This window comes from Salmo salar, chromosome 13 (assembly GCF_965601325.2).
Source record: "Salmo salar chromosome 13, fSalSal1, whole genome shotgun sequence".
Taxonomy (NCBI): Eukaryota; Metazoa; Chordata; class Actinopteri; order Salmoniformes; family Salmonidae; genus Salmo; species Salmo salar.
In genome coordinates, this window is record NC_138303.1 from 9,856,724 (window position 1) to 9,927,772 (window position 71,049).

At 45.1% G+C, this 71,049-nt stretch overlaps 2 protein-coding genes and 1 pseudogene across 3 annotated transcripts; all 3 read left to right on the forward strand.

The window, feature by feature from the left end:
• Positions 1–2,615: 2,615 nt before the first annotated feature.
• On the forward strand, positions 2,616–24,645 carry LOC106566299 (ER membrane protein complex subunit 1). Its single transcript, XM_082959796.1, has 22 exons — positions 2,616–2,910; positions 3,855–3,982; positions 4,107–4,172; positions 4,347–4,440; positions 4,571–4,699; positions 4,990–5,116; positions 5,413–5,568; positions 7,015–7,188; positions 7,649–7,720; positions 7,932–8,030; positions 8,550–8,646; positions 9,632–9,748; positions 11,106–11,305; positions 13,614–13,763; positions 14,074–14,235; positions 14,421–14,540; positions 14,633–14,770; positions 19,201–19,374; positions 20,988–21,198; positions 21,835–21,919; positions 23,357–23,486; positions 24,076–24,645. Exons 1-22 carry the CDS (start codon positions 2,819–2,821, stop codon positions 24,253–24,255), a joined length of 2,901 nt encoding a protein of 966 aa, XP_082815922.1. The 5' UTR covers positions 2,616–2,818; the 3' UTR covers positions 24,256–24,645.
• A 1,862-nt stretch (positions 24,646–26,507) lies between these two features.
• On the forward strand, positions 26,508–35,512 carry LOC106566298 (E3 ubiquitin-protein ligase UBR4). Its single transcript, XM_014134202.3, has 6 exons — positions 26,508–26,705; positions 28,526–28,623; positions 29,646–29,749; positions 33,129–33,258; positions 34,939–35,078; positions 35,328–35,512. Exons 3-6 carry the CDS (start codon positions 29,714–29,716, stop codon positions 35,445–35,447), a joined length of 426 nt encoding a protein of 141 aa, XP_013989677.1. The 5' UTR covers positions 26,508–26,705; positions 28,526–28,623; positions 29,646–29,713; the 3' UTR covers positions 35,448–35,512.
• Positions 35,513–44,704: 9,192 nt separating this feature from the next.
• On the forward strand, positions 44,705–48,348 carry LOC106566300 (E3 ubiquitin-protein ligase UBR4-like; annotated as a pseudogene). Its single transcript, XR_014379923.1, has 6 exons — positions 44,705–44,871; positions 45,559–45,677; positions 46,164–46,361; positions 46,595–46,812; positions 47,032–47,122; positions 47,419–48,348. The product of XR_014379923.1 is annotated as an E3 ubiquitin-protein ligase UBR4-like (transcript).
• The last annotated feature ends 22,701 nt before the right edge of the window (positions 48,349–71,049 follow it).

Sequence of the window (71,049 nt, forward strand, 5' to 3'; positions counted from 1 at the left end):
AATGCTTCTTGGAGGAAGAACCCTTCACAGGGGGTTCTAGGAAGAACCCTTCACAGATAAGTGTTCTTAGTAGAACCCCGGGGTTCGGGACGGAGGGTTCTATGAAGAACCTTGAGGATAAAAGTAGAACCCTTCATAGAGGGTTCTAAGCATAACTATTCACAGATTGTGCTAGGAATAACCCTCTATGTAGGGTTTTTCATAGAACCTGGGGGCGCCGCTTAGAACCCTCTATGAAGGGCTCTTACCAAGAACCCTTTTTTCCTCTAAAGGTTCTACCTAGCACCAAAAATGGCTCCCTTATGGGGACAAACCAAAGCACATTTTTTTCTAAGAGCGTATATCTGTCATATCTCTGACGTAAGGATTTGTGATCATCATTAGACATTCTTATCAGTATTTACTAAATTAATCTGACACTAGGCTACAGAAAGAGGTGTTCTAGGCCAGTAAGGTGTGGGTAGCTGACATTGAAGTGTGGAAAGCCCTTGCCCATGTCACAATCTTCACCTTCATCTGAAGATATTTCAAAATCATTATCTGACCAATACACAGCGGCTTGTGTGCTCCACATCATTTTATTTAAATTATGATGGCCACGGACAAAACAATAAACATGACAGACTAGACAGTTTCACAGACTATGTACTTACATACAGCAGTGCAAACTAAAACAACCCACAAAAACCAGGTGACAAACACACTCCTAATATATGACTCCCAATCAGGAACAACGATGCCCCCGGCCGAACCAGCTGTCCTTGATCGGGAGCCACACAGACCAACATAGAAACAGAAATACCAGAAAAAAACATACAACACAGTACTTCTGCCACACCCTAACCAAAAATACTAAACAACTACTCCCTCTGCTGGTCAGGACGTGACAGCCCATCGGGCAGCCATTTTTAGTAGCCATTTTCACCTACACACAATTCAGGGACCAGAAGGACCAGACTACTGGAATTCTTTGCATTTTGTAAAAAATATATATAAAAAATTCACCTGCCCAATGGGTCAACCACAGAGCAGGCTCAACTTGCACGACTGCTCAGGCCACTTACCCCGGGCAATAGGGCAACTTGGGTTAAATGCGGAAGACGCATTTCAGTTGAATGCATTCAGTTGTACAACTAATTGGTGTCCCCCTTTCCCTTAATGTAAATCCCCTTTATTGACCTCCAGCACAGTTACAGTACTACTATCACTTATAGTAGTAATACTATACCACTTGACCTGGTTCAAATACTATACATATATTTGTTCACCCGCAATACTTTGAGCATTTGCTTGAGTATGCCTGGAGTGCCAGATGGGCGGGTTTTACAGTTTTGGGACTTTTCTATTGGTTTATTAAGCCAGGCAAGTTCAACCCAGGCACATATTTAAATTAAGTATTTTAAACCCAGGTCTGAATACCATGAAAGATAGGCTACAATATTACTTATATTAAATTTTGAAAAATACCATTGACTTACTCTCCTGACAGACAGACAGAGGCTGCTGTGTGTTGTGTGGTTCTACGGTTGTGGTCCTAAAGTCTATGGTTGTGGTCCTAAAGTCTATGGTTGTGGTCCTAAAGTCTATGTTTGTGGTCATACAGTCTATGGTTGGGTCCTACAGGCTCACAGAAGGCAGCCAGGGCTTGTGGAAGTGAGAGCTTGAATGGAGATTCACAAGTCATTTCACAGTATTTGTGTGTGTGTGTGTGTGTGTGTGTGTGTGTGTGTGTGTGTGTGTGTGTGTGTTGGTTGGTTTCAGCGCCAATAGTCCTCTCACCATCACAGTGCGCGCCGCCCCCCCCGCCAGCTCGGTAGATGGCGGTAATGCACCTTATGTATTAGTTTACACATCGCCAAATAAAACGAAGAAGAAAATCGACCCGGAAGAGATTATTACATGGGTTATCAGAAAAGGAAGCGAGACACCCCACTCCCTATTTTATTCTGGTTACATTTACAGTCAATGAAATAAGTAGACCAGACCCAGCTGCTATTGCATTGGTGTCCATGGGAGAACCACCCCTTTAATGCTATTGCATTGGTGTCCATGGGAGAACCACCCCTTTAATGCTATTGCATTGGTGTCCATGGGAGAACCACCCCTTTAATGCTATTGCATTGGTGTCCATGGGAGAACCACCCCTTTAATGCTATTGTATTGGTGTCCATGGGAGAACCACCCCTTTAATGCTATTGCATTGGTGTCCATGGGAGAACCACTGCTTTAGTGCTATTGCGTTGGTGTCCATGGGAGAACCACCCCTTTAATGCTATTGCGTTGGGGTCCATGGGAGAACCACCCCTTTAATGCTATTGCATTGGTGTCCATAGGAGAACCACCCCTTTATTGCTATTGCATTGGTGTCCATGGGAGAACCACCCCTTTAGTGCTATTGCATTGGTGTCCATGGGAGAACCACCCCTTTAATGCTATTGCGTTGATGTCCATGGGAGAACCACCCCTTTAATGCTATTGCATTGGTGTCCATAGGAGAACCACCCCTTTAGTGCTATTGCATTGGTGTCCATGGGAGAACCACCCCTTTAATGCTATTGCGTTGGTGTCCATGAGAGAACCACCCCTTTAATGCTATTGCATTGGTGTCCATAGGAGAACCACCCCTTTAATGTTATTGCATTGGTGTCCATGGGAAAACCATCCCTTTAATGCTATTGCATTGGTGTCCATGGGAGTACCACCCCTTATAACCAGATCGGAAATGACAATTTTTATTCAATGGTTAACGGCTTGAATGAACCGTCTTCATGTATCCACCATCTTTGGTCGTTCCCTTTCTTAGAAGCCATCTGTTAAAATGGCTAAACTAACGTCTTTATTTGTCATCTTATTGTCTTTTCTTTGCATTAGTGAAGCTGTTTTCGAAGATCAAGTTGGAAAGTTTGATTGGTATGTAACTATGAGCATGTCCATTGATTCTGCTATGCAGCTAGCTAACGGTAGCTAATGCTATGTGCTAAGCATTGACAGCGTCAGATGTGTTTGGTCGTAGGCGAAAAGCCAATCGTTCCTCCGGGGTTGGATTCACTCAGTAGTTATTCCTGTCATGTCTGCACCCGTCTCCGACAGTCTCTTGTTGGAATATATAGCTAATCATTCACTAATGTAAATGTATTTTCAGATCGCTTCCTCTTCTTTTAATGGGGGTAAGGATCAGTGAGGGAAGGAGACCCGTTTCCACACATTTGTCCCACATGCTCCTTGCGATTAGTGTATTTTTAAAATATTTTTTTACATATTTTTTTTATTTTATTTAACCAGGTAGGCCAGTTGAGAACAAGTTCTCATTTACAATTGCGACCTGGTCAAGATAAAGCAAAGCAGTTTGACACATACAACAACACAGAGTTACACATGGAGTAAAACAAACATACAATCAATAATACAGTAGAAAAGTCTATATACAGCATGTGTAAATGAGGTAGGATAAGAGAGGTAAGGCAATAAATAGGCCATGCTGGTGAAATAATTACAATTTAGCAATTAAACACTGGAGTGATAGATGTGCAGAAGCTGAATGTGCAAGGAGAAATACTGGGGTGCAAAGGAGCAAAAACAACAACAAAATGACAATATGGGGATGAGGTAGTTGGATGGGCTATTTACAGATGGGCTATGTACAGGTGCAATGATCCGTAAGCTGCTCTGACAGCTGATGCTTAAAGTTAGTGAGTAGTGATCAGTGTATTTGCAGATATGATACTGTCTCCAAATGCCACAGTAATGAATAGGATTATGTACATTAGTGATTTGATTAACTAAAGTAAAAATAGCTAGCTATATTTCAACAGAAGTCTGACTGTTAAAAAATATTCCCCTTTTTGTATTTCCAGGAGACAGCAGTATGTGGGGAAGACACTCTTTGCCCACTTTGAGTCGAATACACAGTCATCTAAAAAGCTGTTTGTCGCCACCGACAAGAATATCTTTGCCTCTTTCAACTCCAGGACTGGAGATCTCTGTGAGTATTTGTAATTCATATTACAATGCGAATATGTTTCTAGCTTTTCTCTTTGACTCTGAAATCTGTGACAAGAATGTTTTGAGTTGCATAGAGTTAAATATTTTTCATTCTGACTTTACAGTTTGGAGACATGTGGACAAGACCGGACCAGAGGGAACCATAGACACACTTCTGCTACATGGACAAGGTGACTACAGCCTTTTAAAAGTTTGTTGTAGACTTGCCTAGTTTCTTGGCCTAGCCAACATAACCGTGTTGTACACAGTCAATTATATAGGCTTTATCTAGGCCTATGTTCATTTTAAGATTCTGCGTTCATCTTTGACGGTGGATATTTGACTGTTCTTTACGTCTTCTCTAGATGCTCTGATGGTGGTTGGAGATGGTCGTTTGCTCCGTTCCTGGGACACAAACATTGGCGGGCTGAACTGGGAGGCCGTGCTGGATACTGGCAGGTGTGTGTCTCTTTGTGTGCAGATGACCTGTTTTAATTTTATAGCTGAGAGACACTCAATAGAAATGGACAATGATTTTTAGATATTTTGCCAGATGACTAAGTACTCATAATGTCTATCTCTATTTCAGCTTCCAGGCTGCGTGTTTTGTGGCCATACAGGACACCGTAAAGCATGTGGCAGTGCTAAAGAAAGCTGCCATCTCTCTCCACTACTTGTCCAATGGACACCAGAAATGGGTCGAGAACCTGCCTGACAGGTAGGTGCTGGTGCTGGCTGGGACCAGGCATGGGTTCAAATGGTATTTGTTTTATTTCAAATGATTTAGCTGCACTTGGTGATGCTAACCTGACGCAATGGAGCCAATCAAATGTAGCCAAAAGTGCAAGCCCTGCCCATCTGGCAATCCGTAAAGGCTCAATCAAACGCTCAAAGTATCTAAAATATTTCAAATAGTATTTGAACCCAGTCTACAGCACGTAGGTAATATGCATTTCATTTTCAGGACTGTGTAAAACTGCTTGACTAATTATTTTCTGTACCCCACAGTGATGCAGTCCAATACCAGGCAGTGTACTCTGGGGGAGAAGAGGAGGTTTATGTGTTGGGGTTGGTTCCTAACTCTCACCTCACTATCATAGCCTACAGTCTAGAGGATGGAGAGATCATCAAGCAGGTAACTGCTTTAGAACTGTCATCAAACCTTCATTGGCAACCATTTTAAAATTCATTAAGGTATCATTAAAGGGCCTGTTTTCCAGAGCCAGATTAAGCCTAGAACCTGGATAACCTTTTCAGCATGCTTTTTCAGTCCAGGAGGAAATGGAATCTGTGTCTGAGGAAACCAGCTCAAACTGTTAGTCCTCCATCAGTATCTACACTGTGTCTGTTGGTCCTCTGTAGCCTGTACACACACACACACACACACGTCCTGTCTCTAACCCACTGATTCCTGTCTGTCGTTGTCCTCAGAGATCAGTCGAAGCCCCGTGGCTGTCCAGTGTTGAGTCTAGCTGTGTGGTGGTTGGTCACGGGTTACTGATGTGTGTGGACCCTGCCACATTCGCCCTCTACACCCTCCCTATACAGGCTGAGGATACTCCAGAGTTTAGCCAGATCCTACTACAGGTACCCGTCTCCCACCGTCACAACCGTATCGTTCAGTGAGCCAGTGCTTGATGGTAACAGATATGTTTGAAACTGAGAGACATAACATGCGATTGTAGAGGTTAAAGTTCTCTGTCACTGCGACAGATTTCTGTCATATGAAGTAAATCATTTTTCTGGGTTAAAACAAAAACACTCCAGGTAACACTTAAACCTCAAACTAGATTTGAAAGTGTGTATATATCTATCTCAAATGCTTTAAGTCCGTTATCATGTATATATATCTATCTCAAATGCTTTAAGTCCGTTATCATGTATATGATAATGGACCTGTAGATTTTCAAATAACTGACCCTTTTCTGGCCTGTAAATCGATTTTTGACAAACAAATCCGTCATTAAAAACAATCTGAGCGGCCCTCTGTTAAATTTCAAAATCCCAATGTGTCTCTTGAGCCAAAAAGTTTGCCTGCCGATCTTAATAAGGTTCAGTCATGGGATTTGTTTTTGCTTTAACTTCTGTGATTTTTAAAAAATTTTTTTAAAGGAACTCCCCTCAAAAAAGGTTATTTTTCGTTATTATACTTTTCTTTTTTTCATTAGTCCACTGTTAAAACATTCCCAAAAAGTTTTTGCATGTCAACAGTCAAGTTTTCAAGATGTTGGCCTTTCAAGATAACAGAGTGTCAGTTGCCTCATATGACGCAAAACACATCCTGATGATGAGGCAAGTGACACTTTGCATCTTGAAAGTCCAACGTCTTGAACTTGACTGCTGCCGAATGTATCAACAGTGGACTACACCGTCTCACGTCAAATGGCGACATTCAACCCTCTACCGATTTGTAAAAAAAAAAAAAAAAGAATAGTTCCTAGTTCCTAATTCTGAAACATACGCTAGCTAGTTTGAATGGTCATACGCTAGCTAGTTTGAATGGTCATACGCTAGCTAGTTTGAATGGTCAGACGCTAGCTAGTTTGAATGGTCATATGCTAGCTAGTTTGCCAGCTTGTTGATGAAGTTGTACGGCACCAAAGTTATTGGACTTGTTCTCAAAAATCACCATCCGACTGACAACTGGCTCTGCGTCTCTCGCTACATCGGAACATTTGGCCAACGTGATGACATCACAGCAGAACAGAATGAAAACTCATTTGGGAATTAGCGAGAACTTCACTACACTAGCTAGCGTGTATTCAGCACGGAGTGTGTGAACTGGTGTTGTTGGCATCCCTACCTTTTTGTTTCATATGGGTTGATTTGTGACTGGTTCAGGCAGCAAACAGACGCTAGCAAATGTTAACGTGTTTAGCAGATTTCAATTGTTTTTGACTGGATTTTTTTCCTTTTAAATCCCGTGAATACCTTGTGCATTAATAATCCCATTGATGCTATTGCTTGTTGAGTGGAAAGGAATGGTCCGATGTCTTTCTGTTGCTTAATTTCCTAAACCCCCCCCCCCCCCAGTCTCTGGATCTAGAGGTGTCCCCAGGCTTCCAGCCCGTCCTGGTGTCCAGCCAGCCCCACCCGGCTCGCTCCCCCCTCTCAGAGTTCTTTCTCCAGCTTGGACCAGACCACCACGTCCTGCTGCAGCTCAATGCTGATGGATACACCATCGCCCCACTCAGAGACTTCCAGCCCGTACAGATTCGTTAATTCATTCATTTTTTTGTTTATTCAATATAGTTGAATTCAATAAACTTAATTCATCCCAGACAGGCAATTATTAATGTCACTGACCATAAACTGTGTCTACCTGTATACAGTAAACCCTGTCTACCCGTATACAGTAAACCCTGTCTACCCGTATACAGTAAACCCTGTCTACCCGTATACAGTAAACCCTGTCTACCCGTATACAGTAAACCCTGTCTACCCGTATACAGTAAACCCCGTCTGTGAGTTTGATTACTGCTATATTTTTCCAGTACTATAAGTCTCTCTGGATAGTGCATCTGCTATGTAGCATACAGTATATTATTATACTATTTAACCATTCAACCTGGATAATATTGGACCTCGAATGTTGTTAGTCGGAAGGTCAGTGACGCTGAATGAGTTCTAAGTGGGCATATAAATGCGTTTCTATGTGTTTTTACAGGCGTTCTTAGTCTCATTTGCCACCACAGGAGAGAAGACTGTTGCTGCCGTCATGACTCCCAAAAACGAAACTGTGAGTCGTCATCGTGTCTCACAGTTGCTTAAAATCGAAGTGTTGAGTCATGCATTTAAAAATTCTTATTTTACAATAACAGCCTACCAGAGAACAGTGGGCTTAACTGCCTTGTTCAGGGGGCAGAAAGAAACATTTGTGGTCCATATAGTAGTTTATTATACTGTTGTAAGTAACCCGTTGGTTGTCTTCCTTGTTGTTCCCACTCCAGGCTTGTGCTGTCAACCTGTTCAGCGTTGACTCTGGTCGCAGGTTGTTGGATACCACTGTCATCTTTCCCCTGGATCTGAACGGTGGGAAACCACACAAGGTGAGTCTGTCTGGCTTTTGGAAAATCAGGTACAGGGTAGTAAATATGAGTTTGACACGTCCAACCATTCGCAGAAAAGTCCAAAGGAAATGCTGTTGGAATCTACCTATAGGAGGTTACAGCACTGCAATCAATCACATTTATTTATAAAGCCATTTTTACATGATCTGTTGTCACAAAGTGCATATACAGTAGTCTCACCCTGTAGTGCCCGGTGCCTCACCCTGTAGTGCCCGGTGCCTCACCCTGTAGTGCCCGGTGCCTCACCCTGTGAGTGCCCGGTGCCTCACCCTGTGGTGCCCGGTGGCCTCACCCTGTGGTGCCCGGTGCCTCACCCTGTGGTGCCCGGTGCCTCACCCTGTGGTGCCCGGTGCCTCACCCTGTGGTGCCCGGTGCCTCACCCTGTGGTGCCCGGTGCCTCACCCTGTGGTGCCCGGTGCCTCCCCCTGTGGTGCCCGGTGCCTCCCCCTGTGGTGCCCGGTGCCTCACCCTGTAGTGTCTGATGTTTTTCCTCCCCAGCTGTACGTCCATGCCTTCCTGAAGAAGGACGACTCTGTGGGCTACAGGGTCCTAGTGCAGACAGAGGACCACGCTCTCACCTTTATACAGCAGCCAGGTCAGTGTATACATATACACACACACACACGCACACACGTTGGTTTTGCTATCCTTGGATTCCTATTCAAAATCCTATTTTCCCTAACCTTAACTCTGAACCTAACTCCTAACCCTGATTTGTAAACCAACCCCCTCAGCTTAAAATAGCTTTTTCCCCATGTGGGGACTGCGAAATGTCCCCACTTGTCTGAATTGTCCTTGTTTTAGTATCCTTGTGAGGACTTCTGGTCCCCGCAAGGATAGTAAAACCAGAAACGCGCGCACACACACTATGGATTTGTCTGCCATTGTAATCTTTGGGATGGAGAAACGCTCTCAGTGTGGAAACCTAAACGACAAATCAGATATAAAACATGTAGAAAAGATAATGATCTATATATATTTTTTCTTTTTATCTTTTGAGAACTAACAAAAGTTAAACAGTTGGAGAGAGAATTGAAAATAATAAAAAAAACAAAGCATTAGTATTAATTTTGTTATTATATTTCTGCAAAAGAACACAGCATTATTCGTGGAAAAAATGCATAGAATTGCAGGAAATTGGCTTTAAAACTCAGTTTTCTTTCAGCTATCATGGAAACATATGTAGAATTGCAGGAAATTAGCTTTAAACTGCAAAAAGGATTCTCAGCTTCATCGAGAAATATGTAGAATTGCAGGAAATTTTGCTTAAAAAAATCTCAACAGCGCCAAGATGTAAAATATTCTCTACGATGTAGCCGTGACGACGGGCGACCGTTCTCATTGCCACGCCCACCACCTAAACGTATTTTTGATTCACAAAAAAAAACCTACACACTGGAACACACACTGTTTTATATGAATGTAAATTGTTAAGTCTTTTTGTATGTAATGTCTCTTTTTGTTATGTGGCAGACACCAGGAAGACTAGCTTTCGCCTTTGGCTTACGGGGATCCTAATAAAAATCACATATCACACACACACACTAGACGAGGCTTCTAACCAACACCTGTGATTTCAGGACGTGTGGTATGGACCAGAGAGGAGGCCCTGGCTGATGTTGTTACCATGGAGATGGTGGACCTGCCGCTCACTGGGACACAGGCGGAGCTGGAGGGGGAGTTTGGCAAGAAAGCTGGTAAAGAACATCGGAGATCAGAGACTAGCTAACCTTATTCATATTGTCATTTTAAAAAACACAACGTAGCGAAGACGACGTGCATCAAATAAAATAATTGAGGATGATACACAAAAAGGTATTTCTCTAAAACGATACGATTAACGTTATTATGCTTTTAGTCATTCCCTTTAAAATCTATGTTTTCAACATGTCTTTTTTTGTAAAAAAAAAAAGAATGATTCCATGTATTTAATTTTTTTAGGTGTTTTTGTCTCTTTTTGGCTTTGTATAAGTATTTGTGATGGCCTGTGTTTGTTGCCGCCAGGACCGTATAATGTTATTTGACCCTGTCTAAGTTAATTGTCTTCTATGTATTGCTATCCCCAATTGGCTTAAGTCTTGCTCTGTCTCTTTGGTTTTCTAATTGCTGCGCGTGGATCCAGCCATTCAAGGTAAAGCTATGAGCTTTCTGTCTTTTCTGTTTGCTTATGTTGAAGATCAGTAGCAAAGGGCTCTGATTTTAAGTTTCTGCTTTGTTGTTTGGTTGTGTTCTTGTAGTCTTTGTTGTGTTCTTGTAGTCTTTGTTGTGTTCTTGTAGTCTTTGTTGTGTTCTTGTAGTCTTTGTTGTGTTCTTGTAGTCTTTGTTGTGTTCTTGTAGTCTTTGTTGTGTTCTTGTAGTCTTTGTTGTGTTCTTGTAGTCTTTGTTGTGTTCTTGTAGTCTTTGTTGTGTTCTTGTAGTCTTTGTTGTGTTCTTGTAGTCTTTGTTGTGTTCTTGTAGTCTTTGTTGTGTTCTTGTAGTCTTTGTTGTGTTCTTGTAGTCTTTGTTGTGTTCTTGTAGTCTTTGTTGTGTTCTTGTAGTCTTTGTTGTGTTCTTGTAGTCTTTGTTGTGTGGTTGTAGTCTTTGTTGTGTTCTTGTAGTCTTTGTTGTTTGGTTGTGTTCTTGTAGTCTTTGTTGTGTTCTTGTAGTCTTTGTTGTGTTCTTGTAGTCTTTGTTGTGTTCTTGTAGTCTTTGTTGTGTTCTTGTAGTCTTTGTTGTGTCCTTGTAGTCTTTGTTGTGTCCTTGTAGTCTTTGTTGTGTCCTTGTAGTCTTTGTTGTGTCCTTGTAGTCTTTGTTGTGTTCTTGTAGTCTTTGTTGTTTGGTTGTGTTCTAAGTCTGTCATTTTGTTTGTAGATCAGTTTGTGAGCTTCAGTGTTGACCTGGTTTATTTAGTGTCCCTGTAGAAAGAATCCACCGGGTTCCAGATTAACCTGAGGAAACATCTTGCGGTCCAGCCTTCTATCCTGACGACTGCAACCATGGCTGTTTTAGAATCTAACGACTGAAAGTGTAGATGATAACGTGTGTCCGTCTGTCCGTGGTTATCCCTCTCCTCAGACGGCTTATTCCCCATGGTGCTGAAGCGTCTGTCATCCCAGGTGACTCTGCTCCAGGTGTGGCTGGCACACCTGTGGAAGTTGTTCTACGAAGCCCGTAAACCCCGCAGCCAGGTTAAGAACGAGGTCACCATAGAAACGTTGTCCAGGGATGAGTTCAACCTGCAGAAGATGATGGTGATGGTCACGGCCTCGGGGAAGGTGAGCCGAGGGGGGGGGGGGGGGGGGTGTGTGTGTGTGTGTATAGATGGCAGAAGGTGATCCTCATGGTCACGGCCTTGGGGAAGGTGAGACGAGGGGGGGTGGGTGTGTGTGTATAGATGGCAGAAGGTGATCCTCATGGTCACGGCCTTGGGGAAGGTGAGACGAGGGGGGGTGGGTGTGTGTGTATAGATGGCAGAAGGTGATCCTCATGGTCACGGCCTTGGGGAAGGTGAGAAACTACCTGATAAAAAACATGCAGCCCCTCCCCCCTTCAACACCCACGTTGGTAGAGAGAGGTTCTGTTGACCTCAGCACCCACATTGGTAGAGAGAGGTTCTGTTGACCTCAGCACCCACGTTGATAGAGAGAGGTTCTGTTGACCTCAGCACCCACATTGGTAGAGAGAGGTTCTGTTGACCTCAGCACCCACATTGGTAGAGAGAGGTTCTGTTGACCTCAGCACCCACATTGGTAGAGAGAGGTTCTGTTGACCTCAGCACCCACATTGGTAGAGAGAGGTTCTGTTGACCTCAGCACCCACATTGGTAGAGAGAGGTTCTGTTGACCTCAACACCCACATTGGTAGAGAGAGGTTCTGTTGACCTCAGCACCCACATTGGTAGAGAGAGGTTCTGTTGACCTCAGCACCCACATTGGTAGAGAGAGTTTCTGTTGACCTCAGCACCCACGTTGATAGAGAGAGGTTCTGTTGACCTCAGCACCCACATTGGTAGAGAGAGGTTCTGTTGACCTCAGCACCCACATTGGTAGAGAGAGGTTCTGTTGACCTCAGCACCCACATTGGTAGAGAGAGGTTCTGTTGACCTCAGCACCCACATTGGTAGAGAGAGGTTCTGTTGACCTCAGCACCCACATTGGTAGAGAGAGGTTCTGTTGACCTCAGCACCCACGTTGATAGAGAGAGGTTCTGTTGACCTCAGCACCCACGTTGGTAGAGAGAGGTTCTGTTGACCTCAGCACCCACATTGGTAGAGAGAGGTTCTGTTGACCTCAGCACCCACATTGGTAGAGAGAGGTTCTGTTGACCTCAGCACCCACATTGGTAGAGAGAGGTTCTGTTGACCTCAGCACCCACATTGGTAGAGAGAGGTTCTGTTGACCTCAACACCCACATTGGTAGAGAGAGGTTCTGTTGACCTCAGCACCCACATTGGTAGAGAGAGGTTCTGTTGACCTCAGCACCCACATTGGTAGAGAGAGTTTCTGTTGACCTCAGCACCCACGTTGATAGAGAGAGGTTCTGTTGACCTCAGCACCCACGTTGGTAGAGAGAGGTTCTGTTGACCTCAGCACCCACGTTGGTAGAGAGAGGTTCTGTTGACCTCAGCACCCACGTTGGTAGAGAGAGGTTCTGTTGACCTCAGCACCCACGTTGGTAGAGAGAGGTTCTGTTGACCTCAGCACCCACGTTGGTAGAGAGAGGTTCTGTTGACCTCAGCACCCACGTTGGTAGAGAGAGGTTCTGTTGACCTCAGCACCCACGTTGGTAGAGAGAGGTTCTGTTGACCTCAGCACCCACGTTGGTAGAGAGAGGTTCTGTTGACCTCAGCACCCACGTTGGTAGAGAGAGGTTCTGTTGACCTCAGCACCCACGTTGGTAGAGAGAGGTTCTGTTGACCTCAGCACCCACGTTGGTAGAGAGAGGTTCTGTTGACCTCAACACCCACGTTGGTAGAGAGAGGTTCTGTTGACCTCAACACCCACGTTGATAGAGAGAGGTTCTGTTGACCTCAGCACCCACGTTGATAGAGGTTCTGTTGACCTCAGCACCCACGTTGATAGAGGTTCTGTTGACCTCAGCACCCACGTTGATAGAGAGAGGTTCTGTTGACCTCAGCACCCACGTTGGTAGAGAGAGGTTCTGTTGACCTCAGCACCCACGTTGGTAGAGAGAGGTTCTGTTGACCTCAGCACCCACGTTGGTAGAGAGAGGTTCTGTTGACCTCAACACCCACATTGGTAGAGAGAGGTTCTGTTGACCTCAACACCCACATTGGTAGAGAGAGGTTCTGTTGACCTCAGCACCCACATTGGTAGCACTTTGCAGTAGTCCTAGTCAGTCTCATATATGCAGAGTGTTGTGTTACTTCAGTCCTAACACAAGCTCTGTAAAATGCTCTGGATGTGATGTGGTTTTTGTGCAATTGATTTTAATAAATGATTGGAATGTTGTTTGAAATGATGTTCGGCTTTCACAGTGCATTTGTCCTTGGCCATAAAATAAGTGTTATGCTTTTATAGCACACGTTATGAAATAATCTTTTTATCTCTGTTTTGGTTCCAGCTCTTTGGCATCGACAGCAAGTCAGGCTCTATTCTGTGGAAGCACTACCTGGAGAATGTCCAGCCCAACGCAGCCTTCAAACTGGTAGTCCAGAGGACCACCGCTCACTTCCCCCATCCCCCACAATGCACTCTGCTCATCAAGGATAAGGTAGGAAACAACACCGTGGACTGTGTTGCAAAATAGTCCTTACTACACTATTTATTTATTTATTTATTTATTTATTTAAGAGTTCTGGTGATTTGTAAGATTCCCCAACGATTTTAAATGTGATCTTGAAGCTGGAAAAAGCCATCGGAGCTGTCGTTTACCAAGCGTCTCAGTAGGAATTACAACCTACATTTTTACGTACTGTAACTAGGTAGGGCAGCTCTTACTCCGACTGGATGTAACGTTGGAGGAAATGTCTCCTATTTTTCTAAACATTTCTGCTCTCGCTGTGTCTGGTTTTTCCCCCCAGGACACTGGCCTGGCCACCCTGCATGTGTTCAACCCCATATTTGGCAGGAAGAGCCACATCGCCCTGCCGGCCCTGCCCCGCCCCATCCTCCAGTCACTACTACTACCTGTTATAGACCAGGACTACGCCAAAGTCCTGCTGCTGGTCGATGACCAATACAAGGTAGGACTACATCTGTCTGATTGCAAGGCCTTGAGGGATGAAACGTCAACGGGTTTTAACTGATGTGTAATAAAACATTCTGCTGCATTTGTGGGAAAGATTTGCGCCTTTTCTTTTGTAAAGTACCTGTTAGTGTTGACTCCCTTTTTAATTTTTCTGCCTTTATATGTGTTCCCTCCCTCCAGGTGACAGCCTTCCCCTCCACGAAAAACGTCCTGCAGCAGCTCCAGGAGATGGCCTCCTCGATCTTCTTCTACCTGGTCCATTCAGAGCACGGAAACCTGTCTGGATTCAGACTGCGCAAGGTGACTTAACACTGTGTGTGTACGTGACATTCATTTGTGTGTGTGTGTATATGCATGGATGTGACATTGAGAGTGTGTGTGTGTTCATCCAGGACTTGTCCACAGAGCGAATCTGGGAGGTGGTCCTACCTACAGAGGTCCAGAAGATAGTAGCTGTCAAAGGGAAGAGGCCCAACGAACATGTCCACTCTCAGGGCAGAGTGATGGGAGACCGCAGTGTTCTCTACAAGGTAAACGCTGCTCTAGGTGGCAGGACAGTGTTCTCTACAAGGTAAACGCTGCTCTAGGTGGTAGGACAGTGTTCTCTACAAGGTAAACGCTGCTCTAGGTGGCAGGACAGTGTTCTCTACAAGGTAAACGCTGCTCTAGGTGGTAGGACAGTGTTCTCTACAAGGTAAACGCTGCTCTAGGTGGCAGGACAGTGTTCTCTACAAGGTAAACGCGCTCACGTGCCTCGGTAGCGCCTGGTGGCAGGACAGTGTTCTCTACAAGGTAAACGCTGCTCTAGGTGGCAGGACAGTGTTCTCTACAAGGTAAACGCTGCTCTAGGTGGCAGGACAGTGTTCTCTACAAGGTAAACGCTGCTCTAGGTGGCAGGACAGTGTTCTCTACAAGGTAAACGCTGCTCTAGGTGGCAGGACAGTGTTCTCTACAAGGTAAATCACTGCTCTAGGTGGTAGGACAGTACTGTCATGGCCAAAAGTTTTGAGAATGACACATTCATTTTCACAAAGTCTGCTGCCTCAGTGTCTTTAGATATTTTTGTCAGATGTTACTATGGAATACTGAAGTATAATTTAATTACAAGCATTTCATAAGTGTCAGGCTTTTATTGACAATTACATAAAGTTGATGCAAAGAGTCAATTGCAGTGTTGACCCTTCTTTTTCAAGACCTCTGCAATCCTCCCTGGCATGCTGTCAATTAACTTCTGGGCCACATCCTGACTGATGGCAGCCCATTCTTGCATAATCAATGCTTGGAGTTTGTCAGAATTTGTGGGGTTTTGTTTGTCCACCCGCCTCTTGAGGATTGACCACAAGTTCTCAACGGGATTAAGATCTGGGGAGTTTCATGGCCATGGACCCAAAATATCGATGTTTTGTTCCCCGAGCCACTTAGTTATCACTTTTGCCTTATGGCAAGGTGCTCCGTCATGCTGGAAAAGGCATTGTTCATCACCAAACTGTTCCTGGATGGTTGGGAGAAGTTGCTCTCTGAGGATGTGTTGGTACCATTATTCATGGCTGTGTTCTTAGGCAGAATTGTGACTCCACTCCCTTGACTGAGAAGCAACCCCACACATGAATGGTCTCAGGATGCTTTACTGTTGGCATTACACAGGACTGATGGTAGCGCTCACCTCATCTTCTCCGGACAAGCTTTTTTTCCGGATGCCCCAAACAATCGCAAACGGGATTCATCAGAGAAAATGACTTTACCCCAGTCCTCAGCAGTCCAATCCCTGTACCTTTTGCAGAATATCAGTCTGTCCCTGATGTTTTTCCTGGAGAGAAGTGGCTTCTTTGCTGCCCTTCTTGACACCAGGCCATCCTCCAAAAGTCTTCGCCTCACTGTGCGTGCAGATGCACTCACACCTGCCTGCTGCCATTCCTGAGCAAGCTCTGTACTGGTGGTGCTCCGATCCCACAGCTGAATCAACTTTAGGAGATGGTCCTGGCGCTTGCTGGACTTTCTTGGATGCCCTGAAGCCTTCTTCACAACAATTGAACCGCTCTCCTTGAAGTTCTTGATTTACATTTACGTCATTTAGCAGACGCTCTTATCCAGAGCGACTTACAAATTGGTGCATTCACCTTATGATATCTAGTGGAACAACCACTTTACAATAGTACATCTATAACTTTTTTTTTGGGGGGGGGGGGTTAGAAGGATTACTTTATCCTATCCCAGGTATTCCTTAAAGAGGTGGGGTTTCAGGTGTCTCCGGAAAGTGGGGATTGACTCCGCTGTCCTGGCGTCGTGAGGGAGCTTGTTCCACCATTGATGATCCGATAAATGGTAGCTTTAGGTGCAGTCTTACTGGCAGCAATATCCTTGCCTGTGAAGCCCTTTTTGTGCAAAGCAATGATGACGGCACGTGTTTCCTTGCAGGTAACCATGGTTGACAGAGGAAGAACAATGATTCCAAGCATCACCCTCCTTTTGAAGCTTCCAGTCTGTTGTTCAAACTCAATCAGCATTACAGAGTGATCTCCAGCCTTGTCCTGGTCAACACTCACACCTGTGTTAACGAGAGAATCACTGACATGATGTCAGCTGGTCCTTTTGTGGCAGGGCTGAAATGCAGTGGAAATGTTTTTTGGAGGATTCAGTTCATTTGCATGGCAAAGAGGGACTTTGCAATTAATTGCAATTCATCTGATCACTCTTCATAACATTCTGGAGTATATACAAATTGCCATCATACAAACTGAGGCAGCAGAAAATGAATATTTGTGTCATTCTCAAAACGTTTGGCCACGACTGTAGACTACAGCAGGGGTTCTTCAACCTTTACAGCCTGGGACCCAAATGAGAAATGCTGTGTTTTTCCTGGGACCCAAGCTTATGAAAACATGCATCTATATGTAAAAATTGGTGCATTTCATTGTCCTTATGCCTAAAACAAATGCAGTATAGACAACAAATAATGAGACCCATATAAATGATTAAAAACACTCTTACATATCTGCCTAGGTTGGAACTGTTGCTGTTAAAATTAATTCACATTAATTCATTCTGAACTGGAATAAACTGACTGATCAAATCACACATATGTCGGTCTGTCTGTCATGGTCTGTCTGTCTTGGTCTACATTTGACATTTTAGTCATTTAGCAGACGCTCTTATCCGGAGCGACTTACAGTAGTGAATGCATACATTTTTTCCATACTGGTCCCCCGTGGGAATCGAACCCACAACCCTTGCGTTGCAAACACCATGCTCTACCAACTGAGCCACACGGGACTAGTCTACATCTGTGTGACGTGTTAAATAATTGTATTCAGATTTTTATTTTTTTATTACTTGTATTTTAACAGCAACAGTTCCAACCTAGACTCCAACAGTAATTTATACAGTAAGATGTGTACCGTAGGTGTGATCATATTGATTCTCCATCTGTATTGCACTATCAGTATCTCGCTAGCTTGCTTTGGCTAACATTAGCTAGCTAGCTATTAGCTGTGTACGAGGGGATTGTTTGTAAGAACTAATCTACTACTATGAGAGAGAGTACTCGCTTATTTCTGCTAATCATTACCTGTTATAAAATGACGACAATGCCTTGCTAGCTGACTTACTCGTCCACTGTCGAAGCATTGTTTCCTGAAGCATTCTGCCCCGTTCTGTCAGAACTCCCTGGGTTTAATGTCATGCTGTGGACGTTTGGTCAGGACGGGTCATTTTTAATTTGTTCGTTTTGAGAGCCTAATTCCTAGCATGCTGACCAAACCGGACGTGTGGTTTACCCACACCAGAAGCGATCAGGACACGCAGGTTGAAATATCAAAACAAACTCTGAACCAATTATATTAATTTAGGGATAGGTCGAAAAGCATTAAACATTCATGGCAATTTAGCTAGCTAGCTTGTTGTTGCTAGCCAATTTGTCCTATTTAGGTAGCTTAATTTGTCCTGGTATATAAACATTGAGTTGTTATTTTACCTGAAATGCACAAGGTCCTCTACGCCGACAATTAATCCACACATAAAACGGTCAACCGACTTTGTTTTTCATCTCTCCTCCTTCCTTAAGGCTTATTTTTCTTCTGTGGACTTTAAATGGCGGTTGGCAACCAACTCTACAGCATTACTACACACCGACAGGAGTGTGGACCTCAGTTCATCTTTCAATCCCCCACGTGGGTATATGCTACTAAAAACCAATGAGGAGATGGGAGAGGCCGGACTTGCAGCGCGTTGAGTGTCACAAATAGAACTAATTTCTATTTTAGCGACCTGGCCACGCAGATGCCCGTGAGCAGTGTGGGTGCAATGATTGAATAACATGTATGTGAATGTTTATTTGTGCGACGAGAGCGGTGTGGTCAGCAGGTAAGCACTTCACCGCGCAAAACACATTGCGGCCGATCCTTGTTATTTCTCAAAGTTTGTACAAAACCAAGAGAAACTCATCGCTGTATTTGCGTTTCATGACGATTTGAGCTCACTCAGAACTTGTGGCTAGCTTGAGTCCATTTGATGGCGAGTGGGAATGACAAGTCAGTGGCTGACAGCACTGCAGCGTGTGGGTCGCGGAGTGCAGTTGCGCACGTGGTCAAATCAATTCCAGTAATTAATTAAATAATTATACATTTACTCTGACACGTCAACAACCCACTATTAACATGTCAAGTGGGTTGCGACCCATACTTTAAGAAAGGCTGGACTAGAGAGTCTACACTCAGACTATTAAGGGCCAGTTTCCCAGATCCAGATTTAGACTAGACTGGACTAAAAAGCATGTTCAGCGGGTAATATCTGCAAACTCTGACCCAAAAGTTTAACTTTTAATAATTTTTTTGAGGAGCAACAAGTGCACATACAAACTTGTTGGAAATAAGAGAAATTGTGATTTAAAAAAAATAAAAAATATATTTTTTGTTGTTGTTGTGAAGACCTGAATAACAGTCTCTTTCCTTTTTACCTACCGCAGTACCTAAACCCTAACCTGCTGGCAGTGGTGACGGAGAGTACAGACGCCCACCCTGAGCGGGCCTTCGTGGGCGTGTTCCTGGTCGACGGTGTGACTGGACGCATCATCCATGAAGCCGTCCAGAGAAAGGCCAGGGGACCCGTCCACTTTGTCCACTCTGAGAACTGGGTGGTGGTGAGTAGTAGTAGCAGCAGTATTCGCAGTAGTAGTACTACTATCAATAGTAGTATTAGCAGTAGTGGGAGCAGTAGTATTAGCAGTAGTGGGAGCAGTAGTATTAGCAGTAGTGGGAGCAGTAGTATTAGCAGTAGTGGGAGCAGTAGTATTATCAGTGGTGGGAGCAGTAGTATTATCAGTGGTAGTAGTATTATCAGCGGTAGTATTAGCAGTAGTGGGAGCAGTAGTATTAGCAGTAGTGGGAGCAGTAGTATTATCAGTAGTGGGAGCAGTAGTATTAGCAGCAGTAGTATTAGCAGCAGTAGTATTAGCAGCAGTAGTATTAGCAGCAGTAGTATTAGCAGTAGTGGGAGCAGTAGTATTATCAGTAGTGGGAGCAGTAGTGGGAGCAGTAGTATTATCAGTAGTGGGAGCAGTAGTATTATCAGTAGTGGGAGCAGTAGTATTAGCAGTAGTATTAGCAGTAGTAGGAGCAGTAGTATTATCAGTAGTGGGAGCAGTGGTATTATCAGTAGTGGGCGCAATAGTATTAGCAGTAGTATTAGCAGTAGTGGGAGCAGTAGTATTAGCAGTAGTGGGCGCAGTAGTATTAGCAGTAGTGGGCGCAGTAGTATTAGCAGTAGTGGGCGCAGTAGTATTAGCAGTAGTGGGCGCAGTAGTGGGCGCAGTAGTATTATCACTAGTGGGCGCAGTAGTATTAGCAGTAGTGGGCGCAGTAGTATTAGCAGTAGTGGGCGCAGTAGTATTAGCAGTAGTATTATCAGTAGTATTATCAGTAGTGATTATCAGTAGTATTAGCAGTAGTGGGAGCAGTAGTATTAGCAGTAGTATTATCAGTGGTAGTAGTATTATCAGTGGTATTATCAGTGGTAGTAGTATTATCAGTAGTGGTAGCAGTAGTATTATCAGTGGGAGTAGTAGTATTATCAGTAGTAGTATTATCAGTGGGAGCAGTAGTATTATCAGTAGTATTATCAGTAGTAGTATTATCAGTGGGAGCAGTAGTATTATCAGTAGTGGGAGCAGTAGTATTAGCAGTAGTGGGAGCAGTAGTATTATTAGTAGTATTATCAGTAGTAGTAGTAGTATTATCAGTGGGAGCAGGAGTATTATCAGTAGTAGTATTATCAGTGGGAGCAGTAGTATTATCAGTAGTATTATCAGTAGTAGTATTATCAGTGGGAGCAGTAGTATTATCAGTAGCAGTAGTATTATCAGTAGTGGGAGCAGTAGTATTATCAGTAGTGGGAGCAGTAGTATTATCAGTAGTGGGAGCAGTAGTATTATCAGTGGTGGTAGTATTATCAGTGGTGGTAGTAGTAGTATTATCAGTAGTGGTGATTGCAGTAGTATTATCAGTGGTGGTGGTGGTAGTAGTATTATCAGTGGTGGTAATAGCAGAAGTAGAAGTAGAATTTACAGTAGGAGTAGGAGTGGTAGGAGTAGCAACAGTAGTAGTAGTAGTAGTAGTAGTAGTATCAGCAGCAGCTGCTGCTGTTACGGTCACAAGTGTTAAAGATTTCTATGGTGAGGAAAAAGGTTAATGAACTACTGTCTTCCAGCTATTGAGAAACCCTGAAAATGTTCTCTCTCTCCGTCCCTCTCCACAGTATGAGTACTGGAACACCAAGTCCAGGCGTAATGAGTTCAGTGTGCTGGAGCTGTTTGAAGGGACAGAGCTGTATAACAGCACAGTGTTCAGTAGTCTGGACAGACCCCACCTGCCCCAGGTCCTACAGCAGACCTACATCTTCCCCTCTCCCATCACCACCATGGAGGCTACGCTCACTGAGAAGGGCATCACCTCCAGACATCTCCTCGGTCAGTATGGGTAGTTCTGTGGATGGGTGGGTAGTTCTGTGGATGGGTGGGTAGTTCTGTGGATGGGTGGGTAGTTCTGTGGATGGGTGGGTAGTTCTGTGGATGGGTGGGTAGTTCTGTGGATGGGTGGGTAGTTTTGTGGATGGGTGGGTAGTTTTGTGGATGGGTGGGTAGTTTTGTGGATGGGTGGGTAGTTTTGTGGATGGGTGGGTAGTTTTGTGGATGGGTAGTTCTGCGGGTGGGTAGTTCTGCGGGTGGGTAGTTCTGCGGGTGGGTGGGTGGGTAGTTCTGCAGGTGGGTGGGTGGGTAGTTCTGTGGGTGGGTGGGAGGGATGGTTGGGTAGTTCTGTGGGTGGGTGGGTAGTTCTGTGGGTGGGTGGGTAGTTCTGTGGGTGGGTGGGTAGTATTTAAAATAATAAAGACATTACAAAATGTTGCCTAGACAATAACCAAGAATACCAAGAAGTATTTGTTATTGACAGTCATTAATGATTTTCATGGTTACATTTATTTTTTATTTTTTTTGCTAAACCTTTAGTTATGCAGATTTTGCAATGGTGTTTAGTGGATTTAATACCCTCTTTCAGCACTATCTGTATCGTAATTAATTTTGCTCTGGCTATTTGTTTTATCTCAGTGGGTTTACCATCAGGAGCCATCTTGTCTCTCCCCAAGATGTTCCTTGATCCACGGAGACCAGAGGTCGTCACTGAGCACAGCCGGTTAGTACCAACACATGTTCATTAGGCACCAAAAGGAAGAAAATGTACTGAAACTGCGAGGGAATACCTATTTTTGTCCAATTACGAATGCATATTTTTGTTTTCTGTTGCAAAACATTTTGCTACATTGTACACTAATGAACAGGACCCTGTTGTTTCAAAGTTATTTGACCGTTAGAGAGGAATATTGGTTCAAATCAAATGTTATTAGTCACATGCGCTGAATACAACAGGTGTAGTAGACCTCACAGTGAAATGCTGAATACAACAGGTGTAGTAGACCTTACAGTGAAATGCTGAATACAACAGGTGTAGTAGACCTTACAGTGAAATGCTGAATACAACAGGTGTAGTAGACCTCACAGTGAAATGCTGAATACAACCGGTTTAGTAGACCTTACAGTGAAATGCTGAATACAACAGGTGTAGTAGACCTTACAGTGAAATGCTGAATACAACAGGTGTAGTAGACCTTACAGTGAAATGCTGAATACAACAGGTGTAGTAGACCTTACAGTGAAATGCTGAATACAACAGGTGTAGTAGACCTTACAGTGAAATGCTGAATACAACAGGTGTAGTAGACCTTACAGTGAAATGCTGAATACAACAGGTGTAGTAGACCTTACAGTGAAATGCTGAATACAACAGGTGTAGTAGACCTCACAGTGAAATGCTGAATACAACAGGTGTAGTAGACCTCACAGTGAAATGCTGAATACAACAGGTGTAGTAGACCTCACAGTGAAATGCTGAATACAACAGGTGTAGTAGACCTTACAGTGAAATGCTGAATACAACAGGTGTAGTAGACCTTACAGTGAAATGCTGAATACAACAGGTGTAGTAGACCTTACAGTGAAATGCTGAATACAACAGGTGTAGTAGACCTTACAGTGAAATGCTGAATACAACAGGTGTAGTAGACCTTACAGTGAAATGCTTACGTACTTACAAGCCCTTAACCAACAATGCAGTTTAAAGAAAAATATGTTTTAAGAAAGTTTTTACAAAAATAAACTGAAGTAAAAAAATAAATAAATATAAAATAAGAAAAATAACAGTAGTGAGGCTATATACAGGGGGGTACCAGTACAGAGTCAATGTGTGGGGGTACAGGTTAGTTGAGGTGATATGTAGGTAGAGGTAAAGTGACTGCATGGATAACAAACAGAGAGGCGCAGCAGTGTAAAATGGTGGAGGGGGGTGACAATGCAAATAGTCCGGGTAGCCATTTGATTAGCTGTTCAGGAGTCTTATGGCTTGGGGGTTGAAGGTGTTAAGAAGCCTTTAGGACCTAGACTTGGGGCTCCGGTACCGCTTGCCGGGCGGTAGCAGAGAGAAGAGTCTATGACTGGGGTGGCTGGAGTCTTTTTGGGCCCTTGTCACTATATGAAACTCTATGAAAGTAAGAATTGATTTGTCATTTATTTTCAGTGAGGAGAACCTTATACCCTACGCCCCAGAGATGCCCATCCGCACAGAGTGGTTCATCAACTACAATCAGACCGTATTGAGAGTGAAAGGAATCTACACTGCCCCCTCTGGCCTGGAGTCCACATGTCTGGTGAGTCTATGGTCTATTACTTTGGTTTCCAACCTGTTTCAGCTACTGTACCACAAAGTACATTTTGCTATGACCACAGGACCCTTGGAGTACCCCTCATGTGCATTTTACCAGTAGGCCTATGGTCTCATGAGTCTTCTCTAGTACCCCCTGTGGATAGGCCAAGTACCCCCCAGGGGTCTTAGTACCCCCAGTGGATAGGCCAAGTACCCCCCAGGGGTCTTAGTACCCCCAGTGGATAGGTCAAGTACCCCCCAGGGGTCTTAGTACCCCCAGTGGATAGGCCAGGTACCCCCAGGGGTCTTAGTACCCCCAGTGGATAGGCCAGGTACCCCCAGGGGTCTTAGTACCCCCTGTGGATAGGCCAGGTACCCCCAGGGGTCTTAGTACCCCCAAGTCTTAGTACCCCTGGTTGGGAAACTGGTCTATTACACTACCTTCAATGTATCAAGTCTGGACTTCCTTCTGCATTTCTGAGGCCATGGTACACTGACAATGCAGAGCGACTGTAGATGAAATGAAGATTTAAATATGATGTAGGTCAAAGACTAAATACTTAACACGGAATTGTATATGTTTTGTTACACAGGTGGTTGCGTACGGTCTTGACATCTACCAAACCAGAGTGTACCCCTCCAAGCAGTTCGACGTGCTGAAAGATGACTACGACTACGTCCTGATCAGCAGTGTTCTGTTCGCTCTGTTCTTCGCCACCATGATTAGTAAACGCCTGGCACAGGTCAAACTGCTCAACCGGGCCTGGCGGTGAAGAGTCAACTTCTCACCTTTCAACTCTGATCTCTCCGTTGCTGCATGGATGACACCGGGACAATGGTGGTGGACGAGCTGAAGCCGTTTTGGTGGGGGGGGGGGGTCGTCATCTTTCTTTTTCAAGAAAGAGATTAATTTCGGGTTGCAAGATTTTCCATAACATTTTTTGATTGTTTAATTTATTTGGTAAGACTTTACATTGAGGTAGAATTTAAGGGGAGTTGCATTCAGAAAGTATTCCTACCCCTTGACTTATTCCACATTGTTGTTACAGCATGAATTAAAAATGGATTTGATTCCCCCCCTTCACCCAGCTACACACAATACCCCATAATGAAAGTGAAAACATGTTTTTAGAAATGTTCATACATTTATTGAAAATTAAATACAGATTCGTAAGTTTCCACCCCGGCAACCCCGGTATTCCACCCCGGCCCGGGGCCGGGGAACAGGGGCAACGCCAGGGGGGGTTCGTCCCGGGGGACCAGTCGGGCGGTCGCTCGGATAAGAGCGTCTGCTAAATGACAAATGTAAATGCAATACTTTTGTAGAAGCACCTTTGGTGGAGATTACAGATTTGAGTTGTCTTGGGTATGTCGGTATCAGCTTTGCACATCTGGATTTAAGGATTTTCTCCCATTCTTCCTTGCAGATTTTTTTTCAAGCTCTGTTAAGTTAGATGGGGAGCAGCGGTGAACAGCAATCTTCAAGTCTTTTTCCAGATGAGCTGTGCCTGGTTTTCTCCAGACGTAGCACGTTGCATTCAGGCCAAAGAGTTAGATTTTCATCTCATCAGACCACAATATTTTTAGATATGCTCTTTCACATGCATTTTTTAGCCATTTTTCGGGCGTGCTGTCATGTGGCTTTTTCCTCAGGAGTGGCTTCCATCTGATCACTCTCCCATAAAGCCCAGATTAGTGAAGTGCTATAGAGACTGTTGTCCTTCCGGCAGGTTCTCCGATCTCAGCCAAGGAACTTTATAGTTCTGTCAGAGTGGTCATTGGGCTCTTTGTCACCTCCCTGATCAAGGTCATTTTTGCCCAGTTGTTCAGTTTGGTCGGATGGCCATCTCTAGGCAGAGTGGGTAGTTCCATATTTTTTCAATTTCCCAATGATGGAGACCTCTGTACTCTTGGAAACTTTCAACAATCTAGAAATTGTGTACCCTTCCCCCAGATATGACTCATCCCAATTCTATCTCAGTGATCTACAGACAGTTCCTTGGAATTCATGGTATAGTTTCTGTTCTGACGTGTGCTGTCAACTGTGGGACCATATATAGACAGGTGTGTTTTCTTTCTAAATCCTGTCAAAACAATTGAATTGGCCACTGGTGGACTCCAATCATGTTGTAGTGACATCTCAAGGATGATCAAAGGAAATTGGATGAACCTGAGCTCAATTAGGAGTGTCATAGCAAAGGGGTGTGAATACTTATGTAAATGAGATTACTGTATTTAATTGTCAATAAATTTGCATTAAATTCTTAACATGTTTTTACTGTCATGTGTTTAATCCATTTTGAATTCAGGCTGTAACACAACAAATTGTAGAATAAGTCAAGTGGTATGAATACTTTCTGAAGGCACTGTATGTCATTGCTATTAACAAATAATGAACTGTCTACACCCTTTATAACCTCCCTTTTAAGATAGCAATGTAAAGTGCTTTTCATGATCTCACTTCATGCAATGAAATGTTATTTTTACCACAACGAAAGAGCAGTTAAGTGGTTACTTGGTGCATTTCAAAGCAGGTGTTCTTATACTGAAACATGATTTAGCTCTGAAAGATGACTAAAACGTCTTTTAAGATTACTAAATGCGGTACAGATTTCGATGAGATTTTGATAATTTTGGTTTATTTTGTTTGAAATGTTTTTCATTTTTATGTGCTATATTTATGTCTTAAACATGGATTAGCATGGCGCTCTAGAATATAAATTTTTCCTTTTTGGGGTGAATGGACAACTCTGCTCATGCAACACTTTAACAAAAACGCCAATGCCCTCAATAAAATGATTCCTATTTCTGAAAGTCTTATTTTTTAAAATTTTTTTGCACAAAGTAAGCGTACTACAGATGTTTGGTTGTGCTATAAAGAAATAATAGCAATTATTTCACTGTCTTTTTTTTATTTTCTTCTCTAAAATTCTCTATCCTTTCTACATCTACGAAATTTTCTTGCTAGTTTGTCGTAGTTTATTATTAAAGCGCTTTATTACAGCGCGTCTTTGATTTAATATCTATGTCGACACTTCCTGTTATTTGGGGGATGTTGTTGAGGAAGTGTTTCTGCTTGTCCGGTAAGGAATCTAAAGATGGCGGTGAGTGGACGAGATGGGGAATCGAAATGGACTGCTGCTGTCCCGCCGCTGTTATCAGCTTCCTACACAACTTTTGAAACGAAAGAGCTACCTCCGCTTATAGAATCCATAATAAACAGGTAAACAACGTGTCCGTCTGTGAAATGCAGCGCTCTGTTGACGAGAAAGAGCTCGATATAACAGCTAGCAACCATGCTAACTTAACTCAGCTCAGTTGTATTGCGCTAGCATTAGCATAGCATGCTACCTACAGTAATATACCTAGTGTGAATTTGCTTCAAGGCATTCCTAGTCGATCCCCAAACATTTCTATAAAAAAAAGATGAAGCCTTGCATTCCTAACAGAGTTTACGGTGAAGTAAACATTGCTGTTAAACCATAATAACTGAATTCGGAAGAGTTTTGTCGTATTTGCATGACAATAAACAAAGCCAAACATTGTAGTTTTTTTTTGGCGAACTACTGTAATGTTAGGCTTTAACGAGCCACAGTTGACGAACTAACTAACATTTCTTGTATTGTAAGAAACGAAAGTTTACCCCGTGGTTCTCTGTTTACTTGATGGTCAAGTTGTTTGCGGTCATGATGTTGCTGATGTGATGGCATGAATGGATTAGATAGTTAGTATTTAGATATGTCAACATCACGAGTTGACACAGCTGTTGATATAATCGTTTCATATGTCGTTCGATGTGGGCTAACTATAACGTTTCTTGACTTTGCACTCCTTGATCCGTTCTGAGTTAGGTAGTTAACGTTAGCCCAAAGGACTGTCAACAGCTAGCTACAATCTGGGATATTTCTTGCAGTTCAATGGTCACTTCAGTCGTTGACACACCCATTCATACTTGAAGCTTATCGGTTATACTGTTAAATGCCTTATGTGTCAAGTCTAATGAGCCTAGTGCAACTATCAAACCTCCATTTATAACAAAGTATAGCTAGCTATACAATGGAGTAGCAGCACAACCTTTTTGTGTTGTCATTTGAGTACACTGAACTGTAAGTTATAGCTTCACAATTTGTAGAACATTTATCATGTCATTGTGTTGAACTGTCTGTCAATCCTGGCATCCAACCACTAGGCTACCTGCCGCCCCATTTATCATGTCATTGTGTTGAACTGTCTGTCAGTCCTGGCATCCAGAGCTGCATCTATGAATGTGATAGGTTTGATTTCTTCATCAACTGAAATGGCAGAACACACACATTTGGATCTATCCCAACAATAGCACACCTGATTTGACTACTAGTTGTTAACAAACAATCAAGCCCTTGATTTGTCAGGTGTTGTGACTATGGGATAGATCAAATATGGGCAACAGTAGCTCAGGGATGGGGGCTGGAGAAATATAACCACTCAAATGTATAGACTCATTTCTGGATGCATTAACTGACAGTCTAAATTTGAAGCTATAAAAACATTTTGTTGTCAAATGACGACAAAACATACAACCAAATATGTGAAACCATTGGAGCTGGTGTTCCCGGGGACTCTAAACCACAGCATTCACTTGTAATTTTTTATCTTCCCTGTGGCTCAGTTGGTTTGCAACGCCAGCATGGTGTGTGCAAAGCCAGGGTTGTGGGTTCGATTCCCACGGGGGGCCAGTACAAAAAGAAAATGCATGAAATGAAATGTATGCACTCACTACTGTAAGTCGCTCTGGATAAGAGCGTCTGCTAAATGACTAAAATGTAAATGTAAACAAAACCTTCTCAACAGCAACATTTCAGGAGTGAATAAAGTCCTGTGGATATTATGGATCTATGCTTGACTATTTATTTCGGCTGCTGGACCAACCTATTCTTTTGCACAGTGTTATTCTTCATGCCGACATAGCCTTTTCTTGACTGTGAGTTGAACTGTACTTTTGTAATGCCATTTATTGTGTATTTTGCAATGACCTTCCCTCTTCAATTTCCCATGTCATTGCAGTGAATCTGAGATCCTACACCATGATAAACAGTATTAGCCGTTCTACTCGTCGTTCGTGGCGCTCTCTGCTCATTACATCACCACAGTCTGTGGACAAAGTATGTTCAACTATCCATTAACTAATTTAACTAGTTCCTTTATGTCTACCATTTCAACTACTTTAGCAACCACTCCTTTGTAAATTTGTTTTGTGAGAAGAGACTAGTCTCTCCAGACCAGTGGTCACCAAACGGGCAATCGACTGGTCGATCTCCAAGGCATTCCTAGTCGATCCCCAAACATTTCTATAAAAAAAAGATGAAGCCTTGCATTCCTATTTTTTTTGTTCATTTGTTTGGTAGGTGCACTTGGTAGGTGCACTTGATTCAGCAGCCCTAGTGTTGCCATTTTTAATCATTTAATGTGTCTGAAGGTAGAACTCTGCCTCTGCGGCAGGCCCAAGCTGACATCATCCTCAGACCTTGTTGTCGTTGCCTGTCTTATGTTGCTCCAAGGTCTGAGATATCTAAGGCTCAAGGCGTTTTCACACATTGATTGGAACTATAACTTAAAACTGAGTTAAGTGTATTACGTTGTAGGTTTTACATTTGGTCCGGTTGCTTTCACATCGCCAAATGTCTAACAAACAAAAATTCCTAAACATAACCACGTATCCACTGTCCATGCAAGTCATTTTGTTTATTGTACAAAAAATGCTCACGTTAAATCCATCTATGATTTTTATAATGAAGCATCACTTGTGTGTCCCAATCTTTTACAATACTTTCTCTTTGGTCATCCAACGGGAGGAAACGGCACAATTTGGTGTGAAACCCCCCCCAGGAAGAAACTACACATATTTGTCACATTCTTATTCCAGTCTTAACTTACAGGCATAAAGTCATTTGATAGAAACATGTTTACAGTATTTCTGCCTTCCAATTGATACGCTACGTTCATGTTCTCTCTGCGGCTAACCCAGTTACAGTAGATTGTGCTGTTCATGTTCGCATGGCCTTCAGGTACATCACTATACAACTTTTTAATAAAAAATGTCAAGATTGCAGTGTTGTGTACATGTTATTAACAAGACTATTCATATGAAATCTGATCAGTCATCCTCTGTTCTCTCCACCTCTAGTCCCCAGAAACCAGTTGCTGTCAGTAGCAGCAGCTTGTAAAGTATTGATTGAGTTCTCACTGCTGCGTATGGAGAACCCTGACGAAGCATGCGCCGTCTCACAGGTGAGAGAAGTAGAAATGCTTAAACCAGCCAGAGCTCTCCAACCCTGTTCCTGGTGAGATGCAGTCCAGTAGGTGTTCACTCCAACCCTCTTCCTGGAGAGATACCGTCCTGTAGGTTTTCACTCCAACCCTCTTCCTGGAGAGATACCGTCCTGTAGGTTTTTACTCCAACCCTCTTCCTGGAGAGATACCGTCCTGTAGGTTTTCACTCCAACCCTCTTCCTGGAGAGATACCGTCCTGTAGGTGTTCACTCCAACCCTCTTCCTGGAGAGATACCGTCCTGTAGGTTTTTACTCCAACCCTCTTCCTGGAGAGATACCGTCCTGTAGGTGTTCACTCCAACCCTCTTCCTGGAGAGATACCGTCCTGTAGGTTTTTACTCCAACCCTCTTCCTGGAGAGATACCGTCCTGTAGGTTTTCACTCCAACCCTCTTCCTGGAGAGATACCGTCCTGTAGGTGTTCACTCCAACCCTGTCCCTGGAGAGATACCGTCCAGGTTTTCACTCCAACCTTAATCTAGCACACCTGATTCTAATAATTAGCTGTTTGATAAACTGAATCAGGTTAGTTACAGCTGGGGTTGTAGTGAAAACCTACAGGAGGGTACCTCCTTCAGGAAAACAGGGTTGTAGTGAATACCTGCAGGAGGGTACCTCTTCAGGAAAACAGGGTTGTAGTGAATACCTACAGGAGGGTACCTCTTCAGGAAAACAGGGTTGTAGTGAATACCTACAGGAGGGTACCTCCTTCAGGAAAACAGGGATGTAGTGAATACCTGCAGGAGGGTACCTCTTCAGGAAAACAGGGTTGTAGTGAATACCTACAGGAGGGTACCTCCTTCAGGAAAACAGGGTTGTAGTGAATACCTACAGGAGGGTACCTCTTCAGGAAAACAGGGTTGTAGTGAATACCTACAGGAGGGTACCTCCTTCAGGAAAACAGGGTTGTAGTGAATACCTACAGGAGGGTACCTCCTTCAGGAAAACAGGGTTGTAGTGAATACCTGCAGGAGGGTTCCTCTTCAGGAAAACAGGGTTGTAGTGAATACCTGCAGGAGGGTACCTCCTTCAGGAAAACAGGGTTGTAGTGAATACCTGCAGGAGGGTACCTCTTCAGGAAAACAGGGTTGTAGTGAATACCTACAGGAGGGTACCTCTTCAGGAAAACAGGGTTGTAGTGAATACCTACAGGAGGGTACCTCCTTCAGGAAAACAGGGTTGTAGTGAATACCTGCAGGAGGGTTCCTCTTCAGGAAAACAGGGTTGTAGTGAATACCTGCAGGAGGGTACCTCCTTCAGGAAAACAGGGTTGTAGTGAATACCTGCAGGAGGGTACCTCTTCAGGAAAACAGGGTTGTAGTGAATACCTACAGGAGGGTACCTCCTTCAGGAAAACAGGGTTGTAGTGAATACCTGCAGGAGGGTACCTCCTTCAGGAAAACAGGGTTGTAGTGAATACCTACAGGAGGGTTCCTCTTCAGGAAAACAGGGTTGTAGTGAATACCTACAGGAGGGTACCTCCTTCAGGAAAACAGGGTTGTAGTGAATACCTGCAGGAGGGTACCTCCTTCAGGAAAACAGGGTTGTAGTGAATACCTGCAGGAGGGTACCTCCTTCAGGAAAACAGGGTTGTAGTGAATACCTGCAGGAGGGTTCCTCTTCAGGAAAACAGGGTTGTAGTGAATACCTGCAGGAGGGTACCTCCTTCAGGAAAACAGGGTTGTAGTGAATACCTGCAGGAGGGTTCCTCTTCAGGAAAACAGGGTTGTAGTGAATACCTGCAGGAGGGTACCTCCTTCAGGAAAACAGGGTTGTAGTGAATACCTACAGGAGGGTACCTCTTCAGGAAAACAGGGTTGTAGTGAATACCTGCAGGAGGGTACCTCCTTCAGGAAAACAGGGTTGTAGTGAATACCTGCAGGAGGGTACCTCCTTCAGGAAAACAGGGTTGTAGTGAATACCTGCAGGAGGGTACCTCCTTCAGGAAAACAGGGTTGTAGTGAATACCTGCAGGAGGGTACCTCCTTCAGGAAAACAGGGTTGTAGTGAATACCTGCAGGAGGGTACCTCCTTCAGGAAAACAGGGTTGTAGTGAATACCTGCAGGAGGGTACCTCCTTCAGGAAAACAGGGTTGTAGTGAATACCTGCAGGAGGGTACCTCCTTCAGGAAAACAGGGTTGTAGTGAATACCTGCAGGAGGGTACCTCCTTCAGGAAAACATGTTTGGAGAGTCCTGGCTTATACCCATCCTCTCTGTCCTCTAGCCTGATCCCAGATCTGTTTTTGCTGTCTTGCCAACTCCTCTAATCATTCTCATGCCAGCGTTGGCATAGCCAGCTCAAACAGATCTGGGGTCAGGCAGGCTAGACATCCTCCACTGTGTTTATCTAAACCTACTTTGAAGTGTATTATGTCCAGTCTGTTATCCCACAGACAGACAGCAGGGATGGGATTTTTCTTGATTATTCATAGATATAGAGAGGAATCTTAATTGAAACTGAACTATTCCCTTGCCCAAATCCTGATCTTCTATGTTGTCTTGGTCACGTCCCCGAGGAAGACCGTCCTCTCAACATCAAATTGTATTTGTCACATACACAGTTTACAGCAGGTATGCAAGGTGCAGTGAAATGCTGATGTTTTAGCTTCCTCAACATTACAGTACAGTTTACAGCAGGTATACAAGGTGCAGTGAAATGCTGATGTACTGCATTGTTGAGGAAGCGAACGCATCAGTCCATAACAATGAAAAGAGACAATTTCAAAATAACAATTAGTAGAAGTTATAAGAGGTAGTATGTATTATAGTACTTGTACTACGTAGCAGCAGTATCAGTAGTAGTTAGTAGCAGTATTATCAGTAGTAAGTAGCAGTAGTAGTTTCAGTAGTAAGTAGCAGTAGTAGTAAGTAGCAGTAGTAGTAGTAGTATCAGTAGTAGTAGTAGTAGTAAGTATCATCAGTAGTAGTAGTGTAAGTATCAGTAGTAGTAAGTATCAGTAGTAAGTATCAGTAGTAGCAACAGTAAGTAGCAGTAGTAAGTATCTGTAGTAGTAGGGGTAGTAGTAAGTATCTGTAGTAGGGGTAGTAGTAAGTATCTGTAGTAGTAAGTATCTGTAGTAGTAGTAAGTATCTGTAGTAGTAGTAGTAAGTATCTGTAGTAGTAGTAGTAAGTATCTGTAGTAGTAGTAGTAAGTAAGTATCTGTAGTAGTAAGTATCTGTAGCAGTTAGTAGTAGTAGTAGTAAGTATCAGCAGTAGTAGTACTGGACTGTGTCTATAAATATAGAGTAGTCAGTGACTCAGTGGAATAAATGGCGTAACAGAACTCTACTCACCCCCCCCCCTCCCCCTCTCCTCCTCTCTTTTCTGTCTCCAGAAACACCTGATCCTGTTAATAAAGGGGCTGTGTACCGGCTGCAGCCGCCTAGACAGAACCAAGATCATCACCTTCACAGCCATGATGAAGTCCGCCAAGCTGCCACAGACAGTCAAGACACTTTCTGACTGTGAATTCTCTTCTTACATCTCACCAGGCTTGGGGTCAACTCCATTTCAATTCCAGTCAATTCAGGAAGTACACTGAAATTCAGCGGAGGCTCCTCACAGGAGGACCATCCTCGGTGAATTTTAATAAAAATGTAAATAGTGAAACATTTAAAAAGTTATCGTGTTTAGATAAAACTATTCAAAATATATTTGTCACCAAATAATTTGTTAAAAACACACTGTTTTCCAAAAAAGGTCTACAGTAGCCTCAGCAGCACTCTGTAGGGTAGCACCATGGTGTAGCCGGAGGACAGCTAGCTTCCGTCCTCCTCTGGCTACATTGACTTCAATACAAAACCTAGGAGGCTCATGGTTCTCACCCCCTTCCATAGACTTACACAGTAATTATGACAACTTCTGGAGGACGTCCTCCAGTCTATCAGAGCTGTTGCAGCATGAACTGATATGTTGTCCGCCCAATCAAAGGATCAGAGAATTAATCTAGTACTGAAAGCATACGCTACAGCTAGCTAGAACTGCAGTGTTTAAAATATGGTGAGTAGTTGACTCAAAGAGAGAGAAAGACAATAGTTGAACAGTTATGAACAAATTCATTTCTTCAAAAACGGAGGAGCAAGAGCGAGAGTTAGCTAGAGTTTGCCAATTGTTTTCAATTACTTAGCTACCAATTGCAGCTAGCCTGTTTAGCGTACTCAAACACCCGGCTCAGAGGGGTGCTATGTTAGCTAGCTGGCTATGACTATCCAACACCAGAACTCTTAACGAAGTCAAGGTAAGCTTTTGGTTTTACTAATTTGGTGCCACCGGGGCCCCGTCAGTGTAACTGCTAAACTGCTTACTGACTGTACTGCATGATTGCGGTTTTGATATTAAGGTTTGGCATGTAAAGTTTTTTTATTTTTCTCGCCTGGTCACAGACAGCTAATGTGTTGTGCATTTGAAGTCCACAAGCGAAGGGAAAAGGTGAGAGGAGGAGATGCGAGAAGGAATACAACGAGCTGTTTCTATGTGGCTGTTAAAGTGAGCTGTTTGTGTGTGATCAGGTGTTTATTCATTCCGTTGAAAAACATTTGTAAAACAGAACGAAACAGGGATAAAACATACCTGTATTTGTCCAATAGAAACTCTCGTTTGCAACTGTTGGACTAATTTATTACACCCTAAATCAGCTAGATGCAGGCAAGAATGTGCAAGGCGTTATTGAATGTGTCACTGTCACAAGTCTTTCTCTCGACCTGTGTGCACCTACGTTGTAAACTGTCATTCATAGGCTAAGTTGTAGAAACCGCTTGATGGGTACAGGGAACATTTGAGTATTCCACATTTTCTTTAATACTTTTCAATTTGGTTTACTTCCTGAATTGACTGGAATTTAAATGGAATTGACTCACTGTATCACATTGTTAGATAGACTCAGTAGAAGTGTCATTTAATTCTGGCTATGTTGTTGGATTATGTCAAATAAATACATTTAAAATGTTGGGGTGACAATGTTTGGTTAGACAGCTATGGTGCTTGTCTACTCAACAGGGTTAGGGCAAGACAGCTGTTTCTCCCGCCCTGTCCTAACGGGCCTGTTTCTCCCGCCCTGTCCTAACGGGCCTGTTTCTCCCGCCCTGTCCTAACGGGCCTGTTTCTCCCGCCCTGTCCTAACGGGCCTGTTTCTCCCGCCCTGACAGTGGAGGACCAGAAGGAGGTGCCTTCTCCAGTCAACCCTGAGCTGCGACACAAGGAAGTGCGAATGAACTTCTTCAATCAGCTGACCTCGGTGTTCAACCCTGACCTCACCGTACTGGCCTCCCCCTCAGGACACACGCAGGTAGAACATTTCTCCTGAAACATTTTCTACAACTTTTTTAGCCACCAAAAGTAAAAGCCAGTCATGGCCACCCTGTTAGCTGGGAAAGTTAACAGTTTTTTTCCCCCTCTGTGTTTCTTGATATCAACATTTTACTCTGTACCTTTTTTATAACCATCATTTGTCAAAAATGGCTCTGAGTGTAATATTTGTTGTTTTGTAGGCTGCTGTTCACATGGTCTGATATTTCTGTTTATCTTTACTCTTCAGGTGGAGATTGAGGACCAGACGACAGACCAGACCTTCCAGGCCAAAATGAAAACGCGTCCCAGAACGTGGCCAGTCTCCAGGAACTGGGCGGGTCAGAGAAATCGCTGCGTGTCTGCCTGAACCTCCCTTACTTCCTGCGCTATATCAACCGGTTTCAGGACGCCGTCTCAGCCAACTCTTTCCTTCATCATGCCCGCCACCGTCGGAGACGCAACCGCCGTCCGCAATGGGTGGGTTTGAGTGTGTGTGTGTGTGTGTGTGACCCAGATTTCTCTGGTCTTCACAGGATTGTATTGTAGTTAAATCCCTAATCACTGGACTTCTGGACTCGAGTACAACACTACTCAAGGATTTCTTTCCTCTCTGTAGGAGCATAGTGAATTGTTGTTGTGATAGAATATTTTCCCCATTTGAGTCAATTGTCTCTTCTAGTCAAAATTGCAGTAAATTTGTTGATGTAATCATGCTCCTGAGTTGGTACCTACACTGGTCATAGGTGAATTTTGTGACGTGCTCGGTCACACTCATTTATCATCAGTATTTGACACCCACTACCCAGTGTTATTCTCTTCCCTTCAGGTTCCACTCCCTGGTATTCGATGTAACCATGGCCCTGGACACCTTGTCCCTGCCCGTCCTGGAGCCCCTGACCCCTGGGAGACTGCTGGATGTGACTGTCCTGGCACTCAGCTGCCTCTACACCGGTACGTTCTGTGTTCAGTTGTAGGTTCCACTCCTAGTTTGGCCACATACAGTAGTGTACTGTCCCCTTTTTTTGTTTGTTTTTTGTCAAAAGTCAACTTTTCAAGCGGAAAAACAATGTTCTTCTGACGAAGCTTACCCATGATTTTATACAATGATTCTTTTAGTTTAAATATGTTTTATTTTGGCTGAAAGTTCCCCTGTTGCCTCTGCCTCTAATCTTGGAGTTAACTGTAGGTTTACTCCTCCTCTCCTCCAGGTGTCAGTGTTGCCACGTTCATGGCCGTCCTGCAGGTGGGCAGTGGCCTGCAGCTCCGCACAGCCTCCACTGGCTCCAAAGAGGAGGACTATGAAAAGGATGCTGCTACCATCGTACAGAAATGTGTAATTACCACCAATATTATACCTAGTTGCTAGGGTGCACCAATTGTGTATGTAGTACTCTAGCAGACTGATATGACTCTGTAGCAGACTGATATGACTCTGTAGTACTCTAGCAGACTGATATGACTCTGTAGTACTCTAGCAGACTGATATGACTCTGTAGTACTCTAGCAGACTGATATGACTCTGTAGTAGACTGATATGACTCTGTAGTAGACTGATATGACTCTGTAGTACTCTAGCAGACTGATTTGACTCTGTAGCAGACTGATTTGACTCTGTAGCAGACTGATATGACTCTGTAGTACTCTAGCAGACTGATATGACTCTGTAGCAGACTGATATGACTCTGTAGCAGACTGATATGACTCTGTAGTACTCTAGCAGACTGATATGACTCTGTAGCAGACTGATATGACTGTAGTACTCTGTATCCGACTGATATGACTCTGTAGCAGACTGATTTGACTCTGTAGTACTCTAGCAGACTGATATGACTCTGTAGTACTCTGTAGCAGACTGATATGACTCTGTAGTACTCTAGCAGACTGATATGACTCTGTAGCAGACTGATATGACTGTAGTACTCTGTATCCGACTGATATGACTCTGTAGCAGACTGATTTGACTCTGTAGTACTCTAGCAGACTGATATGACTCTGTAGTACTCTGTAGCAGACTGATATGACTCTGTAGTACTCTAGCAGACTGATATGACTCTGTAGTAGACTGATATGACTCTGTAGTAGACTGATATGACTCTGTAGTACTCTAGCAGACTGATTTGACTCTGTAGCAGACTGATTTGACTCTGTAGCAGACTGATTTGACTCTGTAGTACTCTAGCAGACTGATATGACTCTGTAGCAGACTGATATGACTCTGTAGCAGACTGATATGACTCTGTAGTACTCTAGCAGACTGATATGACTCTGTAGTACTCTAGCAGACTGATATGACTCTGTAGCAGACTGATATGACTGTAGTACTCTGTATCCGACTGATATGACTCTGTAGCAGACTGATTTGACTCTGTAGTACTCTAGCAGACTGATATGACTCTGTAGTACTCTGTAGCAGACTGATATGACTCTGTAGTACTCTAGCAGACTGATATGACTCAGTACTCTGATCAGTTAGTGAAGAATGACATCAGTTCACCCCTTCCAGCTAATCTTTTACAATTAGAAGTTATCAAAACACATTCTATTAACGGGTGCGTTTTGGCTGATTTTAAGTTACTTACATTTGATCTCGCTCTCTCTGTCCTTGCTCGCTCTCTCTGTCCTTGCTCGCTCTCTCTGTCCTTGCTCGCTCTCTCTGTCCTTGCTCGCTCTCTCTGTCCTTGCTCGCTCTCTCTGTCCTTGCTCGCTCTCTCTGTCCTTGCTCGCTCTCTCTGTCCTTGCTCGCTCTCTCTGTCCTTGCTCGCTCTCTCTCTCTCTGTCCTTGCTCTCTCTCTCTCTCTCTGTCCTCGCTCTCTCTCTCTCTCTCTCTCTGTCCTCGCTCTCTCTCTCTCTCTCTCTGTCCTCGCTCTCTCTCTCTCTCTCTCTGTCCTCGCTCTCTCTCTCTCTCTCTGTCCTCGCTCTCTCTCTCTCTCTCTCTGTCCTCGCTCTCTCTCTCTCTCTCTCTGTCCTCGCTCTCTCTCTCTCTCTCTCTGTCCTCGCTCTCTCTCTCTCTCTCTCTGTCCTCGCTCTGTCCTCGCTCTCTCTCTCTCTCTGTCCTCGCTCTCTCTCTCTCTCTCTGTCCTCGCTCTCTCTCTCTCTCTCTGTCCTCGCTCTCTCTCTCTCTCTCTGTCCTCGCTCTCTCTCTCTCTCTCTCTCTGTCCTCGCTCTCTCTCTCTCTCTCTCTCTGTCCTCGCTCTCTCTCTCTGTCCTCGCTCTCTCTCTCTCTGTCCTCGCTCTCTCTCTCTCTGTCCTCGCTCTCTCTGTCCTCTCTCTCTCTGTCCTCGCTCTCTCTCTCTGTCCTCGCTCTCGCTCTCTCTCTCTCTCTGTCCTCGCTCTCTCTCTCTCTCTCTCTCTCTGTCCTCGCTCTCTCTCTCTCTCTCTCTCTCTGTCCTCGATCTCTCGCTCTCTCTCTCTCTGTCCTCGCTCTCTCTCTCTCTGTCCTCGCTCTCTCTCTCTCTGTCCTCGCTCTCTGTCCTCGCTCTCTCTCTCTCTCTCTGTCCTCGCTCTCTCTCTCTGTCCTCGCTCTCTCTCTCTCTCGCTCTCTCTCTCTCTCGCTCTCGCTCTCTCTCGCTCTCGCTCTCTCTCGCTCTCGCTCTCTCTCGCTCTCTCTCTCTCTCTCTCTGTCCTCGCTCTCTCTCTCTCTGTCCTCGCTCTCTCTCTCTCTCTGTCCTCGCTCTCTCTCTGTCCTCGCTCTCTCTCTCTCTCTCTCTCTCTCTCTCTGTCCTCGCTCTCTCTCTCTCTCTGTCCTCGCTCTCTCTCTCTCTCTGTCCTCGCTCTCTCTCTCTCTCTGTCCTCGCTCTCTCTCTCTCTCTGTCCTCGCTCTCTCTCTCTCTCTGTCCTCGCTCTCTCTCTCTCTCTGTCCTCGCTCTCTCTCTCTCTCTGTCCTCGCTCTCTCTCTCTGTCCTCTCTCTCTCTCTCTCTCTCTCTGTCCTCTCTCTCTCTCTCTCTCTCTCGCTCTCTCTCTCTCTCTCTCTCGCTCTCTCTCTCTCTCTGTCCTCGCTCTCTCGCTCTCTCTCTCTCTCTCTGTCCTCGCTCTCTCGCTCTCTCTCTCTCTGTCCTCGCTCTCTCTCTGTCCTCGCTCTCTCTCTCTCTCTCTCTCTGTCCTCGCTCTCTCTCTCTCTCTGTCCTCGCTCTCTCTCTCTCTCTGTCCTCGCTCTCTCTCTCTCTCTGTCCTCGCTCTCTCTCTCTCTCTGTCCTCGCTCTCTCTCTCTCTCTGTCCTCGCTCTCTCTCTCTCTCTGTCCTCGCTCTCTCTCTCTCTCTGTCCTCGCTCTCTCTCTCTGTCCTCGCTCTCTCTCTCTCGCTCTCTCTCTCTGTCCTCGCTCTCTCTCTCTGTCCTCGCTCTCTCTCTCTGTCCTCGCTCTCTCTCTCTGTCCTCGCTCTCTCTCTCTCTCTCTGTCCTCGCTCTCTCTCTCTGTCCTCGCTCTCTCTCTCTCTCTCTGTCCTCGCTCTCTCTCTCTCTCTCTGTCCTCGCTCTCTCTCTCTCTCTGTCCTCGCTCTCTCTCTCTCTCTGTCCTCGCGCGCTCTCTCTCTCTGTCCTCGCGCGCTCTCTCTCTCCCTCGCTCTCTCTCTCTCTCTCTCTCTCTCTGTCCTCGCTCTCTCTCTCTCTCTCTGTCCTCGCTCTCTCTCTCTCTCTCTGTCCTCGCTCTCTCTCTCTCTCTGTCCTCGCTCTCTCTCTCTCTCTGTCCTCGCTCTCTCTCTCTCTCTGTCCTCGCGCTCTCTCTCTCTCTGTCCTCGCGCTCTCTCTCTCTCTCTCTCTGTCCTCGCGCTCTCTCTCTCTCTCTGTCCTCGCTCTCTCTGTCCTCGCTCTCGCTCTCTCTGTCCTCGCTCTCGCTCTCTCTGTCCTCGCTCTCGCTCTCTCTGTCCTCGCTCTCTCTGTCCTCTCTCTGTGTTTTCAGCTGGACATCTATGAATTGATCAGCCAGGCCATCAGCAGCTCCCGCAGAGCTGGAGGAGAGGTGACTAGTGAATCAACGCTGTCCTCACCTGTGTAGCTGGATACCTGTCCTCACCTGTGTAGCTGGATACCTGTCCTCACCTGTGTAGCTGGATACCTGTCCTCACCTGTGTAGCTGGATACCTGTCCTCACCTGTGTAGCTGGATACCTGTCCTCACCTGTGTAGCTGGATACCTGTCCTCACCTGTGTAGCTGGATACAGGCTGATGGGTGAATAAATCACTTTTCTCCCGGGTAACCTGGTATTTCCCGCCAAAAACGGACATGTCATTTAAAAGTATTATAAAGCATAGAAATATGCTACATGGCCAAAAGTATGGTGACAGTCCTTCAAATTAGTGAATTTGGCTATTTTAGCCACACCCGTTGCTGACAGGTGTATAGAATTGAGCACACAGCCATGCAATCTCCATAAACAAACACTGGCAATAGAATGGCTCAGTGACTTTCAACGTGGCACCATCATAGAATGCCACCTTTCCAACAAGTCAGTCGGTCAAATTTCTGCCCTGCTAGAGCTGCTCCGGTCAACTGTAAGTGCTGTTATTGTGAAGTAGAAACGTCTAGGAGCAACAACGGCTTAGCCGCAAAGTGGTAGGCCACACAAGCTCACAGAACGGGACCGCTGAATGCTGAAGCACGTAAAAAAAATTGTCTGTTTGCAACACTCACTACCGAATTCCAAACTGCCTCTGGAAGCAACGTCATCACAAGATCAGGAGTTACATGAAATGAAAGCAGGTGTCCACATAGTTTTGGCCATGTAGTGTATGTGGTTGTTTAGGGTAGTTAAATTCACTGATTGTGAAGTCTCTGGAGAGGAGTGCCTGCTAAATGATTCAAACATTGTTGTGAAATGTGTCCTCCAGCACTACCAGAACTTCCAGCTGCTGGGAGCGTGGTGTCTGCTGAACATCCTGAACCTGTGTCCCACGGCCCTGGCTGACAAGGGCAAGGAGAAGGACCCTCTGGGCCGCCCTCAGGGTCCGAGACATCGCCGCCCGCACCAAGGATGGAGAAGGCTCCCCTAAACTGGGACCTGGCAAAGGGTGTGTAGCTTACCTGTGTCGTGTCTTTGGGCACCATTAACTTGAAGACATGTTTATCAAATAACTCCCTGTAATTATTATCACGCGATTAAACTGATTAATCGTTTAATTGTAATTAACTAGGAGATCGGGGCACCAAGGAAAATATTCAGATTACAAAGTTATAATTTTCCTAATATAACTTTCCTATATTATAACATTATATATTATATTAAATTATAGTATAGGCCGGTTATCTTCTGGTTTAAATGGTGTATTTTACCTCGCGTCCAGTCTCATTCCAAACGTCGTAAATTGTTGTATCTGCACGAATCCAGCCTTTACTAAAGTCATCCATACATCAATTGTCTTAAAATCATTTATTTACTAAACTAAGTAATTCACAGAAAGCATACAAACAGTAGTTATCGTTACAAAGAAATGGTAGAGGAATGTGCCCTAGTGGGCTAAACAGGCATGGCGGCCTGTTAAACAAAGGGTCATAAAGGGCAGCTGAGAAGACACTACAGAGTTGATAAATATTAACAATTCTTTGCACATGAACGCTCACTCATTTGGGAACAATTGCAATCAATATATATTTACGCTCAGTGTGTCGTCGGGATCCTTGTTGGAGAGTTTTTGTCCTGTTCTCTCTCTCTCTCTCTCTCGGTTAGAATGGATCTTTCAAAGCGACATTCATTAATGTCGTTATAGAATGGATGTTTCGTCGGTCTTCGCGTTCAATGATATAATTTCTATCTGCAGACTATTAATTAATATCAAATACTTGTTATTATTCTGTCGGTCTCGATAGTCTAAAAGTTTAACTACGTGGTATAGTTAACTTTCAGTAGAGGAATTGGATGGTCAGACCTTGGCTCTCTCTTCTGAGGTAAGCTGGTCTGATGAAAGAAAATCAGGGTGGGGGTTTTATACGTGAACATAGAACAGGCTTGTCACATGACGCCTGGTCCTGTTTGTGTCCCTGGGGGGCGTGCCGATGACTGATTTAAGCTTTGAACAGAAATACATTCTATCACATTAACATCAGTACATAGCATCTCAACGTATTCCAAATAGCTTTATCCTTATTAATACATTTTATACAATCATTTAGATGCAAGTCCCATAGCTGAGGCTATTATATAAACAGTATTATGGTAATATGGCTATATTGTTTCTTCTGAGTATCACAAAATTGTACCAAGTGGACCAGTTCGTAGCTGGATTCTTCACCGATCTTTTATACCTTCTCCAGAACATAAATGTCGTTCGGTTCCCCAATTCTGTGTTTTGGAAGAATTTCCTTGGTCTCTCAATGAAACCCCTCTGTGTCTCAACTGGGCCAAGCGGCAGGACATTCTCCTTTAGAATTTTACAACTGTTTTCACAGGGCCTGGGTAGGGAGAGGTAGGTAGGGGGATGGTGCAAGGGGGAGGGAGTCAACTGTGCTCCCTGTTCCCAGAGAGGGCAACGTCATGACACAGGTAACACAACAACACTCTACCAGGAATGACCTTCTGTATCTGTAGAGAGGGATACAAGTTCCAGGTAACACACAACAACACTCTACCAGGACTGACCTGCTGCATCTGTAGAGCGGGATACAAGTTCCAGGTAACACAACAACACTCTACCAGGACTGACCTGCTGTATCTGTAGAGAGGGATACAAGTTCCAGGTAACATAACAACAACACTCTACCAGGACTGACCTGCGGTATCTGTAGAGAGGGATACAGGTTCCATAACTGTATCAAGCGTCCCACCTACTCAACAGCCAGTGGAATCCCGTGGCGCGATATTCAAATACCTTAGAAATGCTATTACTTCAATTTCTCAAACATATGACTATTTTACACCATTTTAAAGACAAGACTCTCGTTAATCTAACCACACTGTCCGATTTCAAAAAGGCTTTACAACGAAAGCAAAACATTAGATTATGTCAGCAGAGTACCCAGCCAGAAATAATCAGACACCCATTTTTCAAGCTAGCATATAATGTCACAAAAACCACAGCTAAATGCAGCACTAACCTTTGATGTTCTTCATCAGATGACACTCATAGGACATTATGTTATACAATACATGCATGTTTTGTTCAATCAAGTTCATATTTATATCAAAAACCAGCTTTTTACATTAGCATGTGACTAGCATGTGACTAGCATTCCCACCGAACACTTCCGGTGAATTTACTAAATTACTCACGATAAACATAACAATTATTTTAAGAATTATAGATACAGAACTCCTTTATGCAATCGCTATGTCCGATTTTGAAATAGCTTTTCGGTGAAAGCACATTTTGCAATATTCTGAGTAGATAGCCCGGCCATCACAGGCTAGCTATTTTGACACCCACCAAGTGTGGTACTCACCAAACTCAGAATTACTATTAGAAAAATTGGATTACCTTTGCTGTTCTTCGTCAGAATGCACTCCCAGGACTTCTACTTCAATAACAAATGTTGGTTTGGTTCCAAATAATCCATAGTTATATCCAAATAGCGGCGTTTTGTTTGTGCGTTCAAGACACTATCCGAAGGGTAAAGAAGGGTGACGCGCCCGACGCGTTTCGTGACAAAAAATGTCAAAATATTCCATTACCGTACTTCGAAGCATGTCAAACGCTGTTTAAAATCAATTTTTATGCTATTTTTCTCGTAAAAAAGCGATAATATTCCGACCGGAAAACCCTGTTTTCGTTCAAAGACCAAAAAATAACAACATGGTGTCGGCTCGTGCCTGCGCCTCAGTCTCATTGTTCTCAGATCGACCACTATCCAAATGCGCTACTGTTTTTCAGCCATGGCCTGCAAAGTCACCATTCATCGTTCTGGCGCCTTCTGAGAGCCTATGGGAGCGTTAGAAAATGTCACGTTATGCCAGAGATCCCCTGTTTTGGTTAGAGATGATCAAGAAGGCCAAGAAATAGTCAGAGAGAGCGCTTCCTGTTTGGAATCTTCTCAGGTTTTGGCCTGCCAAATGAGTTCTGTTATACTCACAGACACCATTCAAACAGTTTTAGAAACTTTAGGGTGTTTTCTATCCAAATCAAACAATTATATGCATATTCTAGTTACTGGGCAGGAGTAGTAACCAGATTAAATCGGGTACGTTTTTTATCCGGCCGTGCAAATACTGCCCCCTATCCCCAACAGGTTAACCTGTGACGAAGCTGGACCACTGCTGCTCCTCATCCTCACTCTGAGAGGATGCTGATTGGCTGACAGCCGTGGTATATCAGACCGTATACCACAGTTATGACAAAACATGTTTTGTACTGTTCTAATTACGTTGGTAACCAGTTTATAATAGCAATAAGGCACCTCGGGGGTTTGTGGTATACGGCCAATATACCATGGCTAAGGGCTGTATCCAGGCTCGCTCTGTTGCGTCGTGCATAAGAACAGCTTTAGCTGTGATATATTGGCCATATAACACACTTCCTCACGCCTTATTGCTTAAATATACAAATTTTACATCTTTTAAAAACTTAAAATTGTCAAACGTGTGTAAAGTTCCGCTCGTGGCGGTGACTTATACTGTTTGCTTTTCATATGTAAAATGTTACTTTATTCCAAATGTAAGCCTTTGTTCCTGTGTGTCAGTTATATTTCAATATGTTGTGAGTAATGTCTCACCTCGTGTTCTCCCAGCCGACCAAGGTGCTGGGGATCTACACCTTTACGAAGCACGTGGCCCTGGAGGACTTTGAGAACAAGCCCCGCAAGCAGCAGGGATACAGCACTGTGACGCACTTCAACATAGTCCACTACGACTGCCACTTCGCAGATGTCAGGTTAGTACACACACACAAGCAGCAGGGACGGTACGCAAGGGGCAGGGACGGTACGCAAGGGGCAGGGACGGTACGCAAGGGGCAGGGACGGTACGCAAGGGGCAGGGACGGTACGCAAGGGGCAGGGACGGTACGCAAGCGGCAGGGTACGACTTTAACATAGTTCATTATGACTGTCACCCCACTGCAGGCCTCCTCCTCCCTGAGGAAAGAGGATCAGGCCTCCTCCTCCCTGAGGAAAGAGGATCAGGCCTCCTCCTCCCTGAGGAAAGAGGGTCAGGCCTCCTCCTCCCTGAGGAAAGAGGGTCAGGCCTCCTCCTCCCTGAGGAAAGAGGGTCAGGCCGCCTCCTCCCTGAGGAAAGAGGGTCAGGCCGCCTCCTCCCTGAGGAAAGAGGGTCAGGCCGCCTCCTCCCTGAGGAAAGAGGGTCAGGCCGCCTCCTCCCTGAGGAAAGAGGGTCAGGCCGCCTCCTCCCTGAGGAAAGAGGATCAGGCCTCCTCCTCCCTGAGGAAACAGGATCAGGCCGCCTCCTCCCTGAGGAAAGAGGATCAGGCCTCCTCCTCCCTGAGGAAAGAGGATTCAGGCCTCCTCCTCCCTGAGGAAAGAGGATCAGGCCCTAGACTGTCTCTACTCTGCTGGTCAAGCTTGGAACATGCTCAGCAATAGTGTCTTTATCCTTCCTCCGTCAGGCTTGCTCGGGGGCGGGAGGAGTGGGAGAGTGCTGCGTTGCAGAACGCCAACACCAAGTGTAATGGACTGTCTGGGGGCCTCACGTCCCAGAATCAGCCTTCGCCACATGCCTGGCCAGGTAATGACACACAGCAGGTTCATCATGTTCAGTAGGGCATCGCCGAACAATTCAAATCCTCTGTTGTTGGACCAGTTGCATCTCACTTTTCCAGAACATTAGCAATTAAAAGATGTTCTCTAATTAACTTAATGAGATGATATATTGCCAAAAAACAGTGTTATGAAATGAAGAATTTAATTTCATCTCTTGAAAATGCAATCAACTTAATCAGATCTAGTACACACAAACCGTTCCCAAACTATTTCCTGTCAAACATCTCTCCTCTCGATCTCCAAGAAACACACATCTGCAGGAGAGCCCACCTACCAGCTGAACATCCATCCTCATTACTAATCTCCTCTCTCCTTTTGCTCTCTCTTTTTCCCCCCAGACACAACACATATCTACAGGAGTGTACGGGACAGAGAGAGCCCACCTACCAGCTGAACATCCATCCTCATTACTAATCTCCTCTCTCCTTTTGCTCTCTCTTTTTCCCCCCAGACACAACACATATCTACAGGAGTGTACGGGACAGAGAGAGCCCACCTACCAGCTGAACATCCACGACACCAAGCTCTTGTTCCTGCGTTTCTCCACGGAGCAGTCCTTCAGCGTGGATACGGGAGGGGGAGGACGAGAGAGCACCATCCACCTCATCCCTTACGTCATCCACACCGTGCTCTCAACACGTATGGAGATGTTACCTGACATACTCCTCTCTCTCTCTCTCTGTCTCTCTGTCTCTCTCTCTCTCTCTCTCTCTGTCTCTCTCTCTGTCTCTCTCTGTCTCTCTCTCTGTCTCTCTCTGTCTCTTTCTCTGTCTCTCTCTCTCTCCTCATAACTATCTTGTGAATTATTAATGAACATCTTGTTAATTTGCGTAGGACTCTCCATTCTGTTTGACCCGTTGGTGTCTTTGTGTCTTCTCTCAGTACTCGGGCTACTAGTCGTGAGGAGAAGAACCTGCAGTGTTTCTTGGAGCAGCTGTGTGAGAAGTGGGTGGAGAGCAGCTATGATGTGGACGGTCCCCACTACTACACAGTGTTGGCCATGCACATCCTGTCTCCTGAACGCTGGAGGAACACACCTTCCTACGCAGGCTCCTCGTCACCGTACACGCACGCAAGGTCTCCGCCGTCTTCGCCGACTAGTAAGATACTGTTCCAGAACTGTCTTCATAATCGCATTTATAACAACTTGTAAAAGTTCACACGTTTTAGTATTTTTTTGTTGTTGTGATCCCTGTGAGACATGAACCCCCCATGACTAAATTGTAAGATTGTTCTGTGAGAATACATTCCTGTTGATTTTAAAATATATATAATTTAGCTGCAGTGTGAATGATTTGTAATCTTCCTCATCTCTCCAGACTCCCAGATAAACAGTCCAAGGAGTATGTAGTGTACCGCTCTCCACTCCTCTTCTGGGGCCTTGTGGAACTAATCTATGACATGTTCAGGGTAAGAGGGACTTATTTTTACGTCACACAACCCAAAACATTTGGCAGACAAAAATACCTGCTGTAACACAACCCTTGTGTCAAATTCTTTTGTACATTTGTGTATATGCTTTGTTGTTTTGTGTCGCACTGCTTTGCTTTATCTTGACCGGGTCGCAGTTGTAAATGAGAACTTGTTCTCAACTGGCCTACCTGGTTAAATAAAGGTGGAATAAAACAATTAAGCTGTACAACATGGGTCGTGAACTGTTTCTGCCGTGTTCAGTTCACTCATCCACGTCTACCCCCTTCCTATAGAAAGTGTCCACCAGCAACACAGAGGGAGGCTGGTCCTTCTCGCTGGCGGAGTACATGAGGCACAATGACATGCTCTTGTACGAGGCCTCGGAGTGCATACTCAAGGCCTATCAGGAAGAACTCATGCCTGCTGAATCCTTCTCTGAGTTCCTGAATGTCGTAGGCCAGTGTTGCCAGACTGATGTGTACAGCTCAATGTGTGAGATTGAATCATTTCATCTAACTCTGTTTAATCTGTTTTCAGGACTCCTCTCTGACATTCCAGACCTCTTCCTGCAAGACCTGTTGAACTCTGTGCCCTGATGTCCGACACGTTGGTCCTGCTAACGGCACCTCCATGGGACAACCAGGGTGTTGTCCCTCTCTGCATCATTAAAAGCAGATCTTACACGTGTGGTCTGAGTGAGGAGTCTGTTGGTGTGTTTATGACCATGTTGCTGTAAACATTCAATACACACCTCATGTCTTAAGGTGTAATCTTCAAGTAGCTTTCCAAACAAAACAGTTTGTTGTTGATCACAGCGTATTAAGACGTGTTGTTATTGGTCTTTTCAAAACGGAGGCAGGATGGAGGCTTCGCTGAGTCAGGTGGTGAACTAAGATGACTGACTCTGTTCTCCTGACGAGCCTGGGTGATACGTCTGTGTTAATGGTAGAGCTGGAAGGACCAGCTTAGGTCTTGACTGGAATAGACATGTATGTTTTACTGGGTGGAAGGGGAATAGACATGTATGTTTTACTGGGTGGAAGGGGAATAGACATGTTGTGCAGGGTGGGGTTCTCTTCTCAGTGACCCAATCAAGAGAAAAGTTTAAACTTCCTGAGCCCTCCCTCCCCATGATCCTGATTTGTGATTGGTTCGCCCTTCTCAGAAACATGTCACAATTTACTGTACTGTCCAAATAAACCATTAAAGAGGCCTACATCCTTCCTTTGTATTTGACACGCTTCTCTCTCTAACGCTACACTGGCAGTCTCTCTCTGATTATCTCTCTAACGCTACACTGGCAGTCTCTCTCTGATTATCTCTCTAACGCTACACTGGCAGTCTCTCTCTGATTATCTCTCTAACGCTACACTGGCAGTCTCTCTCTGATTATCTCTCTAACGCTACACTGGCAGTCTCTCTCTGATTATCTCTCTAACGCTACACTGGCAGTCTCTCTCTGATTATCTCTCTGACGCTACACTGGCAGTCTCTCTCTGATTATCTCTCTGACGCTACACTGGCAGTCTCTCTCTGATTATCTCTCTAACGCTACACTGGCAGTCTCTCTCTTTTTGTTTTAGATCTCCCACACAATCATTTATTCGACAACATCCTGCCGACGATTCCCAGAAGGCTTTCTGGTAAAGGAAAAGGTGCCAATGAGTTTTTCAAACCTCGGTGATAATAAATGAATTACCTATAGACGTGATGTCACATCCTGCGTACTCTGAGCTGAATGCGTGGTGTGGAGTTTAGTGTTACTTGGCCTAGTCTGCTACGATGTTCAACAACTGCTTTTTGAAAACCACATCCAACGCTCTGTGTTACGTCTCATGTCTCTGTGTCATGTCTTTGTCACGTCTCATGTCTCTGTGTCATGTCTTTGTCACGTCTCTGTCTCTGTGTCATGTCTCTGTGTCACGTCTCATGTCTCTGTGTCATGTCTTTGTCACGTCTCATGTCTCTGTGTCATGTCTCTGTGTCATGTCTCTGTCACGTCTCATGTCTCTGTCTCGTCTCATGTCTCTGTGTCATGTCTTTGTCTCATGTCTCTGTGTCATGTCTTTGTCACGTCTCATGTCTCTGTCACGTCTCATGTCTCTGTGTCATGTCTCTGTCACGTCTCATGTCTCTGTCATGTCTCTGTGTCACGTCTCATGTCTTTGTCTCTGTCTCTGTGTCATGTCTCTGTGTCATGTCTTTGTCACGTCTCATGTCTCTGTGTCATGTCTCTGTCACGTCTCATGTCTCTGTGTCATGTCTGTGTCATGTCTCTGTGTCATGTCTCTGTGTCACGTCTGTGTCACGTCTCATGTCTCTGTGTCATGTCTTTGTGTCATGTCTCATGTCTTTGTGTCATGTCTCTGTGTCATGTCTCTGTGTGTCATGTCTCTGTATCATGTCTTTGTGTCATGTCTCTGTGTCACGTCTCTGTGTCACGTCTCATGTCTCTGTCATGTCTCTGTCTCTGTGTCATGTCTCTGTGTCATGTCTCTGTGTCATGTCTCTGTGTCATGTCTCTGTCTCTGTGTCATGTCTCTCTGTGTCATGTCTCTGTGTCATGTCTCTGAAGTTATATTTAGCATGGCTTTTTAATTGTCATGGAACAAAGTTTCAAACCTGGTTAATCCTCAAATTAGTTTCAGCCCACAGTTATTATAGTCCTAACTGTGTTAGATAACTACCTAGTGGTTAGAGTGCTGGACCAGTAACTGAAAGGTTTCTGGATCGAATCACCGAGCTGACAAGGTAAACATCTGTCATTCTGCCCCTGAACAAGGCAGTTAACCCACTGTTCCCCAGGCACCGAAGACGTGGATTATGGCAGCCTCCCGCACCTCTCTGATTCAGAGGGGTTGAACAACTGACTAGGTATCCCCCTTTCTGTTGTACAACTGACTAGGTATCCCCCCTTTCTGTTGTATAATTGACTAGGTATCCCCCCTTTCTGTTGTACAACTGACTAGGTATCCCCCTTTCTGTTGTACAACTGACTAGGTATCCCCCTTTCTGTTGTACAACTGACTAGGTATCCCCCCTTTCTGTTGTATAACTGACTAGGTATCCCCCCCTTTCTGTTGTATAACTGACTAGGTATCCCCCCTTTCTGTTGTACAACTGACTAGGTATCCCCCTTTCTGTTGTACAACTGACTAGGTATCCCCCCTTTCTGTTGTACAACTGACTAGGTATCCCCCCTTTCTGTTGTACAACTGACTAGCTATCCCCCCTTTCTGTTGTACAACTGACTAGGTATCCCCCTTTCCCTTTCTGTTGTACAACTGACTAGGTATCCCCCTTTCTGTTGTACAACTGACTAGGTATCCCCCTTTCTGTTGTACAACTGACTAGGTATCCCCCCTTTCCCTTTCTGTTGTACAACTGACTAGGTATCCCCCTTTCCCTTTCTGTTGTATACCTGACTAGGTATCCCCCCTTTCTGTTGTACAACTGACTAGGTATCCCCCCTTTCTGTTGTACAACTGACTAGGTATCCCCCCTTTCTGTTGTACAACTGACTAGGTATCCCCCCTTTCTGTTGTATAACTGACTAGGTATCCCCCTTTCTGTTGTATAACTGACTAGGTATCCCCCCTTTCCCTTTCTGTTGTACAACTGACTAGGTATCCCCCCTTTCTGTTGTACAACTGACTAGGTATCCCCCTTTCTGTTGTACAACTGACTAGGTATCCCCCCTTTCTGTTGTACAACTGACTAGGTATCCCCCCTTTCTGTTGTATAACTGACTAGGTATCCCCCCTTTCTGTTGTACAACTGACTAGGTACCCCCCTTTCTGTTGTACAACTGACTAGGTATCCCCCTTTCTGTTGTACAACTGACTAGGTGTCCCCCTTTCTGTTGTACAACTGACTAGGTATCCCCCTTTCCCTTTCTGTTGTACAACTGACTAGGTATCCCCCCCTTTCTGTTGTACAACTGACTAGGTATCCCCCCTTTCTGTTGTACAACTGACTAGGTATCCCCCCTTTCCCTTTCTGTTGTACAACTGACTAGGTATCCCCCCTTTCCCTTTCTGTTGTACAACTGACTAGGTATCCCCCCTTTCCCTTTCTGTTGTACACCTGACTAGGTATCCCCCCTTTCTGTTGTACAACTGACTAGGTATCCCCCCTTTCTGTTGTACAACTGACTAGGTATCCCCCCTTTCTGTTGTATAACTGACTAGGTATCCCCCTTTCTGTTGTATAACTGACTAGGTATCCCCCCTTTCTGTTGTACAACTGACTAGCTATCCCCCCTTTGTGTTGTACAACTGACTAGCTATCCCCCCTTTGTGTTGTACAACTGACTAGCTATCCCCCTTTCTGTTGTATAACTGACTAGGTATCCCCCCTTTCTGTTGTATAACTGACTAGGTATCCCCCCTTTCTGTTGTATAACTGACTAGGTATCCCCCCTTTCTGTTGTATAACTGACTAGGTATCCCCCCTTTCTGTTGTATAACTGACTAGGTATCCCCCCTTTCTGTTGTATAACTGACTAGGTATCCCCCCTTTCTGTTGTATAACTGACTAGCTATCCCCCCTTTCTGTTGTATAACTGACTAGCTATCCCCCCTTTCTGTTGTATAACTGACTAGGTATCCCCCTTTCTGTTGTATAACTGACTAGGTATCCCCCCTTTCTGTTGTATAACTGACTAGGTATCCCCCCTTTCTGTTGTATAACTGACTAGGTATCCCCCCTTTCTGTTGTATAACTGACTAGGTATCCCCCTTTCTGTTGTATAACTGACTAGGTATCCCCCCTTTCTGTTGTATAACTGACTAGGTATCCCCCCTTTCTGTTGTATAACTGACTAGGTATCCCCCCTTTCTGTTGTATAACTGACTAGGTATCCCCCCTTTCTGTTGTATAACTGACTAGGTATCCCCCCTTTCTGTTGTATAACTGACTAGCTATCCCCCCTTTCTGTTGTATAACTGACTAGGTATCCCCCCTTTCTGTTGTATAACTGACTAGGTATCCCCCCTTTCCCTTTCTGTTGTATAACTGACTAGGTATCCCCCCTTTCTGTTGTATAACTGACTAGGTATCCCCCCTTTCTGTTGTATAACTGACTAGGTATCCCCCCTTTCTGTTGTATAACTGACTAGGTATCCCCCTTTCTGTTGTATAACTGACTAGGTATCCCCCTTTCTGTTGTATAACTGACTAGGTATCCCCCTTTCTGTTGTATAACTGACTAGGTATCCCCCTTTCTGTTGTATAACTGACTAGGTATCCCCCTTTCTGTTGTACAACTGACTAGGTATCCCCCCTTTCTGTTGTACAACTGACTAGGTATCCCCCCTTTCTGTTGTACAACTGACTAGGTATCTCCCTTTCTGTTGTACAACTGACTAGGTGTCCCCCTTTCTGTTGTACAACTGACTAGGTATCCCCCTTTCCCTTTCTGTTGTACAACTGACTAGGTATCCCCCCTTTCTGTTGTACAACTGACTAGGTATCCCCCTTTCTGTTGTACAACTGACTAGGTATCCCCCCTTTCTGTTGTACAACTGACTAGGTATCCCCCCTTTCTGTTGTACAACTGACTAGGTATCCCCCCCTTTCTGTTGTACAACTGACTAGGTATCCCCCCTTTCTGTTGTACAACTGACTAGGTATCCCCCTTTCTGTTGTACAACTGACTAGGTGTCCCCCTTTCTGTTGTACAACTGACTAGGTGTCCCCCTTTCTGTTGTACAACTGACTAGGTATCCCCCTTTCTGTTGTACAACTGACTAGCTATCCCCCCTTTCTGTTGTATAACTGACTAGCTATCCCCCTTTCTGTTGTATAACTGACTAGGTATCCCCCCTTTCTGTTGTATAACTGACTAGGTATCCCCCCTTTCTGTTGTATAACTGACTAGGTATCCCCCTTTCTGTTGTACAACTGACTAGGTATCCCCCTTTCTGTTGTATAACTGACTAGGTATCCCCCCTTTCCCTTTCTGTTGTATAACTGACTAGGTATCCCCCCTTTCCCTTTCTGTTGTATAACTGACTAGGTATCCCCCTTTCTGTTGTATAACTGACTAGGTATCCCCCCTTTCTGTTGTATAACTGACTAGGTATCCCCCCTTTCTGTTGTATAACTGACTAGGTATCCCCCTTTCTGTTGTATAACTGACTAGGTATCCCCCTTTCTGTTGTACAACTGACTAGGTATCTCCCCTTTCTGTTGTATAACTGACTAGGTATCCCCCTTTCTGTTGTATAACTGACTAGGTATCCCCCCTTTCAGTTGTATAACTGACTAGGTATCCCCCTTTCTGTTGTATAACTGACTAGGTATCCCCCCTTTCTGTTGTATAACTGACTAGGTATCCCCCCTTTCTGTTGTACAACTGACTAGGTATCCCCCCTTTCTGTTGTACAACTGACTAGGTATCCCCCCCTTTCTGTTGTATAACTGACTAGGTATCGCCCCTTTCTGTTGTACAACTGACTAGGTATCCCCCCTTTCTGTTGTACAACTGACTAGGTATCCCCCTTTCTGTTGTACAACTGACTAGGTGTCCCCCTTTCTGTTGTACAACTGACTAGGTGTCCCCCTTTCCCTTTCTGTTGTACAACTGACTAGGTGTCCCCCTTTCTGTTGTACAACTGACTAGGTATCCCCCCTTTCTGTTGTACAACTGACTAGGTATCCCCCCTTTCTGTTGTACAACTGACTAGGTATCCCCCTTTCCCTTTCTGTTGTATAACTGACTAGGTATCCCCCCTTTCCCTTTCTGTTGTATAACTGACTAGGTATCCCCCCTTTCCCTTTCTGTTGTATAACTGACTACGTATCCCCCTTTCCCTTTCTGTTGTATAACTGACTAGGTATCCCCCCTTTCTGTTGTATAACTGACTAGGTATCCTCCCTTTCTGTTGTACAACTGACTAGGTATCCCCCCTTTCTGTTGTACAACTGACTAGGTATCCCCCCTTTCTGTTGTACAACTGACTAGGTATCCCCCCTTTCCCTTTCTGTTGTATAACTGACTAGGTATCCCCCCTTTATGTTGTACAACTGACTAGGTATCCCCCCTTTCTGTTGTACAACTGACTAGGTATCCCCCCTTTCCCTTTCTGTTGTACAACTGACTAGGTATCCCCCCCTTTCCCTTTCTGTTGTATAACTGACTAGGTATCCCCCCTTTCTGTTGTACAACTGACTAGGTATCCCCCCTTTCTGTTGTACAACTGACTAGGAATCCCCCCTTTCTGTTGTACAACTGACTAGGTATCCCCCCTTTCTGTTGTACAACTGACTAGGTATCCCCCCTTTCTGTTGTACAACTGACTAGGTATCCCCCCTTTCTGTTGTACAACTGACTAGGTATCCCCCCTTTCTGTTGTACAACTGACTAGGTATCCCCCCTTTCTGTTGTACAACTGACTAGGTATCCCCCCTTTCTGTTGTACAACTGACTAGGTATCCCCCCTTTCTGTTGTACAACTGACTAGGTATCCCCCCTTTCTGTTGTACAACTGACTAGGTATCCCCCCTTTCTGTTGTATAACTGACTAGGTATCCCCCCTTTCTGTTGTATAACTGACTAGGTATCCCCCTTTCTGTTGTATAACTGACTAGGTATCCCCCTTTCTGTTGTATAACTGACTAGGTATCCCCCCTTTCTGTTGTACAACTGACTAGGTATCCCCCCTTTCTGTTGTACAACTGACTAGGTATCCCCCCTTTCTGTTGTACAACTGACTAGGTATCCCCCTTTCTGTTGTATAACTGACTAGGTATCCCCCCTTTCCCTTTCTGTTGTATAACTGACTAGGTATCCCCCTTTCTGTTGTATAACTGACTAGGTATCCCCCCTTTCTGTTGTATAACTGACTAGGTATCCCCCCTTTCTGTTGTATAACTGACTAGGTATCCCCCTTTCTGTTGTATAACTGACTAGGTATCCCCCTTTCTGTTGTACAACTGACTAGGTATCTCCCCTTTCTGTTGTATAACTGACTAGGTATCCCCCTTTCTGTTGTATAACTGACTAGGTATCCCCCTTTCTGTTGTACAACTGACTAGGTATCCCCCCTTTCTGTTGTACAACTGACTAGGTATCCCCCCTTTCTGTTGTACAACTGACTAGGTATCCCCCTTTCTGTTGTATAACTGACTAGGTATCCCCCCTTTCCCTTTCTGTTGTATAACTGACTAGGTATCCCCCTTTCTGTTGTATAACTGACTAGGTATCCCCCTTTCTGTTGTACAACTGACTAGGTATCCCCCCTTTCTGTTGTACAACTGACTAGGTATCCCCCCTTTCTGTTGTATAACTGACTAGGTATCCCCCTTTCTGTTGTACAACTGACTAGGTATCCCCCCTTTCTGTTGTATAACTGACTAGGTATCCCCCCTTTCTGTTGTACAACTGACTAGGTATCCCCCCTTTCTGTTGTATAACTGACTAGGTATCCCCCCTTTCTGTTGTACAACTGACTAGGTATCCCCCCTTTCTGTTGTACAACTGACTAGGTATCCCCCCTTTCTGTTGTAAAACTGACTAGGTATCCCCCCTTTCTGTTGTATAACTGACTAGGTATCCCCCTTTCTGTTGTACAACTGACTAGGTATCCCCCCTTTCTGTTGTACAACTGACTAGGTATCCCCCCTTTCTGTTGTACAACTGACTAGGTATCCCCCTTTCTGTTGTACAACTGACTAGGTATCCCCCTTTCTGTTGTACAACTGACTAGGTATCCCCCTTTCCCCTTTCTGCTGGGTGTTTCTTGGAGGATCCACTAGAGGGTTCAACAAACCTACTTCAAAATGCATCTTTCAAGCAGATAGAAGCGTGACTACAGTATATAGAGGGAGGTGTACAAGAAAATGTCTGTTCAAACCTGTCAGTCTGTACAGGACAGGCCTGTGTTACAAGTTCAGTCTGTATAGGGCAGGCCTGTCTGTATAGGTTAGTTTGTACAGGGCAGGCCTGTCTGTATAGGTTAGTCTGTACAGGGCAGGCCTGTCTATATAGGTTAGTCTGTATAGGGCAGGCCTGTCTATATAGGTTAGTCTGTATAGGGCAGGCCTGTCGGTATAGGGCAGTCTGTATAGGTTAGTCTGTATAGGGCAGGCCTGTCTGTATAGGTTAGTCTGTTTAGGGCAGGCCTGTCTGCATAGGTTAGTGAGTATAGGGCAGGCCTCTCTGTATAGGGTAGGCCTGTCTGTATAGGTTAGTCTGTATAGGGCAGGCCTGTCAATAGGTTAGTCTGTATAGAGCAGACCTGTCTATAGGTATAAAGCAGGCCTGTCTGTATAGGTTAGTCTGTATAGGGCAGGTTAGTTTGTATTGGTTAATCTGTATAGGGCAGGCCTGTCTATAGGTTAGTCTGTATAGGGCAGGCCTGTCTATATAGGTTAGTCTGTATAGGGCAGGCCTGTCGGTATAGGGCAGTCTGTATAGGTTAGTCTGTATAGGGCAGGCCTGTCTGTATAGGTTAGTCTGTTTAGGGCAGGCCTGTCTGCATAGGTTAGTGAGTATAGGGCAGGCCTGTCTGTATAGGGTAGGCCTGTCTGTATAGGTTAGTCTGTATAGGGCAGGCCTGTCAATAGGGTAGTCTGTATAGGGCAAACCTGTCTAAAGGTATAGGGCAGGCCTGTCTGTATTCGTTAGTCTGTATAGGGCAGGTTAGTCTGTATAGGTTAGTCTGTATAGGGCAGGTTAGTCTGTATAGGTTAGTCTGTATAGGGCAGGCCTGTCTGTACAGCTTAGTCTGTATAGGGCAGGACTGTCTATAGGGCAGGACTGTCTTTATAGGTTAGTCTGTATAGGGCAGGCCTGTCTGTAGCAATATTTTACATCTGCACTACTCTTACCTGAGAGAGCCATACTTTAAAAATTGTTTTTATAATAATTTATTTGATATTTTATAAACACAACATACACATACATCACCCCTGCCCAGACCCACTAGCCCCCACCCCTATCTCCAACGCCCGCGTCACTTTCTGCCAGATGGCCTCAAATTGCAGTAGCCATACTATTACCACACAGTCTAACTTGAGCCAGTTCTAGCTACATTATGTGAAGTGGTGCCTAATCATTGAACCAGAGTCTGTCTTCATTCAGCATACAACGGGGGAAAAAAAGTCCACAATGTTCATTTGAAGGACATAATATATTAACTGCTAATAGTTAACCAGTTATATAACATTAGAAAAAGAGCTTCTTCAGATTTGTTTTTGCTCCAGAACCAAGTAACAAATGTACTGTCCTCAAACGACCCACATTTCAGAAGAAAAGTGTGATTTTATAAATGTTGACTCATAACTCGCCACCCTCCTCTCACATGCTCTGGGCCCAGTTAAACCATAGCTTTAGACTGATTCAGCAGCTGTACTTTAAGGTGTCGTGTTCAGTATGCTTCTCTTTGTTCGAACTAGAACATATGCCACAAGTCTCCCTTTCCTTGACAACAGCTGCTAAAGGCATGAGATCAGGAACCGCCGGAGTAGAGCCGGACTCACAGGGAGAGGAGTGGGGAAAACACCAGGCACTACTGAGACATGACCCCCAGGGGGTGCTGTAGAGAGACGTAAAATGAGCACAGATGAGTGTCGGTTTATATTTCAACTGCGTTGCTCTACTTTCCGGCTACCCGGATAAAGCACTAAATAAACTTAAGTTAGTGCTAAATGCAGCTTCTAGAATCTTGACTAGAACCAAAAAATTGTGAACATATTACTCCAGTGCTAGCCTCCCTACACTGGCTTCCTGTTAAGGCAAGGGCTGATTTCAAGGTTGTACTGCTAACCTACAAAGCATTACATGGGCTTGCTCCTACCTATCTTTCCGATTTGGTCCTGCCGTACATACCTACACGTACGCTACTGTCACAAGATGCAGGCCTCCTTACTGTCCCTAGAATTTCTAAGCAAACAGCTGGAGGCAGGGCTTTCTCCTATAGAGCTCCATTTTTATGGAATGGTCTGCCTACCCATGTGAGAGACGCAGACTCGGTCTCGACCTTTAAGTCTTTACTGAAGACTCATCTCTTCAGTAGGTCCTATGATTGAGTGTAGTCTGGCACAGAGGTGTGAAGGTTAACGGAAAGGCACTGGAGCAACGAACCACCCTTGCTGTCTCTGCCTGGCCGGTTCCCCTCTCTCCACTGGGATTCTCTGCCTCTAACCCTAGTCACTGGTGCGTCACTGACGTGATCTTCCTGTCCGGGTTGGCCGCCCCCCCCCCCCCTCGGATTCGTGCAGTGGTGAAGATCTTCATGGGCTATACTCGGCCTTGTCTCAGGATGGTAAGTTGGTGGTTGAAGATATCCCTCTAGTGGTGTGGGGGCTGTGCTTTGGCAAAGTGGTTGGGGTTAAATCCTGCCTGGTTGTCCCTGTCCGGGGCATTCGTCAGATGGGGCCACATTGTCTCAGCCTCCAGTATTTATGCTGCAATAGTTTGTGTCGGGGGCTAGGGTCAGTCTGTTATATCTGGAGTCCTGTGTGAATTTAAGTATGCTCCCTGTAATTCTCTCAGGACCTGAGCCCTGGGACCATGTCTCAGGTCTACCTGGCCTGATGACTCCTTGCTGTCCCCAGTCCACCTGGCTGTGATGCTGCTCCAGTTTCAACTGTTCTGCCTGTGGCTATGGAGCCCTGACCTGTTCACCAGACGTGCTACCTGTCCCAGACCTGCTGTTATCAACTCTCTAGAAACAGCAGGAGCGGTAGAGATATTCTCAATGATCGGCTATGAAAAGCCAACTGACATTTACTCTTGAGATGCTGACTTGTTGCACCCTCGACAACTACTGTGACTATTATTATTTGACCATGCTGGTCATTTATGAACATTTGAACATCTTGGCCATGTTCTGTTATAATATCCACCCGGCACAGCCAGAAGAGGACTGGCCACCCCTCATAGCCTGGTTCCTTTCTAAGTTTCTTCCTAGGTTCTTGCCTTTCTAGGGAGTTTTTCCTAGCCACTGTGCTTCTACACCTGCATTGCTTGCTGTTTGGGGTTTTAGGCTGGGTTTCTGAATAAGCACTTTGTGACATAAAAAGGGCTTTATAAATACATTTGATTTATTAAATTTTCTAAGCCTCATTTTAGATAATCCTTTAATATTTCTATTTGATCACAGTTGATTATATTCTAATCAATACGTTAGGGTCAATCAAGTTCCTCAGAAGGGAATGCACAGCAAAACTGTTTTGGCCTACTGCACATGTTTTTCCCTGCCTCAGGGCTTGTACCTGCACACTGCTTGAGGATAGTTTAGCCCTTGTAAAACACTCTTCAAGTCCTTTACAGGCTTTACAGCACAGCTCCTCATTAAGTAGAGTTGTCCCTCAGTGCTCTGAGTGAATTATCACAGACCAGCTTTAATAGCTCTATCACAGACCAGCTTTAGTAGCTCTATCACAGACCAGCTTTAGTAGCTCTATCACAGACCAGCTTTAGTAGCCAGACCAGCTTTAATAGCTCTATCACAGACCAGCTTTAATAGCTCTATCACAGACCAGCTTTAGTAGCTCTATCACAGACCAGCTTTAGTAGCCAGACCAGCTTTAATAGCTCTATCCCAGACCAGCTTTAGTAGCCAGACCAGCTTTAATAGCTCTCTCACAGACCAGCTTTAATAGCTCTCTCACAGACCAGCTTTAATAGCTCTCTCACAGACCAGCTTTAATAGCTCTCTCACAGACCAGCTTTAATAGCTCTCTCACAGACCAGCTTTAATAGCTCTCTCACAGACCAGCTTTAATAGCTCTCTCACAGACCAGCTTTAATAGCTCTCTCACAGACCAGCTTTAATAGCTCTCTCACAGACCAGCTTTAATAGCTCTCACAGACCAGCTTTAATAGCTCTCACAGACCAGCTTTAATAGCCAGACCAGCTTTAATAGCTCTCACAGACCAGCTTTAATAGCTCTCACAGACCAGCTTTAATAGCTCTCACAGACCAGCTTTAATAGCTCTCACAGACCAGCTTTAATAGCTCTCTCACAGACCAGCTTTAATAGCTCTCTCACAGACCAGCTTTAATAGCTCTCTCACAGACCAGCTTTAATAGCTCTCTCACAGACCAGCTTTAATAGCTCTCTCACAGACCAGCTTTAATAGCTCTCTCACAGACCAGCTTTAATAGCTCTCTCACAGACCAGCTTTAATAGCTCTCTCACAGACCAGCTTTAATAGCTCTCTCACAGACCAGCTTTAATAGCTCTCTCACAGACCAGCTTTAATAGCTCTCTCACAGACCAGCTTTAATAGCTCTCTCACAGACCAGCTTTAATAGCTCTCTCACAGACCAGCTTTAATAGCTCTCTCACAGACCAGCTTTAGTAGCCAGACCAGCTTTAGTAGCTCTATCACAGACCAGCTTTAGTAGCTCTATCACAGACCAGCTTTAGTAGCTCTCTCACAGACCAGCTTTAGTAGCTCTCTCACAGACCAGCTTTAGTAGCTCTCTCACAGACCAGCTTTAGTAGCTCTCTCACAGACCAGCTTTAATAGCTCTCTCACAGACCAGCTTTAATAGCTCTCTCACAGACCAGCTTTAATAGCTCTTTGCACTAAACTGCTCTCTGCCATTTCCTCTCTAATTTCTGGGCTCAGCAGCAAACTGCCCAGCTCTGCCACACACATACACACATTTATCTCCAGAGGCAGGCTCTAGGCAGTGTGGTCTCCACAGTCATGGTACATTGATCTTGTGAAAAGCTCCAAAGCCACTGAGCCAAGGGATTATAACATCATCTATCTGGCACGGTACACAGTAAAGCTGTACAACACATTTGGTAAAACGGTTGTGATAAGTTTTTTTTATGCGCAAATATGACACCAGCGTTTTGGAGACACCGTACAATGGTTGTGTGAACGTAACTGGTTACAGGATCGGGGGCGTTTAACTCTAGGTCCTACTTCAGAAGGCCCGTTTGACTCTAGCTCCTACTTCAGAAGGCCCGTTTGACTCTAGCTCCTACTTCAGAAGGCCCGTTTGACTCTAGCTCCTACTTCAGAAGGCCCGTTTGACTCTAGCTCCTACTTCAGAAGGCCCGTTTGACTCTGGCTCCTACTTCAGAAGGCCCGTTTGACTCTGGCTCCTACTTCAGAAGGCCCGTTTGACTCTGGCTCCTACTTCAGAAGGCCCGTTTGACTCTGGCTCCTACTTCAGAAGGCCCGTTTGACTCTAGCTCCTACTTCAGAAGGCCCGTTTGACTCTGGCTCCTACTTCAGAAGGCCCGTTTGACTCTGGCTCCTACTTCAGAAGGCCCGTTTGACTCTGGCTCCTACTTCAGACGGCCCGTTTGACTCTAGCTCCTACTTCAGAAGGCCCGTTTGACTCTGGCTCCTACTTCAGAAGGCCCGTTTGACTCTGGCTCCTACTTCAGAAGGCCCGTTTGACTCTGGCTCCTACTTCAGAAGGCCCGTTTGACTCTGGTTCCTACTTCAGAAGGCCCGTTTGACTCTGGCTCCTACTTCAGAAGGCCCGTTTGACTCTGGCTCCTACTTCAGAAGGCCCGTTTGACTCTGGCTCCTACTTCAGAAGGCCCGTTTGACTCTGGCTCCTACTTCAGAAGGCCCGTTTGACTCTAGCTCCTACTTCAGAAGGCCCGTTTGACTCTGGCTCCTACTTCAGAAGGCCCGTTTGACTCTGGCTCCTACTTCAGAAGGCCCGTTTGACTCTGGCTCCTACTTCAGAAGGCCCGTTTGACTCTGGCTCCTACTTCAGAAGGCCCGTTTGACTCTGGCTCCTACTTCAGAAGGCCCGTTTGACTCTGGCTCCTACTTCAGAAGGCCCGTTTGACTCTGGCTCCTACTTCAGAAGGCCCGTTTGACTCTGGCTCCTACTTCAGAAGGCCCGTTTGACTCTAGCTCCTACTTCAGAAGGCCCGTTTGACTCTGGCTCCTACTTCAGAAGGCCCGTTTGACTCTGGCTCCTACTTCAAAGGCCCGTTTGACTCTGCCTCCTACTTCAGAAGGCCCGTTTGACTCTGGCTCCTCAAATCAAATTTTATTGGTCACATACACATGGTTAGCAGATGTTAATGCGAGTGTAGCAAAATGCTTGTGCTTCTAGTTCCGACCGTGCAGTAATATCTAACAATTTCACAACAACTACCTTATACACACAAGTGTAAAGGAATGAATACATAAAAATATATGAATGAGTGATGGCCGAACGGCATAGGCAAGATGCAGTAGATGGTATAGAGTACAGTATATACATATGAGATGAGTAATGTAGAGTATGTAAACATTATATAAAGTGGCATTGTTTAAGTGACTAGTGATACATTTATTACAGCCAAGAATTATTAAAGTGGTTCGAGATTGAGTCAGTATATTGGCAGAAGCCACTCCATGTTAGTGATGGCTGTTTAACAGTCTGATGGCCTTGAGATAGAAGCTGTTTTTTCAGTCTCTCGGTCCCAGCTTTGATGCACCTGTACTGACCTCGCCTTCTGGATGTTAGCAGGGTGAACAGGCAGTGGCTTGGGTGGTTGTTGTCCTTGATGATCTTTTTGGCCTTCCTGTGACATCGGGTGGTGTAGGTGTCCTGGAGGGCAGATAGTTTGCCCCCGGTGATGCGTTGTGCAGACCTCACTACCGTCTGGAGAGCCTTGCGGTTGTGGGCGGTGCAGTTGCCGTACCAGGCGGTGATACAGCACGACAGGATGCTATCGATTGTGCATCTGTAAAAGTTTGAGTGTTGTTGGTGACAAGCCAAATTTCTTCACCCTCCTGAGATTGAAGAGGCACTATTGCGCCTTCTTCACCACACTGTCTGTGTGGGTGGACCATTTCAGTTTGACCGTGATGTGTACGCCGAGGAACTTTCCACCTTCTCCACTACTGTCCCGTCAATGTGCATAGGGGGGTGGTCCCTCTGCTGTTTCCTGAAGTCCACGATCATCTCCTTTGTTTTGTTGATGTTGAGGTTATTTTCCTGACACCACACTCCGAGGGCCCTCACCTCCTCCCTGTAGGCCGTCTCGTCGTTGTTGGTAATCAAGCACTGTAGTGTCATCTGCAAACTTGATGGGTGAACAGGGAGTACAGGGGAGGGCTGAGAACGCACCCTTGTGGGGCCCCAGTGTTGAGGATCAGCGGGGTGGAGATGTTGTTTCCTACCCTCACCACCTGGGGGCGGCCCATCAGGAAGTCCAGGACCCAGTTGCACAGGGCGTGGTCGAGACCCAGGGTCTCGAGCTTAATGACGAGTTTGGAGGGTACTATGGTGTTAAATGCTGAGCTGTAATCGATGAACAGCATTCTTACATAGGTATTCCTCTTGTCCAGATGGGTTAGGCCAGTGTGCAATGTGATTGCGTCGTCTGTGGACCTATTGGGGCCTTAAGCAAATTGGAGTGGGTCTAGGGTGTCAGGTAAGGTGGAGGTGATATGATCCTTGACTAGTCTCTCAAAGCACTTCATGATGACAGAAGTGAGTGCTACGGGGCGATAGTCGTTTAGCTCAGTTACCTTAGCTTTCTTGGGAACAGGAACAATGCTGGCCCTCTTGAAGCATGTGGGAACAGCAGACTGGGATAGGGATTGATTGGATATGTCCGTAAACACACCAGCCAGCTGGTCTGCGCATGCTCTGAGGACGCGGCTAGGGATGCCGGCAGCCTTGCGAGGGTTAACACGTTTAAATGTTTTACTCACGTTGGCTGCGATGGAGAGCCCACAGGTTTTGGTAGTGGGCCGTGTCAGTGGCACTGTGTTGTCCTCAAAGCGAGCAAAGAAGTTGTTTAGTTTGTCTGGGAGCAAGACATCAGTGTCTGCAACGGGGCTGGTTTTCTTTTTGTAGTCCGTGATTGACTGTAGACCCTGCCGCATACGTCTCGTGTCTGAGCCGTTGAATTGCGACTCTACTTTGTCTCTATACTGACGCTTAGCTTGTTTGATTGCCTTGCGGAGGGAATAGCTACACTGTTTGTATTTGGTCATGTTTCCGGTCGCCTTGCCATGATTAAAAGCAGTGGTTCGCGCTTTCAGTTTTGTGCGAATGCTGCCATCAATCCACGGTTTCTGGTTGGGAAAGGTTTTAATAGTCACCGTGGGTACCACATCACCGATGCACTTGCTCGCCGAATCAGCGTATACATCAATGTTGTTGTCCGATGCTATCCGGAACATATCCCAGTCCACGTGATTGAATCAATATTGAAGCGTGGAATCCGATTGGTCAGACCAGCGTTGAACAGACCTGAGCACGGGCGTTTCCTGTTTTAGTTACTGTCTATAGGCTGGGAGCAACAAAATGGAGTCGTGGTCAGATTAGCCGAAAGGAGGGCGAGGGAGGGCTTTGTATGCGTCGCGGAAGTTAGAATAGCAATGATCCAGGGTTTTGCCAACCCGGGTCGCGCATTCGATATGATGATAAAATTTAGGGAGCCTTGTTTTCAGATTAGCCTTGTTAAAATCCCCAGCTACAATACATGCAGCCTCAGGATATGTGGTTTCCAGTTTACATAGAGTCCAATGAAGTTCTTTCAGGTCCATCGAGGTATCTGCCTGTGATTGTAATCTAAGAGAATTCTCTTGATAGATAATGCGCTCAGCATTTGATTGTAAGGAATTCTAGGTCAGGTGAACAAAAGGACTTGAGTTCCTGTATGTTGTTATGATCACACCACGACTCGTTAATCATAAGGCATACACCCCCGCTTTTCTTCTTACCAGAGAGATGTTTGTTTCTGTCGGCGTGATGAAACCGGGTGGAATTGGTAGATTACTTGTTAGATATTACTGCATGGTCGGAACTAGAAGCACAAGCATTTCGCTACACTTGCATTAACATCTGCTAACCATGTGTATGTGACCAATAGATTTGATTTGGTCCAAACAAAGGATCCTCTTCGGGAAAGTCGTATTCCTGGTCGTAATGTTGGTAAGTTGATGTTGCTCTTATATCCAATAGTTCCTACCGGCTGTATGTACATTTACATTTAAGTCATTTAGCAGACGCCCTTATCCAGAGCGACGTACAAATTGGTGGATTCACCTTATGATATCCAGTGGAACAACCACTTTACAATAGTGCATCTAAATCTTTAGGGGGGGGGGGGTTAGAAGGATTACTTTATCCTATCCTAGGTATTCCTTAAAGAGGTGGGGTTTCAGGTGTCTCCGGAAGGTGGTGATTGACTCCGCTGTCCTGGCGTCGTGAGGGAGCTTGTTCCACAATTGGGGTGCCAGAGCAGCTAACAGTTTTGACTGGGCTGAGCGGGAACTGTGCTTCCTCAGAGGTAGGGAGGCGAGCAGGCCAGTGGTGGATGAACGCAGTGCCCTTGTTTGGGTGTAGGGCCTGATCAGAGCCTGAAGGTACGGAGGTGCCGTTCCCTTCACAGCTCCGTAGGCAAGCACCATGGTCTTGTAGCGGATGCGAGCTTCAACAGGAAGCCAGTGGAGAGAGCGGAGGAGCGGGGTGACGTGAGAGAACTTGGGAAGGTTGAACACCAGACGGGCTGCGGCGTTCTGGATGAGTTGTAGGGGTTTAATGGCACAGGCAGGGAGCCCAGCCAACAGCGAGTTGCAGTAATCCAGACGGGAGATGACAAGTGCCTGGATTAGGACCTGCGCCGCTTCCTGTGTGAGGCAGGGTCGTACTCTGCGAATGTTGTAGAGCATGAACCTACAGGATCGGGTCACCGCCTTGATGTTAGTAGAGAACGACAGGGTGTTGTCCAGGGTCACTCCAAGGTTCTTAGCACTCTGGGAGGAGGACACAATGGAGTTGTCATGTAATAATGTAATAAAACCTAAGATTTCCTGGGGTAACAATGTAAGAAATAACACAAACTAATTACTGCATAGTTTCCTAAGAACGCGAAGCGAGGCGTCCATCTCTGTCTGCGCCACAGAAAGGCCTTCTTGAACATGTGAACTTTTAATGTACCTTAATTACAAACTGGTATGGGATCCGTAAATACAAAATGTTAAATTCTGAGTTTAGCCAAGGTGAAAGCACTGAGCCATATGGAGAAAGAATGGATCCTTCCTGGCTAGCCATAATTGGCTGAGATAATGGAGGGGGTTGGCCATACTGATGGTTGGTCATGTGTTTAACATGTGAATTCTTAAAGAGATGGGTGGGGCTAAGGCTTAAGAGGGTGTGAACAATGCCGAATAGAAAAAGAGTTCTCTAGGAAGAGTGAAACTCAACTCGCTCTCACAGTCTCACATCAGAATTAGACGTTCATCCATGTTTCTCATACATCACATTTAAACAGTGTTTAAGATTAAGCATTAACTCCGAATGTTTAAGGGTTAAGGTTTGGGATAGGCTTAAAATAAATTTAAAAAACAGCTTTATATTGCTTGATTTGAACCTTTGGAAACAGAGGTAGACGCCTATCTGTTATCCTTCTCCACCATGCCCTAGCAAAACCAAAGCCTAATTGAACGGGACAGCGCTCACTCTTGCCCCTAGTGGCTTGTTTCCATATATTTTCCTGGCGTCCTCAGACATGGAGACGTCGACAACTGACTTATCACGGGTGACCTGGCTGGAAAATCTCATAAAAGGGAATTTTCTCCTACTTGTTTTATCAACTTTCCTACTGTTTTCGCCAACTACAGTGCATGATACACCATTTTGAAGCGTTGAGTGTGTACTTTAAAACTGTATTTCTGTATTGCACAAACGAGCAGTTTTATCACAGCCATTGTGTCAAATGTGTTGTACAACTGGTGTGTGTACTGGGCGGGCCTCTGTGCTGTGTAGTGAACTTCTACAAGACATTACATTTTAGTCATTTAGCAGACGCTCTTATCCAGAGCGACTTACAGTAGTGAATGCATACATTTCATTTCATGCATTTTTTTTTTGTTCTTTTTTTTCTGTGCTGGCCCCCCGTGGGAATCGAACCCACAACCCTGGCGTTGCAAACTCCATGCTCTACCAACTGAGCCACAGGGAAGGACACCATGCACTGCTGACTCCCAGAGCTAGAGATCAGAACACCAACGAGGCATGCTATTGGGTTTTGTGTCAATCACAAGACTTAAGGCTATACAGAAGTAATATCAACATGGTTTTATTTGATCATCAATCCAAATATTCATCTGATGAAATTATGAAGTGACCAGTTTTGAGGTGTCTACAGTATATTATTGAGCCGCCCAAACTGAACTAAAGTGGCAAGACAGTAATAGATTTGTTAATTTCCTCAATTTATACACTACCTTATGAAATAGTGCAGACAACTCTAGGAAAGACAATCTGGCCTCAGTTCCGAATGGCAAAATGAGTGGTTGAGGAGAGTCCATTACAGTTAAATCTTCAGAGAGAGATATCATTTACACAAAAATTAGAAGGGACATATTGTCCCCTCTTCCCCCATCCCTCTCCAAGGTGAAAGGGGCAGGGTCTGGGAGCAGTTAAACATCTTGTTTGGTTATCATCTCTCCGGGGCGGTGCTTGTCAAACACATGCACACGCACTCGCTCAAAAACGACCTGAGGGCCTTGAGCACCACTGTCGCCTGTGAGTTTATCGTTCGGCGGCCACCGCGGAGCTGGTCTCTTACCAGGATGGAGAGAAGATTAATGCTACGGTGGAGGTGAGCAAACACAAAGGACGATCCATCTGCCTCAGGACAGAGTGGACAGCCCTGCTGTGCAGCGGGTGAGAATGCTGGTATAGCTATTTATCATGGGGTGACAATTACACACACACACAGAGAGAGAGAGAGAGACACACAAGGTCAGAGTGCTCCCTGTCTCCTCTAAGGAACCATCCCACCTGCACCCCTCATGTTGCCCCCAACACACCCCAAACCCAGCAAAGCTAGGGACTAGCCATGCCAGCACCCTGGAACACCAAGGACAAGCCCCACCTTTGATGACGGTGGCATGGGGCAGCATGGAGACAGGAGGAGGAGAAGAAGATGAGGGAAGAAGAGCCCTACCCTGGGTCATGTTAAGTAGAGCTCACTGTCGCATAACGTTTTGCCACGGGGAAAACTGGGAAAAGTCAAGTGGGAATTCCAACCCGAGTTAAGCGCATGTTAGGCCGTGTCTAGACTGCTTTAGTATTTTGATCGTGGAGTTCCAAGCACATGTGTCTACCGTGTCCAGTGTGTCCGGACTCCCTTTATTCAAATGCCAGTATACATTCTACAAATGGTGGAATAGGCTAAATATGCTAACAACTGATGGCAGAAGCTAACTAACTTTTACTGTAGCTAAGTAGCCAGTTAACCTCTGTAGCTAGCCAGCAAGCCACAAGCTAGCAAGTAACGCTAAAGGGATTGCAAATGGTTTAGCATAACTCTAGCCAAATGTTTTTTTTTCTTTCTTCTAAATATTAATTAGGTGGCAAGCATACGAGTCCAGCAAACATATTCCTCACACGCTAGGAACTTATTTCCTCCAACGCCATAATGAAAAGGTGCGCTCTCTGTCCCAAAACACACGTTTTCTTGGAGACTTGTCAGAGTGCTGATGATATCGCCCACTGTATGCGTTTTCGGTAGCCTGATTGTGTCCAGTCAGGAGAATTTTTTAAAAAAAAATTTATTTCACCTTTATTTAACCAGGTAGGCCAGTTGAGAACAAGTTCTCATTTACAATTGTGACCTGGCCAAGATAAAGCAAAGCAGTTTGACACATACAACAACACAGAGTTACACATGGAATAAACAAAACATACAGTCAATAATACAGTAGAAAAATAAGTCTATATACAAAGTGAGCAAATGAGGTGAGATAAGGGAGGTAAAGGCAAAAAAGGCCATGGTGGCGAAGTAAATACAATATAGCAAGTAAAACACTGGAATAGTAGATTTGCAGTGGAAGAAAGTGCAAAGTAGAAATAGAAATAATGGGGAGCAAAATAAATAAATACAGTAGGGGAAGCGGTAGTTGTATGGGTTAAATTATAGATGGGCTATGTAGAGATTTTTGTAGTTTGTTCCAGTCATTGGCAGCAGAGAACTGGAAGGAGAGGCGGCCGAAGGAGGAATTGGCTTTGGGGGTGACCAGAGAGATATACCTGCTGGAGCGCGTGCTACAGGTGGGTGCTGCTATGGTGACCAGCGAGCTGAGATAAGGGGGAACTTTACCTAGCAGGGTCTTGTAGATGACCTGGAGCCAGTGGGTTTGGCGATGAGTATGAAGCGAGGTCCAGCCAATGAGAGCGTACAGGTCGCAGTGGTGGGTAGTATATGGGGCTTTGGTGACAAAACGGATGGCACTGTGATAGACTGCATCCAATTTGCTGAGTAGTGTTGGAGGCTATTTTGTAAATGACATCGCCGAAGTCGAGGATCGGTAGGATGGTCAGTTTTATGAGGGTATGTTTGGCAGCATGAGTGAAGGATGCGTTGTTGCGAAATAGGAAGCCAATTCTCGATTTAATTTTGGATTGGAGATGTTTGATGTGAGTCTGGAAGGAGAGTTTACAGTCTAACCAGACACCTAGGTATTTGTGGTTGTCCACATATTCTAAGTCAGAACCGTCCAATGTAGTGATGCTGGACGGGCGGGCAGGTGCAGGCAGCGATCGGTTGAAGAGCATGCATTTAGTTTTACTTGTATTTAAGAGCAGTTGGAGGCCACGGAAGGAGAGTTGTATGGCATTGAAGCTCGTCTGGAGGGTTGTTAACAAAGTGTCCAAAGAAGGGACAGAAGTATACAAGATGGTGTCGTCTGCGTAGGGGTGGATCAGAGAATCAACAACAGCAAGAGCGACATCATTGATGTATACAGAGAAGAGAGTCGGCCCAAGAATTAAACCCTGTGGCACTCCCATAGAGACTGCCAGAGGCCCGGACAACAGGCCCTCCGATTTGACACACTGAACTCTATCAGAGAAGTAGTTGGTGATCCAGGCGAGGCAATCATTTGAGAAACCAAGGCTATTGAGTCTGCCGATGAGGATGTGGTGATTGACAAAGTCGAAAGCCTTGGCCAGGTCAATGAATACGGCTGCACAGTATTGTTTCTTATTGATGGCGGTTAAGATATCGTTTAGGACCTTGAGCGTGGCTGAGGTGCACCCATGACCAGCTCTGAAACCAGATTGCATAGCGGAGAAGGTGCGGTGGGATTCGAAATGGTCAGTAATCTGTTGACTTGGCTTTCGAAGACCTTAGAAAGACAGGGTAGGATAGATATAGGTCTGTAGCAGTGTGGGTCAAGAGTGTCCCCCCCTTTGAAGAGGGGGATGATCGCAGCTGCTTTCCAATCTTTGGGGAATCTCAGACGACATGAAAGAGAGGTTGAACAGGCTAGTAATAGGGGTTGCAACAATTTCGGCAGATCATTTTTGAAAGAAAGGGTCCAGATTGTCTAGCCCGGCTGATTTGTAGGGGTCCAGATTTTGCAGCTCTTTCAGAACATCAGCTGACTGGATTTGGGAGAAGGAGAAATGGGGGAGGCTTGGGTGAGTTGCTGTGGGGGGTGCAGTGCTGTTGACCGGGGTAGGGGTAGCCAGGTGGAAAGCATGGCCAGCCGTAGAAAAATGCTTATTGAAATTCTCAATTATAGTGGATTTGTTGGTGGTGACAGAGTTTCCTATCCTCAGTGCAGTGGGTAGCTGGGAGGAGGGGTTCTTATTCTCCATGGACTTTACAGTGTCCCAGAACTTTTGTTTGTGTTGCAGGAAGTACATTTCTGCTTGAAAAAGCTAGCCTTGGCTTTTCTAACTGCCTGTGTATATTGGTTTCTAACTTCCCTGAAAAGTTGCATATCACGGGGGCTGTTCGATGCTAATGCAGAACGCCACAGGATGTTTTTGTGCTGGTCAAGGGCAGTCAGGTCTGGAGAGAACCAAGGGCTATATCTGTTCCTGGTTCTACATTTTTTGAATGGGGCATGCTTATTTGAGATGGTGAGGAAGGCATTTAAAAAAAATAACCGGGCATCCTCTACTGACGGGATGAGGTCAATATCCTTCCAGGATACCCAGGCCAGGTCGATTAGAAAGGCTTGCTCG

Coding starts and splice junctions, on each gene's coding strand:
- LOC106566298 (XM_014134202.3), top strand. CDS start 29,714: ATGGAGAACCCTGACGAAGCATGCGCCGTCTCACAG. Junction 33,259..34,938: donor AGTCAAGACACTTTCTGACT/GTGAATTCTCTT, acceptor CCGCCCTGACAG/TGGAGGACCAGAAGGAGGTG. Junction 35,079..35,327: donor CCCCCTCAGGACACACGCAG/GTAGAACATTTC, acceptor TTTACTCTTCAG/GTGGAGATTGAGGACCAGAC.
- LOC106566299 (XM_082959796.1), top strand. CDS start 2,819: ATGGCTAAACTAACGTCTTTATTTGTCATCTTATTGTCTTTTCTTTGC. Junction 14,771..19,200: donor ACCGCAGTGTTCTCTACAAG/GTAAACGCTGCT, acceptor TACCTACCGCAG/TACCTAAACCCTAACCTGCT. Junction 21,199..21,834: donor CACCTCCAGACATCTCCTCG/GTCAGTATGGGT, acceptor GTTTTATCTCAG/TGGGTTTACCATCAGGAGCC.